We start from the raw sequence: 72,089 nt of genomic DNA, 5'->3' as shown, positions 1-72,089 counted from the left end.
TTAGTCTTTCTGCTTTTGACTCCTTGGAATACAGTTGTCATGTTGTTTGGAAGTCCAGGATATCCTCCAAGAGTGGGAAAAGCAGGATAAGAAATCACATGAGGGAGGGACAGTAGGAAAAAGAATAAGAGGGGCCATCTGACTGACAGTACGTGTGAGAGACGACTTCTGGGACCTTCCAGCATGGTTCATCAGCAGCTGAATGCAGCTCCAGGTGTGATCCTAGGTGATACACTAGAGCAGAAGAACTGCCCAGTCAACCTCAGGATTAATGTTTTTATGCCATTACATTTGGGGGTAGTTTTGTGATGCAGCAATAGAAAACTGAAAAATGTGCTTACACATTGGAAGGGCCCTGTATCAGTTCATTTAATCCACACAACCCAATGGGGCAGGCAATGTTACTACTGTCCTCATGCTATGGATGAGGAAACCAAAGTACTGAAGATAAAGTGATTTTCCTCATATTGCACTGCCAAGTGCTGGGACCTGAGAACAAAGCCGGATCCTATGATCATGCTCTGCCTCTCCTGTGAGCACAGAAAGAGGAGGGTCGTGAAGCAGCTCTCAGTGGGAGCAAATGTCAAGTCTGGGCATGCCAAAGAATGTGATCTTTTGGGGTGTGACAAGCAGTTCGGTGTAGCTGAAGCTTAGAACTCATAGGTAAAATTTGCAGGAGATGAGAGTAGAAAGGTAGGTGGGAGCTACACTGTGAAAGGCACATTCATCATACTTTAACCTCTGGTCCAGTATTCATAAACCTTAGTCAATAATAGAATTTTGCCTGATCCATGACAAAATGACAAAACAATACAAAAGTATAGTATGTTCATAGGTGATGTTTATTTTAACCCCCTTAGAAGGACTCTCCCTTCATTTGTAACAGTGTCCTTTCTGGTTAAAAAAAAAAAAATACACTTTATTTTGTAAAATAATGGAGAAAACAGAGTTACAGTTGTTTTCTTAATCTTACTACTTGGCCAGATTTTGTGTGTGTGTGTGTGTTTTGTTTTTCAATTGCCCTGCGACATCTAAAAAGCTAGAAGCCACAACTACAGAATGACAGGCCTCCAGGAACTCTGGAAGGCTACCTGATAATTTTGTTAAGGAATCAAGCTTAATTAATTAGGACATTATGAATGCTTAAATACATGGATATTTGTGCTTAAAACTGTTTGTGTGTTAATAACTCATGGTTTTTAGTTATCTTCCATTCTCTACTCTTTCCTTTGTTGTTATAACCCTGTTTATTCATGCCTCTTTGGAGAATGCTTGGGACCAAAGAAAGGAGAGACAAAAAAACCCTAAGCATCATGTATAGCTCTTCCTAGCATCCCTGGTTATACCAAGTGTGCTGCTGAGCATATACAATTAATTGCTTATTTATTGATCAAATGACCTTTTAAGGAGGGAGCTTTGTATTATCTGTACATTTTAATAATTATTGCTATCCCCGGCTTTGGAAATGACTGGACAGCTTCCACCATATACAACAGGAAGACACAATAGTATGGCTCTAAAATGCTTTAGGAAATCATTCCAAACTCAGCTAAACAAAAAGAATGGTGGCAACAAGATTTTATTTTAGCACTCAGTTTTAATTTATGAAATTCAATGATGGGCAATAATTTAGAGAAATTGCTTGTAGTGTAAATCATGTTTTTTTCTATCTTCAAATCAGTTGAAAAAATATTTTAATACAATTTAGATTTTCTTCTACAATAGCTCCCTGTAATTATGCTTCCACTAATTAAGGCTTTTATATTTTGGGTTTAATTCAGCCTTCAACCTATTTTCTATCATTTTTTTTTTTAATCTGTGAGCTGTCAAAAGTAACAACTGTACTCTCATTTTTCCTTGTATAAAAGTCAGAAATTACTCCCAAGACCTTACCACAATTAAATACACAAATGGAAAGGCAGATATTATAATGGGAAGCAAATTAGTTTTTGCCTCAGTGACAACAAGTACTTGAGATTCTATGAAGATTTTTCAAATAGCAAAACAACCAGGGAGGGCACTTCAGAAGCTGAATAAACAAACACTACATGCAGATATTCTAATCAAGAACACTGTTACCTTTAGCATTTGGCTTGCATTTCTAACTTAAATTATTGAATGTGGAGTAATATCTTGGAATTGTAAGGGACTGCTGGCCATCAGGTTTGTAAACTATTTGTAGGTTATTCAAACTATCATTTGTGCTGATGACATATCCTTTTATAACCAAATGTGAAGTCTGATGTTCAGCTTCTATTCCTTCAAAGACATTAAGCTGGAAAAGATGAGTAAAATGGAAAAGGAAAAAAAAGCATGAATTTGAGACAAGGCCATCAAGATTTTTAAAGTACACACTTTGCATGAAGTCATTTTATAGTTTTAACGTCAGTGAAGAAACTGTAGAAATGCCATTGTTACAAATACGATGTAAGGATACATCTTTATATGAAATTCAAAGAACTTTACATATGCTGGTGCATTGGTTCTGTGAACAATCTTGGGCAATCCTTGATTAATGACCTGGTCCTAGAATCATGAATATGTTTATTCTACTTGATGTAACGTTAGTCATACTTGCTGTTCTACTAACATGAACCACAACTACAAATAAATTTAACCAAGTGGAAACATGGTTAATAAAATTTAATAGCATTAGGTGCAACATGGTATTGACATAGCGAAATAAAACCAAGGTAATGAAGGAATGTCTCTAACAACAAAGTGAGTTAAAACAACAACAACAAAAACAGAGTAAAACCCCCAGGCTGTAATTGCTGAGGCCCACCGTGTAACAGCAATTTAAAACACCAAAATGAAGCCAAGCTTCCAAAGTCAGCCTTGACCGGTTATTATTTGCTACATACAAGGTACCTTTAACTTCTATAACACTATAAGGTACATTTCATGATTCTATTCCTCATTTTAAGGATTAGGGAAAAAAGGCACAGAGAATGTACGTAAGCTGGTTAAGTACACAGAACTGGTGGGAGGAGATAGATTTTGCTCCAAAGCACTTTGCTCCAAAGCCTCTAATCTCAAATCACTATATTCTGTAAAATAAGAATGTATTTCAAAATTGGAAAGAAAGCAAACTGGTAAATCTTTGATTTGTTAATATCATGCTGAAGTACTTGCTAATAAACCTGTTTAACTCTCACCTAACTCTCTTGGAGAATGTAATTCTATTTTACTAACAAGAGCCCAGGTGTTTTTCATGGCTTTACAGTTTGAGGTTAATCTGAAAACAAAACAAAACAAAACAAAACAAACTGATGAGGTATGATTTTAGATGTGGAGGATCAGTAGGAAAGATAACTCCAAAAGTTTTAATTTTATTACCCAGCAGGATAACAACAGTTTTGTATCTAACAATTTTTACACTGGTATTTCTTTCCTTATTGGCTAAACAAAACTATGCTTTTCAAGTACTCTTGGAACCTGCTCTCTTGTCTTGTTATTGGTTTCCTAACTAATTAATTAGATGAATCTTTGATATATGGTCACTATTGATCTTTCTTTTCTTTTTTTTACAACTTTCTCTTGGCAGATCAGAGTAGGGAAAGTTTGAAATAAAGAGGCATCATGGTGTAGTAGTAAAAAAGTGTACAGATATTAGAACTAGAAAAACTTTGGAACAATAACTGATAAGGCAAACGTGTAACCCCTCTGGGCCTCAATATCATTATCTATGAAATGAGGATAATAATTCTTAGCACATAAGAATTGTTGAAAGAATTATAAAGAAAAACACTCCAGAGGTAACAAAACTGTGGTTGGCCCATTCTCTCTAAAATTCTTAGCTCTTTTGCCCTCATTTTTTACAGCTGAGATAGTCAGGTGAAACAATGTTCTGGCACCACACAATAATCTTTTAAACAGCACATTTAAATAAGCGTGTGTTGGGGCCCCCAGGGCAGAATTGAAAAAAAGTAAAAATAACAGAAAAGTAACCAAAATGAACATAAAAATGTCAAAATTAAATAATATGATAAAAATTAAAATATTTTTTCTTTTTGAAAATAAGATTCTGTTTTCTAGTATGTGAAGAAATTTCATACTGAAGTGGAATTATTATATATTTTACATTTCAAGAAGTACTTAAATAAATGAGTTCATATTCCAAAATTGTCTTCCAAAGGATTTGTTTTAAAGTACTGTGTGTCAAACACTGTTTTAGACTTTGATGAAAGCAAATGATTTTTTCCCATGGAAAATTCATACATGCTGCCGATAAATCCCAGGCAAAGAACCCTTGTTTTAAGGGAACTATGAAAAATAAGGTGATAATTGTTGCCAAAAGCAGAAATGATTTAGATGTCACCTATTTTATAATTAAAATTAATTTAATATTGACATTTGACAGTTGGCTTTGAATATATCCATTCATCTGTATCTATTTAATGACAGATTCTTGTTTTTAATAAAAAATATAAAATAATTGAAATGGACCAATGGAAACAAGGTATCTAGCATACCCTTCAGTGTTCCTAGATTCTGTGGGGAGGCTGTGTTTTCAACATTTTTGAGCTATTTTACAACTTCATAAGTTGTGGAGAAGTGATAGCATTGAAAATGAAATTTTCCCATAGAGATGCAAATTGTGTTCAGTGCAATCTGGTAATTGTTCTTTAAATATTGACCTGTTTTGCAGTTTTGCATGTATTTGTAAATTAACTTAAGCACTTTTTAATCTATTAATATGTGGTACTTTGAATTCTTCTTTGTACTTGTTGAAATTTCTTACTGATACCCTCTTCAATTAATGAGTTCAATAAAATCTTTGGCACACTTACTTTTGTATTTGTATGAAAATCATGATCTTTACCCTTTCTGGAAAGTCATTCCTTATCTATCAATCTATGTCCATAAATATTTTTGAGTCTGTATATTTAAAAACTTCCCAAATCTTTGGGCTCCTTGTCTAGGTGAACTACAAAATGATGATTTGTCTTAGTGGTCTAAGGTTCTCTTAGAACTTACAACCAAATACTAAGGCCAAGACCTCATTTTCAATATTAGTCTTTACTTGAACAGTGCAGACTATTCTAAGTTCAACCACAATAATCAAGAAATTTTGTTCTTAGTTTGAGATCTTTCATTAAAAAAACACAAATATATTTATTTTTTTAAGATTTATTTTATTTTATTCTATTTATTTATTTATTTATTTTTTTGACAGAGACAGTGAGAGAGGGAACACAAGCAGGGAGAGTGGGAGAGGGAGAAGCAGGCTCCCTGCTAAACAGGGAGCCTGACAATGCAGGGCTCGATCCCAAGACCCTGGGATCATGACCTGAGCTGAAGGCAGATGCTTAACAACTGAGCCACCCAGGTGCCCCAAAACACAAATATATTTAATAGCTCTAGAAATTGTAATTATCATTTTTATACCCTGTGAGCCAAGACAGGATGAAGAGTTTCTCATTTGTGGGAGATCTGACAGAAATCTTTGAAAAGATAACCAAAGTTTAAATAGCTACATTTGTTTTAAGGTGATATGGGCAAATGAAATTCACTGGGTGGTGACAATATTCACTTTTTTCCTGACCTCTTTGGGTACTGTGGTGCCATGTTAAGTCCTGCAGAGGCTCTATACCCTCTTACTTTTGGAGAATTTACCCTCTTTATACCAAACCTACTAAAATCCACCCAAATATAAGTTGATTTGGGTTGCCAATGTCTTTTCAGTATATTACTTTTATAAACATTTAATTATATATTTACATATTTAGATAATTATTTACATAATTAGATAATTACATATTAAATATTTAATATTTAATTAGATATTTACATCTTTTTTTTCCCAGCCATTATTTTTCAACCTCTTAGAACTTTTAACCAACCTTAAGAAATTCATAGATCCTGAACCATGTACCTAGAGTAACAAATTCTTAAAATGTCCTTTAATGGATTTGGAAATCCACATAAGATACAGAGTCCTATCTTTACACTTTCTTAGGGATGACAACATTCACTGAATATAAACAGAGCAAAACCACTTACCTTTTGTAAGTGGGAGCTAGAGGGGAATGTGGAGGTGTTTTGCTTTTGTCTGTTCAGTAGGCTGTCCAGTTCTCCTGCCTTGGGAAACTTGCTTCACTTCAAATTATGGAAGTGAGTGGATGACCCAACTCCAAACAGTCTTTAATCACCTGGTGTCAGTAATATGAGCCTGCTGGAGGTCAGAGTCTTTGCTGGATTGAAAAGCCAGTATAAGTAGAAGGGGATATAATCAACATAATGACAGAAACAGAAATAGGCAGGTTGACTAGATGAAGCACAGGAGCCCTGCTGTCAGGTATTTCTTTGGTGGCAGCTCCCACATTTCCCAGGATCTACCTCAGGACCCAACAGCATTTGAGTCACCCTACTCTGATGACTCAAGACGTGTTCTCTGCAGCCCAGGTGGCATGCAATCAAATCCCAGCTCTGCTACTTATTACCTGTTATGTCCCCATTCACTAATGTCTCTATGGCTTGATTTCTTCAACACTGAAAGGATGATGATGATGATGATGATGATGAGCTAGGTCATAGGGATTTTGTAAAAATAAAATGAGATAATACATAAAGTACTTATACTTCTCCAAAGAAGATATACAAATGGCTAATAGACACATGAAAAAATGTTCAACATTACTAACCATCAAGGAAACACAGATCAAAGCCACAATGAGATGCCACCTTACTCTAGTTAGGATGGCAAAAAATTAACAAGACAGGAAACAACAAGTGTTGGCAAGGATGTGGAAAAATGGGAACTCTCTTACACTGTTGGTGGGAATGCAAGCTAGTACAGCCACTCTGGAAGACAGCATGGAGGTTCATCGAGACGTTAAAAATAGAGCTACACTATGATCCAGCAACTGCACTACTAGGTATTTACCCCAAAGATACAGATGTAGTGAAAAGAAGGGACACATGCTCTCCAATGTTCATAGCAGCAATGTCCACAATAGCCAAACTATGGAAGGAGCTGAGATGCCCTTCAACAGATGAATGGATAAAGATATGGTACATATATACAATGGAATATTATTCAGCCATCAGAAGGGATGAATACCCACCATTTGCATTAACATGGATGGAACTGGAGGGGGTTATGCTAAGTGAAATAAGTCAAGCAAAGAAAGACAATTATCATATGGTTTCATTCATATATGGAACATAAGGAATAGTTCCATATTCATATATGGAACATAAGGGATGTTCATATATGGAACATAAGGGATGTTCATATATGGAACATAAGGACCAGACGGGATGGGAGGGAAAGCTGAATGGGAAGAAATCAGAGAGGGAGGACAAACCATGAGAGACTCTGGACTCAGGGAACCAAAGTGAGGGTTTATTTTTGCTTTTATTTCCCTCACTTTAGGAGACATATCTAGTGTTAATACTATTTGTGATCCCCATTATATAAATAAATACATTGTTTTTCTTAAGCTATTTTGCCTTAGGCTCCTACAACGTGCAATTGATACAGCCATGATTATTAAAGGCACCTCTTGGTCTCTCCTCTCCTATGACATGGATATTAACTCCCACGATCTCTCCTAAAAAGCATCTCTTTCTGAGAAGGAATGTAGCATAGTGACTATCCCAGATTTCAGAATGGCTATGGTGTCAAATAAACAAATAAAATCTAAATACACACACACACACACACACACATTTATTTTTTTTTTTAAGTTTTGTTTGTTTGTTTTTGATAAAGAGAGACAGCAAGAGAGGGAACATAAGCAGGGGGAGCGGTAGAGGAAGAAGCAGACTTCCTGCTGAGCAAGGAGTCCAAGGCAGGGCTAGATCCCAGGACCCTGGGATCAAGACCTGAATGGAAGGCAGATGCCTAACCGAATGAGTCACCCAGGGGACCCCAAAATACATATACTGTAAATAAAATAATCATTAAGGGGATACATTAATATGAAGTAAGAGAGAAAATAAGGCATACTGAAATCAATAAACTATAAGATTCCAGTAAAGAAAATGTAAGCATTAAAATGTGGTTTAAAAAAACTATTAGGTTCCATGCCTACCTTAATTGTACCAATTATTCAATTTTTGGTTGGAAAAATATTCAAAGGGTCAAAGAGAAAATGATGCCATTATCCATATTTCACTTCTCATTATTTCCAATTTTACCTAATTATATGCATCAAGGCATTTAGTGTGTAAGGATTCCTGCTCAGAAGTTTTTCTAAACTGGAAATAATTGAACTGGACATGAAATCAAGCCCTGGATGGAACAGGAATCTCTACTCTAGAGGAAAATCACCTTGGTAGAAAAACCCAGGCTGAAAATCACATCAATGACCCAGCTCATCTCTTGGAGTATCAGGAAAAAGGGTGAAAAGAAAGAGATGAAAATGAAAGGCTTTCAAAAATTCTAACTTGAATTGCTTCTGTATAGGACATACATCATTTTTATTTGTTTATTTATTTATTTTGAGATTTTGTTTATTTATTTGACAGACAGAGATCACAGAGAACCAGGCAGAGAGAGAGGGGGAAAAAGGCTTCCCGCTGAGCAGAGAGTCGGATGTGGGGCTCGATCCCAGGACCCTGGGATCATGACCTGAGCCGAAGGCAGAGGCTTTAACCCACTGAGCCACCCAGGCACCCCATACATCATTTTGATAGACCTGCAGAGGGCCAGTCATACGCCTACCATCAGCCAGTCACTGTGACATAGGACAACAGACTGAGTCACCTGCCCCACTCCTGAAGTAGGGTGGTATTCTACACACCTTAACATGAACGGAAATAGAAGGATGTTGTTTGCTGTAAGTAGTCAAGAGTATGTAGGATAGATGGTCACATCTGGTCACATGTTGAAAACAACCCATAAAGGTGCACTTTTATAAAGAATCAATATTTCTGCCTGATCCTATGAAGGAAGTAATATTTCTAAGTAGGCTTTAATGTGAGACCAAAGGAATTCTCTGATCAAAGCAAAGACAGAGTAAAGAGAGAGCCAGAACCATTTCATAGCAGTCACCTGAGTGTCCTTTTAAATTTTTATGTATTGAGTTACTAGATTTAAAATTAAAAATAAATTAGGTAACATTTGAATTATGTTTCCTTTACTTTTTAAAATAAATTAGGAGAAAATGATACAAATATATAGGAATTACGTCAGTCCTATGGTAATGATGTATAGTTGGTTATCTACTTGTCACTTTTTCTCCTGTGAATCCTGAAGAAAAAATGTTTTCATTCTGAATAACAAAGAAAACAATGTTTCTCATAGAAATGTTTCAGTTAAAAATATTTAATTGTTCTTATAGCTGTCTATTCGTCTTTGATGGTGTTGAATTCACATTTAATAAAAGCATATTTAAGTTAATTCATCTTTCCTTAGATATTATTCCAAATGATTCACATATATTTTGATGTTTTTTTCTTACTAACACAAGAGATGCTATTTGAAAATTTCAATTTAATTGGTAATATTTTGATGTTGTTAATTATTTTAAACACTTATGTCAGCAATTTGGTTGATGCTCTAGAGCTTAACATTCAAAACAGTCCCTCTTCAAGCATTTATTTTGCATTTTAAAAGTACCTGACACTGATACATCTTTTCTAATGAGAGGCTGTGAAAAGCAGAACTTTTCAACAGAAAGACTTGTTTTGAAAATAATAAGTTTAACATTTCCTGCCTCCCCTTAGGAATTGTTTATCGGTACCCGTTTATGAAATATGCATAATCACAATGGTCTTTAAATAATACATAGAATTTGATGCTCGTGGCTATATCGCACAATATTTTTATGGAAAGAGCATAACGAACAATGTTGGACTTGGCAGCTTATTTGAGTGCTGGCTCTACCACTTACTAGATGCATGTCCTTGGACTGACTATAATTGCAAAGGGCATCATTTGGCTTATATAGGAGATGGAAAGAATAATATTAAGCAATGCATTTTAATGTCTACAAAAGATTTTCATAGAAATGAAGTGAGACAATATCTGTGAAAGTATGCTGTTTATCTTCAAGGTCTATACAAATTGAAGTTCTATTGTTGCAAGGGTCTTTGCATGACCTCTAAAGTTATGTTTCTCCAAGAATTCCAAAATGCAATAGGGTCAACGGGCTTTTAAAGCCTGAACTGGGTCATGATGGTTTCATGTAGAATGGAAGTGACAGTAAGAGGGATTTGGCTCTGCCACCTCCATGGGGCTTTCTGTCAACTTCAGAAGATTTGCTAGGGCATGGGTGCTTACAGAGTTTTGTAGTAGCATTGGTTGCCTCATTTGCTGACATAGTTACAGCAAGCTGAGGAAGGTAGTGCATACTAACCACTAAAGACAATAAATACCTTCTTTTTGGAAAATTTCAGAATTAACTGGCAGGAACTTGAAGGGTTAGAAATTCAGAGAGAACAGAGAGCACAACCAGAGGAATACAACTTATTATTGTCCCTTTATTATTATATTATATATAATATGTAATATTATATATTATTATATCTTTATAATAAGGCTAGTGCCATGTAATTAGTGGACTTCCTGCAAAGATTGGTATCAACAGAAGATAATATTTGGAAAATTCTCTACTCAAAGGAAAATACATAATTATCCTGAAATAACCTAATGTGTTTTCATCATTTCCTCTTTTATAGAATATTTGTTCTGATGATCATTTCTTTTTCGATACTTTTTACTTTGGGATACAAGATATACATGCAGAAAATTTTTAAAAAGATAGAGGGGCATAAAGAATAATATAAAAACCTCTTAAAAATTGCCATTGTTAGCATTTTGATGCTATTCTCTCTAATCTGTCTAGCAATCTAATCTGTCTAGCAATCTAATCTGTCTAGCAATCTGTATTTCTATCTGCCATTTATCTATTTATCTATTGGCTTAGTCAATTTTGTGTAGCTAAAAATATATTTTAGATATGATTTTTGACACCATACTTTCTTCTTATAATATTATATAATCACTATTTCCCCACATCATAGATTTCATTTCCTGGAATGAATAGTTGCTGCTACCACCAATAGATATTTCTTAACATTTCACTTACATCAATAGATAGATTAGCCAGAAAGAAAATCAATAAGGAAAAATCAGCCTTAAATGACACATCAGACCAGATGGACTTAGCATGTCTTTCTAGAACACTCCATCTGAAAGCAATAGAATACACAATCTTCTTAAGTATGCATGGAATATTTTCTGAGATAGATCACATGTTAGGTCACAAAAGAAGTCTTAATAAATTTAAGAGGTATAAAATCATATCAAGCATCTCTATGACCACAATGGCATGAAGCTATAAATTAATTACATGAAGAAAAGTGGAAATTTCTCACTCATTCCAAAGTGTCTCTTTTTGAACAGGAAGGTTCTGAGATAATACCTTATTTATGATGTCTGGCGTGGAAGAAAAGAGAGCAGGAGTAGTGTAAGAAAACTGGAAGAGCTTCTACAGAAATTTTGGAGAATCATCATTTTAGAGATACGGAAACTGACATCTGGAAGTTAAAATGAATTGCTAGTATCATCAGTAAGTCATATTAGTGTTAGTCAAGAAGTGTATCAGATACTATTTTTCCAACTTTCTAATTCAAATGGATTTATACAAACAAGAAAATAATACATACAAAGAATCAAGTGTCTTTCCCTCAAAATGATTTCAATATTGGCATGTATCAACCATTAAACTACTCCTGCAACAATTTATTGTTTATCTATTATGTACCTTCCGTGAACTTACTGAAATATATGCTATAAATAGAAATCCAAGACATTGCAATTGACTTTCATTCTTAGTAGTAATACAATATTTGCAAGGACAATAAAAAAAGAAAAGCTCTTTTGTGATCAATACCCTGTTTCAGGAGGGTTGTTTATTACGTGTGAGGGAGGAAGGGGATCTGGCCAGCTAAATGCCAGATTCGAGACCAGTGGTAAATGGTGTGTTTGATGTTGTGGTCAGAAGATTGCCCGCACTTCTGAAATATGCCGTATGAGAAATTGATGGAGACCATTACGCATCAAGTTAAAAGTAAGTGGAAGCACCTTACATTAATCATAATCTAGATCTTACCCACATTGCTGATATCATCCAGATCTCGAAAATATCCATTAGTGACACACACAAAAAATAGGATCTAGTATAGCAGCTTGGAAACAGTGTTCTGAAGAATGAAGAACTCAGATCTGAAGGAAAATACTTCTTTGTGATACTCAGTCTTAGCTATACATTGTCATCATTTGGGCATTGTTAAATAAGAAAAATTCTCAATAATAATATCCCAACAACTAATTATTCTAATTTAATTTGATCTTGAGTGAGGACTAGATTATTTCTACATACTTAAAAACTTTCAGAGTGCCTAGGTGGCACAGTCAGTTAAGTTGTGATCTCAGGGTGGGATCAGGCTGCACCTCACTCAGTGCAGTCTGCTTAAGACATTTTCCCCCTCTCCATCTGCCCTTTCTCCTTGAGCCCTCTCTCTCTCTCTCAAATAAATAAATAAATAAATCTTAAAAATTTTCCTATGCCGGGACACCTGGGTGGCTCAGTGGGTTAAAGCGTCTGCCCTCAGCTCAGGTCATGATCCCAGGGTCCTGGAATCCAGCCCCGCATCGGCTCTCTGCTCAGCGGGGAGCCGGCTTCCCTTCCTCTCTCTCTGCCTCCCTCCCTGCCTACTTGTGATCTCTGTCTGTCAAATAAAGAAATAAAATCTTTAAAAAAAAAAAAAAAAAAACTGTCCTATGCCAACACTGAGAATCACTTATTCATTTGAGAAGAATGAATACAGATTTTTAAATAACTAAGGAAATCATCTGAAGTGCGAAACCAAATGTAAGAGAAGAACCAATGAAGTACGTCTTCCAAAATGTCTAAAACACCATTTCTTTCTAAAAATCAGTATGAACACAAGAAATTAAATACAAAGATGTAATGGACAAATTTTGATTTAAAAACTGTCGAATAGGGGCACCTGGATGGCTCAATGGGTTAAGCCTCTGCTTTTGGTTCAGGTCATGATCCTAGGATCCTGGGATCAAGCCCCACATGGGGTTCTCTGCTAAGCGGGGAGCCTGCTTCCCCCTCTCTCCCTCTGCCTGCCTCTCTGCCTACTTGTGATCTCTCTGTCAAATAAATAAATAAAATCTTTAAAAAAAACCCTGTCAAATATAGAATAAAACAATGAAAAAAAACACAAAACAACACTGGTTTCAAGGAAGAAGTAGGCAGAAATATTCCTCAATAGTATTTTGACAATACTACAATTACCATAAGCTAATAATACTATAGTAAAACACTATAAAGATTCAGTCACAATAATACTCCAAATAATACTGCAATCCCCAATAATGGACACCTGTCAATCTAAAAAAAAGAATTAAATAGGGGCTACTTGAAGATTTTGACTAGTTTTTCAAAGGTATCATAAAAAAGTAAAATTTAAATTTAGGAGATAATCTTTGCATGCCAGAATTCTTATCAATGTGACTGGAAGCAGGGTGTTGAGAATAGCAAATAAACATGGAAAGATCCCAAAATACTATATACTAAGGACCTCACTTCTCAAGAAGATATATTCCAGTGGCAAATATGTCTTACCTGGTCTAATTATAGACTTATAGAGCAGTGGTTCCCAAATGTTAGCACACATCAGAATTTGCTGGAGCATTTGTAAAAACAGATTGCCTACCCCACCACCAGTTCCTGATTTAGTAGGCCATGGAGAGGGTCCCCCCATTTTGCATTTCTAATAAATACATATGTGATGCTGAAACTGCTGATTGGGATACCACTCTTTGAGAATCACTGACATAAAGTATTTACAAGGGTCTTATGGTTATCCCTCGTATTTGAGAACTAGAGCAAATTTTTCCCCTGTCTATAACACTGAATGGTAGAAATTCTAAAGAACTTCCACAATACTAATTTCACATTGTTAAGGAACTCGTGGTGAGATAATAAAATAGCCCAAGGGTAACATTTGCTTTGGACATTTACTTCATGCTGACCATCCAGAGAAACCCTTCTTCATGAAGAGACCTACTGAGCATAACCACATTTGGCTGGAAGATGAAAGGTGTGGAATGTTCACCACCATTCTATTCCATCAGCTGTTTCTACTTTTCATGTAAATAGGATGTTTGAGTTAAACACTTTGGGGAAGCAAAGGTCACAAAGGTCCCTCTAATTCAATGAGGGAGCTTGGGACCAAGGGCATCCAAATTTTTAAATGATGGCAAGTAATCTTAGGTTAACTTCTCTCACAGTGATGTTCCCTTCTCTGAGATTGGTTCCACGTTACAGGAATGGATTCCTGATAGCCATACTTTTATTTGGCTCTTCTCCTTGCTACATTTTAAATGCAGTGGATATTTAATCAAAGCCAGACCAGGAGATATTTTCTAGAATTTTAAGTGAAACTAGGAATCAGTATTTCTTTGTGGAAGATGTTGTAAAATTTAAAACTCAGCTGCTGAGTAAAGGAGGTTGTTTCCCAGCATGATGATCGTGATGAACGGGATAGATGTCATATTCACCAGCATGTGGTGGAAGACAGTTCACACTCATAAAGAATTGAACCATTACTGGGGAGGAAAAATATATGGCTAGAAAAGGAGAGAAAATGAGCGAGAAGAAGACCTGGCAGAGTTCGGCGATCTCTAAGGAGTAGCTTATGATGTTCAACTGCATACTTTGCCATCCTATTAGCTGATGGTTTAACTTTTCTCTGTGTACCAAGTTTGCTTACTTTTTTTGAGTTAGTTGTTATTAACTGCAATTTAATTTGAGACTCTTCTTGCTATTAAGCTTAAGTCAAGAGGATGCTGCTTGAAAAAAGAAAGCCATTGAAGTTAGGGACTCTTAGGGACAGTGAGAAAAAGAAAGGTAACAGAAGAAGGATAAATGGAGTAGTAGATGTGTATTCCTATTCCCACCATCTAGGAATCTTGTGGGTGAGCATAAGATATGTGAATAAAAACCCAAGAGCAGAAAACCCTTTCTTGATCGATATTTAAAGACTTCAGAGAATACTTTTATGGAGTGTATTGTGTAACAACTTGATGCACGTCAAACAGATTAAGGAGCAGGACAGCATGGCCAGCGACAGAAGGCTGTGGCTAGCACTCCTGAACTTCCCTTCATTCCAATGGGATATAGATATTTAATTGAAAGCCAGTGAAATTACCCATTGTGCCTACTGCAATGGGAAAAACATGACCCTTTCATAGATACTGGGGTTCTGGCTCTAGAGTCTCAATGAAAGGGACTCAGGTATCTGTGATCAATACAACCTGAGGGGTAAGGTTGGGCTCAGGAAGAGAGATGGTTATTGGCTCCCCTGAGCACTGTTTTAGCCAAGAGTATGAAGTGCAAAGTGGCCAAGAAGAGTGCATAGCATCAGAGTCTAGCAGGCCACCCTTCAGTCAGAGAAAATGGGCTGTTTCCCTGGAGAACAGAGAAGTAAGCACAACAAATTCTTCCTCTCCCTCTAGAGCAGACATGATCTTGAAAAGAAGTTGAGAAAGGAAATTAAGGATATGAAATGAGAGCACAGAGGGGCAGAATTTTATTCTCCAGAGAGACACTGCTTATATTATTAAAGCAGGATAAGTTTTAACAAACAGATCTAAAATTAAGTTGTCTCATCCTCGGCCTACCTCTCTTCCCAACAACCAGTAGAGAGGGATTTGGGATAAGGATTATACCAGTTCTAGAGATTTAAAGGGGTTACATTTTTCTCTGTATATCTAAATGCAAAGTGACCAGAAATCTAATTGTTATTGTTTTGTTCCTAACTAATGTGATAATTTACAATAAGCTCTAAATGATCTTTAATATTGTTTAATTTAAAACACAGATTGTTATGATAATCCAATTAATCCTTTTGTGTAAGGCTCAGTCTCCTCTGGATAAGATGCTCAGTTTCATGACCTTCCTCATCCCTCCTTCACTTTGATGGTATTAAGTGTACAGGGAAGGTGTGTCTCACAAAATCTCCTTTCAGAGCAGAGCCCCTAGGCACGATATGCCTTAGCTACTCTGGCCACTGGGCCAGGTCCCCTGACCATCTGGAGCTGATGTCATCCAAATTCATGTTCTTCTCAAGAGCTCAGTGATGTTTGTAGCTGATAACACTTGACTTTGGCTCCCTATACCTCCCTCTGTGACTTCATGCCATCTTCTCTCCACATTTTTGCATCCTATCTTTTCCTTTCTTCTTTCCAACATCACCTGAGTCTGGGAAATGAGAAATATTTCTTAGATTTCTCCTATTTCATGTACTTCTACTCTATAGCAATACACCCATGGCTTTTCTGCAGTAGAGAAAAGGAATATCTTCTCTGTAATATGAGAGAATACTTTGGGGTAGTTCTTCTAGACTTGGACCTTGATATACTAAAGGCAGAGTCAAAAATTTTTTCTACAAATTCTTCTCAAGAGTTCCAACTTTGAATGTCAGAAGGGGTATTTTTAGAAAGCCATTCTTTAACCCTCTTTAGAATTTCTAATTTCCTCTATAGCTAGATGAAAGCTAGGGTCCATCTAGTGAAAAGGTAATATCTTAGAAAAGATAAAAATAGAAAGCACATGTATAGTTTGAAACGTGATCTTTATTTTATTATTAAGGTAGTTAGAATAATGGACCCCAAGTCCACGTGTTAATCCTTAGAACCTGTAAATATGTTTGGCTACAGGGCAGAGGGAAATCAAGGTTGCAGATGGAATTAAGGTTGCTAATCAGATGACCTTAAAATAGAGAGAGTAACTTGGGGAATCTGGGCTGTCCCAATTTAATCAAGAGTTCTTAAAAGTCGAAAGGTGGACAAAAGAGGTCAGACTGATACTATGAAAAAGATTCAGCCCGCTATTGCTGGCTTTAAAGATAGAGGAAAGAGCCATGGGCCTAGTAATAAAGGCTGCTTCTAGAGGCTGAAAAATGCAAAGAAACTCCACTAGAGCCTCCAATAAGGAATGTAACCCTGCCAACACTGATTTTATTCCAGTAAGACTCATAGAGGACTTCTGACTTCTAGAACTATAAGATAATATATTTTTTATTAAGATAATAATTTTAAGATAATTTGTTAGAACAGCAATAAGAAACTAATGCCATTATTTAACAAAGTTTTTTAAAAATTTATTTGACAGAGAGAGATCACAAGTAGGCAGAGAGGCAGGCAGAGAGAGAGAGAGAGGAGGAAGCAGGCTTTGCGCTGAGCAGAGAGCCCAATGTGGGACTCGATCCCAGGACCCTGAGATCTTGACCTGAGCCAAAGGCAGAGGCCTAACCTGCTGAACCCCCAGGCGCCCAAAACTAATGCCATTATTGAAACTGGAAACTGGCTTGATAAACCTAAAATGAGGCTCATCTTAACTGTCAATTGCCATTGCTTTCCTCTGCTGTTACTACTCTGATCACTTCCATAGGTATTCATTTTGAGCCTTAGATTTGAAGTCTTTAGCAGTGAAGAGCAACACAAAAACTAAAATATGAGTTTTTCCACTTGAAATTATCTCCAGAAAAATAATACAGTAGGAGCACATTTCAAACTAATGGTAAACATGTATCTTTTAACCTTTTATTCTCAACTCAGTGGGCCATGTTTCTCTTTGCCTCCCATTACTGGGAACAATGGAGAGTTAACTATTTAAAATAAACAATATTCTCAAGATTTTGAGCTATTGCTGACTATATTATGACTGGTGCACTCTGCCTGCTGGGTCAGCGGATAGCTGCTGTTTTATTTATTTGTAGAATCCTTAAAATGCTACATTTTAAGCATGAAAAATATTGTACGAGGCTGATGTTTCCTTTGCTCTCTAGTCTGTCCACTGAGTAAATTCTGAGACAACGAGATTGTGTTTCTTTGGCAGGAAGTAAACACTCAAGATAACTCATGTCAGGAAAAAATTCTTCACAGAGCTTGAATAGTATAATGATGCCATCTGAACATGGACTCTGTTCTGTCAAATGCAACACTAAAGTTCATATGGTGCTAGAAGACAGAGTTGTCCCTAAGTAAGAGGATTTTATCATATAAGGCAGATTAATCCAGATATTTGTTATAAAAGCAACCATTATTCCAGTTGGCCTCTTGCGCTTTTTGAATGCCACAAAATAGACACTAGTGCTCCAAGACTCTTTTTAGCAGCAATTATGAAAATGATAGCTGGCAGCAGATTGGAATGGGAGCTATTTAAATAAAGACAGATAGCTTTCTACGTTTTAGGTGGGAATGAATGTATAGATTATTGTTCTGGTCAGATTTCAAAAATGATAGATTATTTACAGTTGTCCTAATAATGGAGGAAGGTAGGTAGGACAGGAAAAATATTTTATAAAGAAATTTGGGAACTGTCTGTCAATTTCAAAGAAACAAATACATAACCCCTCAAATAAATGGGATAATAGAAGACTGCTTCAGAAAACCAAAAAGTTCAGGCTATTATCCTTCAAATCTAATATATATAATTGTCAAAGGCACAGGATTGCTTCAAAATGGATTGGTTTATTCAACAAACATCAACTGCATGCTTACCTCTGCCTATAACTCTGCTATGCACTGGGGACACCAAGAAAATGTTGACATGGTCTTTAACCATGGGGACAATGGGGGAAGTATCAGACACATACATAATACTTTTGGTACAATACTGGTATGTATTTATTTAAAGATAGCCAGTTGCAGAAAGTGAGTTGAGCTAGTTATTATGCTTCAAGCATCTATTAAATCCAAATAGATGAGAAATTTTAAATATGCTATAAACTAAAAAACAGATACATTTCCTTTTTGATCACAATCTCCAGAATAAACCTAGCAATGGAAAAGATATTCCTGAATGCGTGTTTGGTCATCTAGTAATTACAGAAGCTTAAAGAATGTATAATGTAAAAAACTAAAATTATAACTTAGAAACAGAATTAAATGGCTCAGTGAAAACCATATAAACCTTTTATCTTTTATACCAAAGTATTAAATACCTATGTCAAGTCATCTTTCAGATGTTTCACGGAACAATACTGAATGCAGGCTGACAGCTGTCTAACTGGAGAGTTAACAAGATTTTTGATAAATATAGCTACTACCTATTACATGTGAAAGTATAGCCTATAATCCTTTTAATATAGAGAAAAACACACAGAGTAGAGCAGGCCTAATACAGGTATTGACAAGTAGAAAAGAGGAGAGAAAAGCCTACATGCTATTATATTTTTAACAATACTTAATACTAAAACATAGACTGAAAGCTTCATTTGCTGATCAAGAGTCAGAATATAAAGTGTTTCTGCCTTTGGTTTAAGGATAAAATAAATCAACATTTGAATGTTAGCTCTACAGTCTTCTCAATAATTTCTGAATTAAAATGGCTTATTTAAATCTTGCAGTGATCTTATTCTCCCATCACTCTTGAACTTGGCATCATAAATCTTAATTTAAAGTGAAACTTATCTACAGAGTCAATGAAGTCTCTATCAAAATTTCAATGGCATTTTTCATAGAAATAAAAAAAAATTCTAAAATTTCTATGGAACCCCAAAAGATCATAAATAACCAAAGCAATCTTGAGAAAGAAGAATAAAACTAAAGGCATCACACTTCCTGATTTTAAACTATATTACAAAGTTATAGTAATCAAAATAGTATGGTACTGCCCCCAAACAGACATATACACCAATGAAGAAAATAGAAAACTCAGAAATACAGAAATAATCCCATGCATGCATAGTCAATTAATTTTTGACAAAGGAGCCAAGAATATACATTGGAGAAAGGAGAGTCTCTTCAATAAACAGTTTTGGGAAAATTGGATTGCCATGTGCAAAAGAATGAAACTGGACTACTATCTTACCCAACACACAGAAATCAAGTCAAAAGGGATTAAAGACTTGAATGTAAGGACTGAAATCATAAAACTCCTTGAAGAAAATTTGGGGAGTAAGCTCCTTGACATTGGTTTTGCAATGATTTTTTGGATTTAACACCAAAAGCAAAGATAGCAGAGGAAAAAGTAAACAAGTGGGACCACATCAAACTAAAAAGCTTCTGCTCAGCAAAGGAAACCATGAGCAGAATGAAAGGGCAACATATTGTATATTTGCAAAACACATATCCAATTAGGGTTAATATCTAAAATCACAAGGAACTCACACAAGTCAATAGCAAAAACAACCCAATTAAAAACACAGGCAAGGAACTTGAATAGACGTTTCTCCAAAGAAGACATGCAAATGGTCAACAAGTACCTGAGAAGGTGTTCATGACACTAGTCATCAGAAATCACCAGAAAGGGGGCACCTATGTGGCTCGGTGGGTTAAAGCCTCTGCCTTCAACTCAGGTCATGATCTCAGGGTCCTAGGATGGAGCCCCGCATCAGGCTCTCTGCTCAGCAGGGAGTCTGCTTCCCCTTCTCTCTCTCTGACTGCCTCTCTGCCTACTTGTGATCTCTGTCTGTCAAATAAATAAATAAAATCTTAAAAAAAAAAAAAGAAAAGAAAAGAAAAAAGAAATCAGAAAAACGCAAAGCAAAACCACAGTGGAATATCACCTTACCTCTGATAAGATGGGTATTATCAAAAAGACAAGATATAACCAATGCTCACAAGGATGTGGAGGAAAAGAAACTCTTGTAATATGTTGGTGGAAATGTAAACGAGTACAACTACTATGGACAACAGCAGGAAGGTTCCTTAAGAAATTAAAAAGAGAATTACCATATGATCCCGCAATATCAATTCTGGATCTATAACCCCAAAGGAAGTAAAACCATTACTTTGAAGAAGTATCTGCACTACCGTGTTCATTGACTGCATCCTTATTCACAATGGCCAAGGTATGGAAACAATCTAAGTGCCCACCAATGGATAAATGAAACAAGAAAATATGACATGGAAAATTATTCACCTTTGAAAGAAGGAAATTCTGTCATTTGTAAAAACATGGATGGGGGCGCCTGGGTGGCTCAGTGTGTTAAGCCTCTGCCCTCGGCTCAGGTCATGATCTCAAGGTCCTGGGATGGAGCCCTGCATCAGGCTCTCTGCTCAGCAGGGAGCCTGCTTCCCCCTCTCTCTCCTGCCTGCCTTTCTGCCTACTTGTGATCTCTGTCTGTCAAATAAATAAATAAAATCTTTAAAAAAAAATGAATATTGAGAGCATTATGCTAAGGAAAATAAGCTAGACAAAGACAAATACTCCACAATATCACTTATATATGGACTCTTAAAAACAAACAAAAAAACACCTCAAAGAAACAGTAGAAAAGTGGTTGCCGGGGCTGGGCTTGGAGAAAATAGGGAGAGATTAGCAAGAGTACAAATTTTCAGTTATCAAATGAATAATGCCTAAGGATCTAACATTTGACACGGTGACTATAGTTGAAAATGGTGTATTATATAATTGAAATTTGCTGAGAGTAGAATTTAAATGCTCTCTCACATATACAAAGGGTAAATGTGTAAGGTGATGGATATGTTAATTAACATCCTTGATGTTAATTAAGGATCAAGTTAATTGATCCTTTCACAATATACACATATATCAAACCAAGTTGTACATGTTAAGTATCTTAAAGTTTTGTTTGTCAGTAAAGCTGGAAAAAAAAGTATCACAGTGCTAGATGCTGAGAAACAGAGCTGGGTGTATGGGACAGTTGGAGTGGATTGAAAGAAAGGTTATGTTCTGTTATTTGGCATCCTACAAAAAGAGTTTTAGCCGCAGAAACACTTAGGAAGCCTCTTATCCTTCAACTCGGGTCCTTAATCTGCCTGTAATGATAGAGAAGATAATTATCATGGGAAGGAAGAGGCTATGATATGTGCAAGCACAGTCAAAAACAAAACAAAAACTAGTATACATACGCTTGTGAGTGAAGTTGTAATTGAAAAATTTTTTTTTTTTCAAAAAAGAGTAGCAGTAAAAAAAGACAAAAATGCTACATTTGGCATCTATCTATGCAAATAAAGCTGCTACACAGCCTTGGTTTGAAGCCTAGCCAGAAAAACCAAAGCCTTAACAGGGACATATTATGTCAGCACCACAGGGTTCTAACAGTTCTGAAAAGTAGGAACTGCATTGAAGAAAGGTAATAAAAAATGCAGATGGAACCCACAGTTATCAAATCCTCTACCTTTCTAACCCAAGTGCTTCCTGAAACACTTGGACAAAAAAAGTCAATGACATCTGTCTCTGTCATAGCTGCTGGCACTCCCAAATGGGTCTACTAATGTATTTCTTTCTTTCTTTTGTTTTTTTTTTTAAGATTTTATTTATTTATTTGACAGACAGAGATCACAAGTAGGCAGAGAAGCAGGCAGAGAGAGAGGGGAGGGAAGCAGGCTCCCTGCAGAGCAGAGAGCCAGATGTGGGGCTTGATCCCAGGACCCTGGGATCATGACCTGAGCAGAAGGCAGAGGCTTAGCCCACTGAGCCACCCAGGCGCCCCTACTAATGTATTTCTTATATATCTACCAACAACAACAAAAAGACATAAAACCACAAAACAATTTTTAAAAACATCTACAAAGGAAGATAAATGTATTGGCTGACCTATCCAGCACAGACTCCTTAATTAATGGCCAACCTTTATTGGAGGGAGGGATGATTTCAGAGCATCTGCCTTTCCTCAGTGAGAACCTGCTGAGTCATATCGTGCCCTTGTCATGCGTAGCTTTAGCCCTGACTCTTCCTAAGTCACTCAGGAATATCCCGGCCTCACCTTCTACTGCTAAGTTGTGTCCTGAGCCCTCAAGTTTAGACACAACCTGTCATTTCCCACAGTAACAAATGGAAAATATTCTGTACTGCTTCAAAGGGCAAAACCTTACTCAAAATGTGTATGTTCCCAGGAGACACATTCTCTTCGGCATGAGGATTAACCTTCTAAGAAAGAGAGACATTTGACAATAGAGAGAACTGCTTTGCTGAAGCATGAATTCTTTGAAACTGGAAGTGTTTAAAGGAAAGCTAGGCTGCCATCTGTCTGGGATATAATATACATTCCAACCTTGGGAGGAAAGTTGACTCAATGACATCTGAGGGCAGTTTTCTCCTTTGAGATTCTTATCATTCTACAACAGTCACTTTAACTGCCATATCTTTTTGGAAATGGATTCTTTCTGGTTTTTTAATGATTAGCTACTTTGGAACCACATTTGCTAGTTAAAAGTCAGTATAATCTTCCCATGCTGGGAGAAGACTTATTAGTAATGTTCATATTGGAATGGGAATAATTTCTTTGGAAGAATTTATACTTCCCAATTTCTCTCAGTAGAAAATGATGAACGGGAAAGATCTCACTAGGTACATTCTTTTGAGATATTTCTGAGCAATATGCCGAAAAACTCCAGGGAGAACTCTGGCAAAATATGTTGCTATAGAGAATTTGTTTATGGTAAACTGATTTTAACTTTGCAGTTACTTTTACCTTTCAAACATTAAAAACCATTTTGTATAGATTTATTTTTGCTTATACAGCATCTATACTCTAGCTACTACTTCTAAGTTATTATTAGAGGCATTATAAGACAATAGGATCTTTGCTTCCTAACAGTACTTTCTTCCTTCATTTCCACCCCCTCATTCTCTTTGGAATGATAGGAACATTACCTATATATTTTTCCTTTTAGCAGCAAAGAAATTCAGATGCTGAACATCCTTGAGGACCAAAACTTTGGTTTTATTCTCTGATGAAGAATAAGAAAGAAAATATGATGATTCAGCACAACTATATCTATGAATGTTTCACTTTGAGTATTAGAAGCCATTTACTTAGGTATATATGCTATAAACCTTTGGTTTCCTTTCTCAAAAACAAACAAAAAAAGAAAACAGAAAGGAAGTAGCTGGTTTTCTAGTTGGCTTATTTATTGAATATGTGGTAGGAGCAGCATATATTTATTATTTATTCAGAGTCTTGTATCTGTTGCGTTTATCTTCTGTTTTATGCAGAAACCTTCAAATATTATTGAAAAGGGAGAATTTGGACATTAGCACGAGATGAAGCTTTTTGCTAGCCAAAAAAATCTTTCAATTCCATGGTGGCCTACACAAAAAGGATCTCAATGCCTGAGAGTCTTTATAAGCTCACCACTGAATTTTTGATGCAGAGCTACAAGAAGATGAAGCATGTATTTTTAGACTTTTCTCTATAGCCGAAATATTTTGTAATTTAAAAAGAGTAGGAAATAATTGATTATTACTTAACATTTTCTAGAGTAGGAAAAAAGGTCAAATTACAGCCCCAATACATTATAAAAGGGCTTCCTGAGCAGGCAGTGGTGGTGGGTGGGTGGAAGGGAGGATCATGAGGTAGGCTCTACCATGAGTCTTTGCAACATAGAGATGAAATCACCTTCTACCTGCAAATATAAGGCATTGTTTAATAATGCACCAGAAAAAATGGAAGAAATAGGAATTGTGAGGCAGTTTATCCTTTGGGAAGCTGGTAAACACAGCTTGATGGCAAAGTAAGGTCAGACTTCAGACTAAGAGAGGTAAATAAAAGAGCAATAATTCTTTCGTGTCTATTTCTTGCACAATTTCACTAGTGTCATCTATAAGGCATATAGAATGGTAAGATAGGATGTCCAACCTAGAGAAGCTGGTACATAACCAACGACAAAATTGCTTAGTTTGGAATGACCATATGCAAGGGACGGAGGACATTAGGTTATCAAACCCCTGCCATCAAATGAGCAGAAGGAATACAACTACAGGTAATGTAGGCTTAAAAATTTCTTGAAGCTGAATCCTAAGAATGGAATGCTAATTCATATGACCTGGATAACAGACAATGAAAGAGCTCATTTTAATGGAAGATTTTCATCCACCTATTCCCAAGGTACTTAGAAAACCCACCTTGTGCTTAGCACTCTGTTAAAAACCATGGAGAGGGAAAGAAAAGAAAGAGACCAATGACTATGCCTATAGGCACAAAGGTGTCCAAGATAGCACCACTGGCAAAGTGTCTGCATGAAATCAAGAGCTAGAAGGAAAAAGATTTTTTAAAAATTTTCATTGAATAAAAATTTCCACCAAACACTCTTGAGAAGCTTCTTTTGGACCAAATGGAGGCTTACAACTAGTCCCAGGAGCATGCTCAGCATTCACAGCAAATAAATCACTGTAAACAGACTCATGTTGCATGACCTCCTCCATCCCTTGGCACTGCGGCCTGGATAGCTTCCAACAATACAGTGTCTCTGAGCATTTGGGGGCAAAATGAAAAAGAGAAAGTTAGGCATCCTCCACCTGAGACATTAGTATGAAGTGGGAAGGCAGAGATATAGACTGGAACAAGCAGAAAGAGTTCTAGAACACTTAGAAACTATGAGGAGCATTTCAGATGGAGAGGTTGGAATGCCACAGAGTAGCCAGTAGAGCATACTGCCCAATAGATTTTCTTCCATGATGGAAATGCTTTGTATCATGCTGTCTCAGTAACTGCTAGCCATGTGCAGCTATTAAGAACTTGAAATACAGCTAGTGTGACAAAGGGAATGAATTTTTAATTTGATTTAACTGTAATTAATTAAAATTTAATTTAAAGTGACCACATGTGGCTAGTGCCTCTATAGTGGACAATACATCATTATAAAAAAGAACACACATATATAACATATGTAAGTATATGATATGGTACACAAGTCCACAGCTGTGGGAAATAGAAGATCAAGCTTTGACAAAAGGGGTTTACTCTAGAAGGACTAAGATACTAGAAAGGAAGAACTTTTGGGTTCCTAGACCCAATTCTAATATATGTGCATGTGGTTTTTTTTTGGAACATCAGTTGGGTATCTTATAATTAAACTCAATTCTGACAACATCCACCTGGAGAGAGCATCAGATCCCACAGATTAAGGGTTCAATCTAGAAGACAGCCCCCCTACCCCCTGCCTCCCTGTTTCAGTTGTCAATCATAAGCTCATGTTGTCACCTATACTTCTGATTGACTGACTATAAATCAGAGGTTTCCATGACCTCTTCCTTTCTTTGGTTCCAATAATTTGCTAGAGCAGTTCACAGAACTCAAAGAAACATTTTACTTATTAGATTACTGGTTTATTATAAAACTAGAAAACTCAGGAGAAACCAGATGAAGAGATACATAGGGCAAGATGTATGGGAAGGGACATGGAGCTTCTATGCCCTCTCCAAACATGCCATTCTCCCAGAATCTCCATGTGTTCATCAACCCAAAAGCTCCTTGAATCCCATATTTTTCAGTTTTTATGGAGGCTTCATTACATAATGATTGGCTAAATCACTGGCCATTGGCAACTGATTTCACCTCTCCAGTCCCCCTAAATTGGTAGGGGAGAACTTAAACTTCTAATCCTCTACTCACATACCAACTACACATCAACCTGAGGGCTTTCCAAAAGTCACCACACTGATATAAGAAAAGATATCTTTATCACTCTTACTATAGGAAATCCCAAGGGTTTTATAAGATTTGTGCCAGAAATAGGGTCAAAGACCAAATACATATCTCTTGTTATAAGTCATGGCATCAGAGAAGGTATTGCAATAAACCAGGTGTGAGGTAATAAGGGACAGGTGGTAAATGAAAAGTGAAAAGAGAGATTGAGAAATGGGGGTCGAAGACAAATGAGCAGGATAAATTAAACTAGCAGAGAGGACTCTCGGTCACTGCGTACAAGGTGTTGTCATTGTAAATAGAGGGCTTTGGGTAAGAAGTTGATTTAGGTGGAGGATAATGAACTCAGACTTAGGTAGTTGAAGAATGTCTAGGTCAAGTTTTCAGGATAGGTTGAAAAATTGAGGACAGAATTCAATTAAAAAAATTAAAATTTGAGATAAATAAATCAGTATTGCCTATATAGAGTAAAAAAATAAATGTCACAGCAAATGTAAAGGAATTTAAGTACTGTAGTAGTAAGAAATTCAGAGGATTATAAAGGAGCACACAAAACAGAAAAAAGCAGACTACATTCTTATTCATTAAATTTACATTTTTTGCTTGGTCTTGATCTGCTTTCTCCCTCCTCTCTGGGTTCCTTTTCTAGCAGCTTTTAGGTTTCAAAAAAATCTCAAACTTTTTGTCTAGATTTTGGTTTTATCAACTGGATAATTAATTTTTGGCTTCTAATGGGTATTAAACTTTTAAGGTTCTTTTTTCCTCCCTTTAAAACAAATTCTTTCGCTCTCTCTTTTTCTTCAAATATCTCTAAATATCTTTCTTTGGGTCATGTTGCACTATATTAATCTCTGCTTGCACTCTCAGTCCCTAAAAGAAGAAAGAAATAAGTTCAATATAACACTTATTCTTCCTACCAAATAAGTCACCAATTGTTTTCACTTCTTTGTAAAGCTCCTTGTTAGTGTGAAAGTTATTTTGCACATGAATATTTATTAAGCTATTCAAAGATGTTAAAAAGTATGAAAAAGTAAGCACCTTAGAATTGAGAATATGTGGTTTGTGGCACTCATAATTTAAATGCTACTGTGATTTCTATGACCATCAAGGATGTATTCATACCAGAAACAGCTGTGAGATCCTGTATGGAAATGGACAACATGAATCCAGACAGCATTCAGAGTAGTATTTTAGTACTGTGGATTCTAGATTGAGATACTTGGGTTTAAATCCCTGTTCTATTATGTACCAATGGTACATTTAACTTCTTCACCCTGTAGCTGTAAAATGGGAATTATGATAGTTCTTATGTTCTATGATGGGTGTGGGTATTAAATGACAGTAATGTCTTTGGAGCTCTCAGCACAGTGCTTGGCTAGTACTCAGGGCTCCATATTACTATTTGCTTGCCAGTTGCAGCAGCCTGGGGCCTCTTGCTCTAGTCCAAGGGCAGACCAATGTTAGGACAAGGGGAGGCATTCAGGGACAACCTCAGAAATGAATAGGCCCTACAAAAAGCCTATAGTTATAAACCGAAGAGCAGAATTCAAACATGTCTCAGTAAAAACACAATTGCTGTTTGCTGTTCCTGGATATATAGATCTTTTTAGAGACAATGATACATATATATCCCACAAATTTTCAATTTTACTTTTGAACATGAAATATTTTAAAAGCCTGTGTGTGTGTGTGTGTGTGTGTGTGAGAGAGAGAGAGAGAGAGAGAGAGAATGGGAGAAAGAGAATATCTGTGAAACCTCTGGCTTTCATTTTTTTCTTTTATTGTGCATAACTTGAATTTCCTCTCCTATGAGAATTTCAAATATATTTCAAGACACAAGGAAAAAAAATTCTCCTGACACTTAAAAATAAAAGTAAATGGAAAGATTAGATCTTAAATCATAAAATCATCTTGATCAGAAATGGAAATATTTTATATCACCTTTATCATTAATAAAAAAATTCTGACATCTAATCAAGGTTGAAATCAGAGCATTTTGATTAATTTAAATGTGTGCTCCTGACATGTTTTCTCAAATGGGGGGAGGGAGGAGAGAACTGCATGTATTATGATGCATTACCATGCTTTAGAGCAATTTGTCTCATAGCATCCAATAAATGACTTACATTGACATAAAACAAGTTAGTACACTATTAAGTACCATAAATCATCATATTTGGTAGTTGGTATAGATGAGAAACATTAATGGAGCTTGAATTTGTTTCAGGTGTTTGAAACTCATTGCATTCACTCACCACTACACATTAAACAGACAAAGAAATATCTTTCCAAATAGGAAAATGCATTAACTATTGGGTTTCCATACATAATATAGTGAGTGCTAAGCAGGTGCTAAAATAAGGGTAGATTTCCATGTCCAAAAGTTGGTTGATGTCCAGGATAAGAGGACTAGGATGGCTGTAACTATTATGATAACCATATCCATTTTGGATTGTCAGGGCCTGCACATTTCTCCATGCCAAATATACTGAATTTCAACTCTGACAAGTTTCCAGACTTCTAAGTTCAGATGAAGGACTCTGAGGAATAAAAAAGGGCAATTATATTAAAGAGGGTGTTGCTATATCAGTCTCGAGGCTCAGTTCACAGCAAGAAAGACCGGAAAGGAGAGCCTAGGGAGTTGAGGAAGTTAGCTACCAAAAGGCCTAGTCCAAAACAGAAGGAAAGACACACACACACACACACAAATCCCACGAAAATACAAAACTTCCTAAGTAATTGAGAAATCTATCAAAAGACTATATCCCCTGAAAAGAGGGTCACCATTTTGAAAGGGCTCATAATGTATCATAGAGATTGAAACTTGCTGTCAAATCAGCATCAAAAGGGCAAAGACAACTATAGTTCCTGGAGTTTGCATTCAAGATAAGAGATAATTTGAGTTTTTTGAATTTGAGATAATGAGTTGAAGGAATATAGGTCAAGATAAAACTAAGGGTCTAGGGGCGCCTGGGTGGCTCAGTTGGTTTAAGCATCTGCTTTTGGCTCAGGTCATGGTCCCAGGGTCCTGGGATCCTCCCTCTCCCACTCCCCTTGCTTGTGTTCCCTCTCTCGCTGTGTCTCTGTCAAATAAACAAAAATCTTAAAAAAACAAAAACAAAAACAAAAAAACTAAGGGTCTAAACAACAGCAGCTTTGACTACAATAAAAACAAGACAGTGACTCTACTCTCTACCCTGAAAACGTAGTGAAACTCGGTGAGTGAAAATGAGATATAAATTTAATCCAAGCCTAACTGTAAGGCTGTCTACATACTCAAATTCTGAACTACTGATTAGGCTTCTTAAATTCTCCTTGCCGAGAAAATAATTAACTGCAGAGGACCTGAGATTATAGGCAGAGAGAAATGACTGACACATTCAAGGTTTTAGAAGTATAAGGGTGTGAAGTGAAGGACTACATTCTACAAGCGGATATAAAATAATAATCTGTTAGGTTTGAAAAAACTCAAACAAAAGAGACCATGATCCTCCACTCCACAGTGCTAAGGCCTCAAGAAAGATCAAAACAATTATTTTATTTTGAAATTATTTTATTTTGAAATTATTTTAGACTTACTGAAATGTTATACTACAGAGAATTCTCATATACCAATTGTCCAGCTTTCTCTAATGTTAATATCTTTTTTAAAAAAGATTTTATTTATTTATTTGACAGAGAGAGAGAAAGAGAGAAATCACAAATAGGCAGAGAGAGAGGGAGAAGCAGGCTCCCTGCTGAGCAGAGAGTCTGATGTGGGGCTCAATCTGAGATCATGACCTGAGCCGAGGGCAGAGGTTTAACCCACTGAGCCACCCAGGCGCCCCTCTAAACACAGTACAATTTTGAAATCAGGAAGTAATCAGACCTTATTAGGATTTTACCTACTTTCCCACTAATGCCCTCTTTGATGGTCCAGTTTTCAATGGGCAACCTTATCCTCGCTTCAGTTGTCATGTCTATTAGGTCACCTCCAATCTATGGCAGTTTCTCAGTACTTTTCCAACAAGGACTTATACTTTTGAAGTCATGGCCAGCTGTTTTATAGAATCCCCTCTACATGGATCTATTTGATGTTTTTTTCATGATTAAATTGAAATCATAATGTTGACAAGGACACCACAGGGGTGATGATTTGCCCTGCACAGTTTATCATATCAGGAGGTACATGATATCAGGATGTCTTGTTACTGGTGATACTGACTCTAATCTCTTGTTAAGTTGGTTTCTTCCAGGTTTCTCCACGGTAAATGGAAGTTTATCTCTCAGGGTATTGTCAAAGGAATTCCTATGCTGACTTATTTCAGGATAGCCCTTGGGTTGCTGGTGGACTTTCACGACAGGAACATCATCTCCATGGCTCTTGATGGAGTCAAAGGTTCTAAAGAAAGTCCAAAATTCTTTTAATCATCCTTTTTTAATGAATTTTATCAATTTCTTTTCTTTATTTCCCCTTTAGCTTATCATTATGGTGAGAGGATTCTCCACAAGAATATGGTCATGTATGAAAATCAGCACAGGGAGAACAGGGAAGGGCAAAGAGAATCATACATGGGGCTCACTGAATTAATTCAGTCAGTAAGTAGAAATGGGTAAATATCTGGGGAATATAGGATGAGCAAAAAAAAATAGTGGGTTCACAACACAGGCAGCAGAGCTAGCATCAATATTCCTATAACACAAGGGTGAAAACTCTCACTAGCCATCCAAGTAAAATGTCAAGGAATGCCAACCCATAAACTGGCAAAAGTTTTCCCAGATGAAGGTGAGTCAATATTGTTTACCATCTTTCTGTGGTTACTGGAACTATATTTTTTAACAATGTCGTATTGTGACCGCCTAAATCACTGTGAGACAAGAATGAGAAGACATGGCGGTTACTTCTAGACATCTTTAAGGCCAGCTTTAAATTTACCATCAGATCACAGAGCTGCTTGCTCCCCGCAGCTAACATAAAGCACTGGACAACAGACTGTAAGATAATAAATGTATAAATGGGTGAAAAGAACAAAGTACTAATATTATTTCAAATGAAAGCAAATTACACCACTGAGAAAAAATTGCATAAAATGAAACATTCCTATCCTTGTGGTGACTTTGAAGTTTCTTCTTTGTGTGTGTGTGTGTGTGTGGATATAAATACAATAAACACTTTTATAACATGTAAGCTTCATCTCTCTTGGATTTGAATTTGGATTCCCTAAATGGCAGTGACTTTCTCTATTAACTGGAAAGGACAATGAAGGTGGCACTGTGTCTCTGTTTAGGGTTTCAACAAAGCTTTTAAAACTATAATTTAACAGATTATTGTCCTTTGTCTCATCATCTCAAAATGAGGTTATAACTCATGTTGGAAAGTTTCATTAGCATTTGCTCTACTGAATATTCAATGAAAACCCTTCTATGTGGGGTCTGTGTAAAAGACTAGGGTGTTATCAGACACCCTAGTGTCTGAAATAAAAACTTCTTTGCCCAAAGCACCTTTCTATTTTTACAAACCATAGAGTGTAAGCCTCTACCTTTATAGGTAAGAAAACAGAAGTCACTGAGATTAAATAATTTCCCAAAGGCATGTGTTAAGTTACAGAAGTGATGCCAGAGAAGACAAAATAGAAAAAATATCCATTTGATGTTACATTGGTACAATTTCTTAAATTTTATGTGGTGCTACCACTTAAATACCTCTTCTCCTTCAGGTAGTATATAACTTTATCTTCAGAAAAATCTTGTGCTGTATTAATTTCCTCATTTTATAGATGTGAAAATTAAGGATTAATGAGGTGAAATAACTCACTCAAGTTTATATGATGGAGAAGTAGCTGAGCCAAGGCTTTCAGCTGATGCTTTGTCACCAAATATGTTCCTATATTCTATGCGGAAATGAAAATTATGATTCCATATATTCCCCCAATAAAAAAAGTAATGATCTTTCTCATTAAAACATTTACTTCAGTTCTACAAAAAAAACTACGTGCCCATTTTTCAGGCAAAGAAAAAATACTTTATTTCTTCAAGGAACTTTAAAATGTTTCCCACAGGAAAAAAAAAATTTAGCTATTTTTAGTTTGGTGGACAGATTTTTTCAGTAATACTTTTCAAAGCTGTAAAAACCTCTGTCCTGTTAAGTGCTTTTACAAAAAAAGTCAAGCTTGACAGAAATTATCTCAGGAACACTGATTAGAGAGGAGGGTGGGAGATAGAGAGTTAGAAGGCTGTGACAGGTAACTGCTTGAAAAGAAACTTTCCTGCTCTGAGATTAGATTAGATTCGATTAGATTAATCCCATAGTCCCCACATGCCTGGGTTTCCGGAGCAAATGAAACTTTTAAGCATCTTGTGGGGTGATTTTGTAGTGGGAGCCAAACAGCAATCATGATTCACCTGTACTTTTAAAGGTCTGATTTTATGCAAAACTAAAAGTAGGAAATGACAAACTAGTCATTAAATGAAAAGCCAGAGGCCTTGATTATTGGAGGGAATGAAAATAACATACTCTAGAAACTATACCATATTTAATGATTTATATCCTGTTTTGTCACTGATGCCCGTGTAGTTCCACAGTCCCTTAGCCTTGTGTCTTCGTATTCTCATCCAAGCCGTCAATTATACAATAGATTGAAACAATGTATTATGAAACAGCACAACTAAAATGCAGTAATTGTGTTTTTGTTTTGTTTTTTAGTCCATCTCATGTATGAATGGTCTTGGTCAACCGGAGGGGCTTAAATAAAAGATAGAAATAGTTTCTCTTTGGACATTAGGTAAATTCAACATGATTGCACATGTAAGTGGGGTTTTTGAGAAAGATCACAACTGTGCATAAAAACACGTGACCATATGACCTAATGACCACATGAGTCATTTAAATAACCTACTGTGAAAAATCAGATCATTAACCATTTGGAGTCTAAAGACATGAATAAGAAAAATCAAAATTAATTAATTGAATCAAGAAATTCCTGATTTACTGTGGGATCCCTTGAGGGCAGCTTATTCATTGGTCTCACTGTCCCAGTTCTATGGATAACAGGGAGCTTGAAAGAAAAAAGGAGGAACTTATACCATCTTTTTCCACTCTATATTAATCTAAATGATGTTCTGAACTGACTAAGTTAGAGTTTAATTGGTTTTATTTAAAAATTGCACATATACTCCACAGAAACTTTATCAGCCACAGAAGTAACAAGAATTGAAAGAAGTGTGTCCCACAAAGTTTTAGTGCTTATTTGTTCCTTTATAATATTTTTTCTCTTTCTCCCTCTTTTTCCCTCCTTTGCCAAACTCCTTCTTCTTCTGGTCAATTCACCTTTTAAGTGATGAGGTATTCCTATCAAATACAGATCACCCCAAATTAAGATATATTGATGTTTTGGATAACATCACAAGCATTCATATCATCAACTGTAAATAGAATGACGTCAAAGATCTAATTTTGAAATATGGGAATATATTCATTGGGGAAGAACAGAAAAAAGTCCAGAATCACATATGACCTAACCATTTTTAACAATGTTTGAAGAGCCTATAAAATAATGTATTAGTTTCCTAATAATGCAGTAACAAATTTTCATAAACTTACTTGTTTAAAACTACACAAATTATGTTGTAATTCTGGCGATCAAAGTCTGAAATAAGTTTCACTGTACAAAGGTCAAGGTGTCTGTAGGTCTACATTCCTTATGGATGCCCTAGAGAGGAGCTGAATTCCTTGCCTTTTCCAATTTCTAGAGGTTGCCCACACTCCTTGAGTCATGGCACCGCATCCCTCCTACCTCTCTCTAGCATCATAACTCCTTCTCTGACTCTCTTTCACCCTGACATTCCTCCCTCCCTTTTATAAAGACCCTGTTTTCACCTGAGATAATTCAGAAAAATCTTTGCAGCTCAAGTTCCTTAACTTAATCTCATTTTCAAAGTCCCTTTTGCCACATCAGTTAAAACATTCACAGATTCTGGGGATTAAGAGAAGTGGACATCTTTGGGAGGCCAGTGTTCTATCTTGAACAGTAACTACTATCAGTCTAGTGGATTGACTTAAAGAGAAGAGAAAGACAGAAGTTTTGTCAGCAAATAGTTGTCAACATTGATCTTTTTGTGTTAGACTCTCCTCCTGATATTTGCATTAATTCATGATATATTAAAACATTTTGATTCTTGAATGGATTTAAATAAACTTGCCAGTGGTCGACTGTCTGCAAAGTGGTCATAATTATTTCTTTTCTTATATCCATTTACCTTGTAGTGTGAGTTTGCAATTCCTCCCATCATGTCTACTTTAGCACATTGTTAATCCTGTGACTATTTTGACAAATAGAATATAGAGAAGTGATGTGTAAGTTCTGAACACAGGCCTCCAAAGGCCTTATGCTGTTCTACTTTCTTTATTGAAACTCCTATTGCATGTACATAAATCTAGGCAACCTACTGAAGGAAGATGGACCACATGAGGCAGAGCTGAGTTGTCCCAGCTCTATAGCCATCCTAAAGAGTCAGACCCCAGATGACTTGGCAACTGATCATAGATGCAGGAGAGACTTGTAAACAATAATAAAGGCTTACTGTTTCAAGCTGCTAATATTGGGGTAGTTTGTTACATGGTAAATGCTAACTGATACATTGTCTTATATAATTAACAATTTCTTAGAGTTGCAATGTATATCATTCATTCCAAGATTAATGATCTTAAAATTCTACGGTTCTTCAAAACTCTTTTAAAATCTTGTACTATATCATTTATTTGGAATAATACCTATGTGAATTCATTTCTGTGTGAATTACAGTCTGCCTTATGAGCATTAAAACCTTCAGTTTAAAAATTCATTTCAAGTTAGTTTTAAAGGGTGTTTTAGAAATGGTAACAAAAGGTTATGTCTCTTTGGAATTTACAAAATGTCACCAGACAAAATTATTTTAAGAATTCCTCATTAATTTTCTACTGCAATCATTTTATGATAAATTGTTTTTAAAAAAGCTCTGGAATACACTGAATATATGAGGGATTGATACCATCTTTTTTTAAATGAGCTTGACTACTTCTAGAAAAATATATTGACTCTTATGGTTTTCTTTTTCTCAATTAACAAATATTTTTCTAAACAGAACAATCCTTAAATGAACAGTTTTAAATAAATATAAGCATATCTCAGAGATATAGCTGGCTTGGTTCCAGACCACTGTAACAAAATGAGAATTGCAATAAAGCAAGTCAAATAAATTTTTTGATTCTCCAGTGCATATAAAAGTTATATTAATACCATACTATAGTTTTCAAGGCGTGCAATAGCATTATGCCTAAAATAATACCTTAATTAAAAATTAATATCTTAATTAAAAATACTTTCTTCCTAAAAAACACTAACCATCATCTCAGCAAGCCATAATCCCTGACCACAGATAACCCTGACAAATAAAATAATAATGAAAAAGTTTACAATATTTCAAAAATTACCAAAATGTGATATAGAGACATGAAGTGAACAAATGCTGTTGGAAAAATGGTACTGATAGACTTGCTTAATCCCAGGTTGCCATCAACTTTCAATTTGTGAAAAAAAAAAAATGCAGTATTTGCAAAGGGCTATTAAGTGAAGAACAATGAAACTAGGATATACTGAAAAGATGGACTTTGATTTTTGTTGAAGATGCTTTAAATAAACATATGTGTGTATCTGCAAATACATATCCATACATAAAAATATTCCACACTTTAAACAATTCTACATTTCTACATTGAACCCCAATAATTTCATAAAATTTTTCTAAAAATGTATCTATTGCTGAAGAGTTTCCTTCTACAGCAACATTGAAATGTAGTTTACTGTTTGTTATTGAGATGATTTACTAAATTGCAAGAACCTTTCTGTCCTTGCTTTTAATATCATAAACACTGAATATCTTTCCCCACATCACCGAGAGCCTTATAAGTATCATAGCTATAAAGTAACTAAAACATTTTTGCATATTCATGCAAATAAATATTACCTCATTACTTTATAATAATAACAAAATTGAACTGAAAAGGAAGAAAAAGATCTATAGAAACAAATGGTTAATTTGTACATAATTACTGTGTTTTCGTGTGAAATATACAATTTCAAATTGAGTTGAACTAGGATTCTTTTCACATGTCTAATGACGTACAAAATAATCCATTAGAAGAAAGCCAGTTAATTCCTCACTGCCTTCTCTCTCTCATTCTCTCTCTCTCTTTTTTTTGACCTTGTTAAGAAGTCATATGAAATTTATATAGAATTCTTTTTGAAATTTATATAGAATTTTGTAGACATTTATAATACTCATTTATGTAAACAGATTCTAAAAATCATGTGTATCTGTTGTGGATGAGAAATTTCTAAATGTACAATCCATGTTTCATACATTTAAAGAAATAACATTTTATCACATAGTATCATAGAATACCTAGAATAAAGTATATTAAATATGCTAACCAAATTTCATTTTTACTACCTAAAATGTTCATTTTATATATCAGTTTCTTTCCACGATTATTTTTGTGGACACTAGATCCAAAAATCACATACCATATAATAGTAGTAACCTCACATGTCAAACAGAAACCCTTATTAATGCTTCATTTTTTTTACTATTACATTTACCCCTACTCCAGATGAGATAAGTTATATTACATAATTTATAAGGATTATTTTTTTCTACTTTTGGCCATTTCTTTTATCAATTATCTTAAGTTAATGTCCAAAATTGTTACACTAAAATCAACAGATATTCAATAGAAACCCTTTCTATGGCTTTACTTTCTTTAATTTGTTAATGCAAAAAATAAGTGACATTGTAAATATCTATGTCAGGTATAGCCCAATCCCTAGGCATCCAACTAAAGGATATTATAAAACTACAAACAAAAAGGATTGTGCTTGTATAATAAAAAGGAAGGAAAGAAAGTTCTCAAATTAGGGATTGGCAAGTAGTTGCATTTTTGAGAAACCCTCTAGTTTTAACATAACATCATTCATAAATATAACTTCATATTCTTTATTTACAATAAATCAAGTAGGGTTATTTGAGGTACAAGAATAGTCTCATTGTAAATACTAAATATGTCCCAACAGGAAAACTGGGAACAAGTATTAGCAAAATAATTTATTTGGGAAATTTTCTATTTCTGTGAATCCTGTGAATGCTAATTATCCATTAAGAAGGGTAGGACTATACCTTTCTGATTAGTGTCACTAGATAAAAAATATTAACAAAGATGGAGTTGCTTCCAATTGGAAAACCTGAGATCATTTAGTAATTCTTTTTTTTTTTTTAAGATTTTATTTATTTATTTGACAGACAGAGATCACAAGTAGGCAGAGAGGCAGGCACAGAGAGAGAGAGGAGGAAGCAGGCTCCCTGCCGAGCAGAGAGCCCGATGTGGAGCTCGATCCCAGGACTCTGGGATCATGACCTGAGCCAAAGGCAGAGGCTTTAACCCACTGAGCCACCCAGGCACCCCTCATTTAGTAATTCTTTATTAAATTAACTATAATCTCTTACATAAGGGCCCTGATGGGTGCAATAAATTCAAGCACTTCCAGTTTAAAGAGTAGCTGCTTTTAATTGAAAACAGAAGCATAAATGTGGTCTTCATTAATAATGTTGCTAATCTTCCTGCATTTGATTAAATGTCTTCTTTAGTTAATAGACTTTTTTCCTATGTGACATGATGGTACACCTCCATCACTGAACCATGATCATCACCTCCCACAAAACATTCCAGACTCTATGCCTAGTAGTTTAAATATAGTGTCAATAATCCTCACAATGTCCCTGAAAAGCAGCAGATTAAGACATGTGCATTCTCAAGGTTAAGTGTCATGCAACTACAGAAGTAAATGGCAGGTTTTAGGATTAAAATCTAGTTCACTGTGGTTCCAAAGCCCTCACTTGTTCCATTTCAAAACCATTATGGATAATCCTCTCTGAGCTCCAGCTAAACACAGCACCATTTGTTAGATGTCTGAAATACAAAGAGTGGTAAGAAATTGCCCCTGCCTCTAAGGAACTTACACCTAGTTATGGAAACAAGGCATGTACGAAAAGAAATAGCCCATCAAAGCTGTTTTCGTGGGACTGAAAGGAGGTCGAGCCCCTACTGGAACAGACCATAGAGGAAGTCAATGATAGAGGATGCCATATTTCACACAGCATTACACGGTTGCTTCAAGACATGTCTAGAGTACAGGTGAGGAGAAACATACACACACACATGTGCACACACACACACACACACACACTCCAGTAAATGCTTAGAAATAAGTGGCAGGCTAGACAAGCTGCCTAGCTTGTCAACTGTAAATTTCAACTCTCAATTCTTACCTTTTGGCAGTAGTCAGCTGGTCTGTTTACATTCCTGGGAGTCTCAAACACACTTCTCAGCTCATCAAGGGCAATGGAGAAGCGCTCGATCCTGCGCCGACCAGTCAAGGAATCCTCCTTCAGCACTTCAGGCCAGCCAGATTCCCTGGAGTTGTCATTCTTGTCCTCAGGGTCCTTCCCATCAGGCTCTGCATTTAACACCTCTTCTACGCCACCGGGCAGACTAGGGGGATCTGCAGGTCCATGTGCTGACACTACCTCTCCTTTGGGTTCAAGCAATTTTTTTTCTGGAGGCTGGAAGAGCCTGCAACGACTGCCCCCAGGGCAACATTCACTTTTCTGGTAATCACTGGATTCCCATTTCTGCCTCAGGAGGATCAGGGAGCCCTTCTGTATGGGGAACACGGATGGCTCCAGGTTGTCCTGCAATATCAAAAGTATCTTTCATCAAAGATACACTCAGACATGTGAGTCATTTTCAAAATGAGTGCCAACTCTTGGGATTTGTGTGAGAGTGGAGAAATCCAGCTTTGCTATATAATTTCTGGCTCTTGACTTGACCAAAGTATGTTGGTTAACTTAGATTATGGAGAGGACTGATTTGTACAGCCATGGACATTTGAAAATAAAGAGACAAAAACTAGGAAGACATGATTTCATTCTCTTTTCTATGAAAATTACCCAACACTTACTTACATAATGTTCATTCATTATTTAGTATATTCTGAGAAAAGAGCAATTTAACAAGTCTAATATGACATAAAAAGGTTCATTTCCTGCCTCTAACAGTTCAGGACTTCTTTTGAAATTACTGGTTTCCATAAATGTCTTAACTTGACAAGTAAGACTAATAGCTAACAGTTATTAAGTTTTTGTTATAAAGCCTTTGATAATAATTATATATATATATATATATATATAATCTTAATCTCAACATCATCACAATGAATAGGTTGCTACTATGATGATGATTATTTTCCAGGTAAGGAAACTGAGAAGTAATTTGTCCAGTGTTCTGAGTGACAGAGTCTGGATTTGAAATGCATCTGTGTGACTCCAGAACCCGCCCCCTTTTTTTTTTAAAGATTTTATTTATTTATTTGACACAGAGAGAGAGAGATCACAAGTAGGCAGAGAGGCAGGCAGAGAGAGAGAGAGGGGGAAGCAGACTCCCCACTCAGAAGAGAGCCTGATGCGGGGCTCGATCCCAGGACCCTGAGATCATGACCTGAGCTGAAGGCAGAGGCTTAACCCACTGAGCTACCCAGGCAGCCCCAGAACCCGCCCTTTTAACCACTGGAACCTAATTTTTGCATTCAATTCACATCTCATTGTGAACCTGATTAGAATTTTACCTTGTTTTAGAGTTCCGCGGTGAATTAGGGGAAAAAAAAAAATCAAATGGCAAAATATACCCTTACCAGAAACAAACCTACACATACAAATAAAAATCACAGAGAAAGAATTACATGGTAGCATAATTTTTTGCCTTAGAAACAGCTACTTTCCATTCTAATCCAGAGATTCTACACTACAAATTTGAGGCTTTAAATAAAAAAATTTTTAATAAACAAATAAATTTTGCTCTTGAGGGATGATGAATTTTCCTGGAAAAGTATTAGCAGAATCTCACTTAGATTAAGGCCTGGAAACCTTTCAAAAAGTCACCTAATACAATGGCTCCAGACTTCTTTGACTGTAAACCACATTATAAAACACATTCTGTGCATTAGGACTCAGCACATATACAACATAAATTAAAAATATAAGAAACAAATTTATGCTTTCATTAAATACTGCCTTTTACTATGTGAACTATCTGGTGATGTTTTCCTCTCTGAAATCCTTTACTTTAAAAAAAAAAAAAAACTTGCTACCCACTAAATTGATCTAATGGTCTCCTAATGGTTCATGGACTGCTGGCTAGCTCTACTTACAGCAGGAGTTCAAACTCAAGTTGGGTTTCATGAATAGTGAGACTTTGCAAAAGCTCCATTCCTAAAATGGATTTATAAACATCATGGCTTTATTTTGAAAAATACATTAGATAATGCATATAAAACTTCCAGGGTATATTAGACACTCTCCCCCAATAGCTCTTAATTCCATTCTGTGCCCTATCATTTGCTAAAACATCATTTGAATCACTCAGATATTTATGCTACATGTGAGCCTCCTACATAAGAGTGCTTGGAAGAAGGATAAAAGTATTTTAAGCCACAAACCCACAGACTGAACAGACTGGAAAATTTGGCTTTAATAATATTGCTAATTAATAAGTTTGGATTAGTCACTTGTTATAAAAAAAAATTCAAAAAACAGTAGCACTCAACAAGACCTGAATATCTGTTTGGAAAACTGATCAGCATATGCTGAGAATCTAATCAACATATGCTGGAAATGTCTGTGACTCATGTGTAAATGGACTTTGGAAAAGAGTTTATTAACAAGGGAATGACTGAGACATTGTCACAGCTGGTGATGGTGACCCTGTGAGGTTATTTAATGAAAGAATTGTTCCTGAGCCAACCTTGCAGAATTAGGAACAGAAATCCAGGAAGAAAAAAATTGCCAAGTTGGGAGGAAAACCATTTTTTTTTCCTCCTATAGGAGAAAAATCTTAATATTTAAAACTGATTTGGAACTTCTGATTCTGGATAAAGATGGAATAGACATAATTTTCTCTTCCTTCCTACTAAATATGGCTAAAACCCCTGGAAATTATATATAAAACCCAACATAACAGGACTTTGAAAGATAGAGAGAAGGCAGACTGCCTAGGTACTTTGAGATTTTTTTGTTGTTGTTTGTTTTTTTGTTTTTTTAATTTGACAGAGATCAAAAGTAGGCAGAGAGGCAGGCAGAGACAGAGAGGAAGGGAAACAGGACTCCGTACTGAGCAGAGAGCTGATGTGGGGCTCGATCCCAGGACCCTGGGACAATGACCTGAGCCAAAGGCAGAGACCTTAACCCACTGAGCCACCAAGGTGCCTGGTACTTTGAGATTTAAGGAGCAATATTGTGGTGAATTCCGTCAGTTTTCTTTCAGCCTTATATAGCCAGAAGTAGTTGCTGGAAGAGACAGTAACTCAATAACTCCTTATGGGAACAAACTTCCCCAAGAAAAACCTCACTAGCCAAAGAAACAGGAAATGAGGCAACTTAGCATGACAAAAAATTTTAGACCATGATTGCCATACCCCAGGTAAATATAGAACTATTTTTGCTCATGACACATGCGTATGTGTGAGGTTTTCTTTCTCTACATCAACCAATTGTCCAGCTCTCTGGATTCTAAGTAGGTGTCTTGTGACTAGCCACCTGGCATTAGCACAGATTTTAAATATGAAGATCTCAGGCTTCTGACATGGACCCCACCTCAGGGACCAGTCACAAGGCCCCAGGTTGCCACTAATACTTCTGACCTATTGGCTATCAGTTGAGGGTTCCTATGATCCCTCTATCAGGTTGGACTTGTTAAAATGATTCACAGAATTTAGGATGGCACTTTACTTATATTTACCTGTTCATTATAAGGGATGTAACTTAGGAATAGCGAAGTGGAAGATATACTTTGGGTAAGATACGAGATGGGTAGTACAGGACTTCCATGCCCTCTCCTAGACCACCGCTCTCTCAGAACCCTGATGTGTTCACCAACCCAGAACTTCTGGGTTAGATTTTATGGAGGGATTTTATGGAGGTTATTAGGGGATTTTATGGAGGTTTCATTATAGGCATGATTGATTAAATCATTGACCATTGGCAATTAACGCAATCTCCAGCTTCTTTCCCCTCCTTAGAGGTCAGGGCTGTGGTTAAAAGTTCTAACTCTCTAACCATGTTTTTGTCTTTCTGGTAAACAATCCCTATCATGAAGCGATTTAGGATCCCAGCTACCAGTCATCTCATTACCATACAAAAGACACTCTTCTCACTCCAGAGATTCCAAGAGTTTTAGGAGTTATGTGCCAGGAACTAGAGACAAATATCATTATATATTTATCACAAACACCCTGAAAAAGACCAACTTTGCTCCTTATTGTCTCCTCCAACCTCCTATCACTATAATGGTGTCAGAGAAGACTGAGTGAGGAGGCAGGATTTTCATCCCCGCTCCACGATAGTAAGAACTCTCCCCAGTGTGTCAGTGAAGGCATTGTGAGGATAATGTAGTTTGGCACTACACAGAGGTCATGAGATATTTCTCCTTCTTCCCTTCTTTGCTTATATCAGAGGGCAAGAGTTTGCAGCTACAACTTTCACCATCATGTTGGTAAGGTTTCTCTTCCAACAATGGTGTCAGTGGAACACTCAAAGAGAGCAATAATGCTAGGGTTGAGGGTGGGGAGTGGAAACCAGGTTGATATCAGTGAAATCTCAGTGCCACCTAACAGTAATGGATCACTCTTCTCCTAGGAGTCAAAGGAGATTAACTGGAGAAACTGGACTTCTACTCCCACTTGAAAATAATAAACCTTCTTCTTCTCCCTTCATCTTCTGAAATAGATATAAGTAAGATCCAAAGTTTATAACATAACTTCCCAAATGTCCAGGATATAATTGAACATCACTGGTCATATTAAGGGCCAGGAAAACCTAATTTGAAGGAGAAAAACATTCAAAAGACATCAACACTGACATGACTCAGATATCTGGAAACCCCTCAATTTTAAAGTGGTCATCATAAAATCATTTCCATGAGTAATTACAAACATGCTTGAAATTTTCTTAACAATGGAAAAATCTTAGGAGATATAAAAAGTAATCAAATGGAAATTTTACAGTTGAGATATATGCATAACCAGTAACAAAATTCACTGGATGGTCTCAGAAGAATGGAAAGGACAAAAGAAAAATATCAATGAATTTGAATATAGAATGTTAGAAATTACCCAATGTAAACAACATAAAGAAAAGACATTGAAAAAAAGAAAAAAAAAATAGGACCTTAAGAGCCAGAGATCATAACATAGATCTAACAGTCATGTCACTGAAGTCCCAGAAGAAGAGGAGAAAGATGGTGATGCTAAAAAACTAGTCAAAGAAATCCTGTCTGGAAATTACCCAAATTTGGCCAAAGACATGAACCTATGGATTAAAAAAGCTGAGCTAACCACCAAGACACATCAAAATACAATTTCAGGAAACAAAATTTAAAAAAAAAATTTGAAGGCAGTAAGAAGGAAATGACACCTTACCTGGGTTGGGTGGGGGTGCAATTCAAATAACAGTGGACGTCTCATCAGAAATTGTGGAGGCCAGGAGAAAGAGTCACAGTATTTTTCAGGTGCTAAAAGAAAATAACTACCAACCCCAAATTCCATTTTTATGAAAATTATCTTTCTAGGAATGAAAGAAAAATGACATTCAGCTGAAGAAAAACTAAAAGAATTCACTACCACCAAATTTGCCCTAAGAGAATGGTTAAAGGAGTTCTTAAAATACAAAGAAAATTATAAAAGAATTTTGGGACATCAGGAAGAAAGAAAAATAAAAAGATTTTAAAAATCATGTTTAAATACACTAGACTTTCTCTTCTTAAATTTCCTAAACTATGGTTGATGGCTGAAGCAAAAGCACAACATTGTTCGATATGGTTCAGTATATGTAGAAGAGTTACTTAAACAATTTAATTATAAATTAGGAATGGTAAAGGAATAAGAGGTAAAGTTTCTACATTTCACTCCAACTGGCAAAACATTGACACCAACAGACTGTGATAAGTTATACATAAACAACGTGGTATCTCAGAAATCACTAAAAAATTCCAGCATGTGTGTGATATGTTAAAAAGAAAAAAAAAAAAACAGATAAATCAAAATGGATTCTAAGAAATAGTCAAGTAACTCACAGAAGTCAGAGAAAAGGAAACAAACAAACAAAAAACCCAGGGAAAACTAAGGTAAAACAAACTGAAATGTCAGGGTTATCAATTAATAATAATAATAATATCAATTATTACATAAAATTTAAATGATCTAAAAACATCAGTGAAAACCTAGTGATTTCAAAGAACATAAGAACCATTTTCCAACTGTATATGAAATGATACTATGCTGAGAAAAAAAGCCAAGCTCAGAAGATCATATTACTAAATAGGGGCATAGAGATATACCTACCTACGGGTCAATATTGGTCAGTTGGGGAATGTATAGGGGAGTTACAAATGGGGGAGGCAGCTTGGGATGCCTGGGTGGCTCAGTCGGTTAAGCCGGTGCCTTCGGCTCAAGTCACGATCCCAGAGTCCTGGGATCAAGTCCTGCATTGGGCTCCTTGCTCAGCAGGGAGCTTGCTTCTCTCTCTGCCTCTGCCTGCATCTCTGCCTATTTGTGTGCTCTCTCTCTCTATCTCTGACAAATAAATAAATAAACAAAATTAAAAAAAAAAAAAAGTGGTGGGGGAGGCAGCTGAATCCAATGTGGTCAACATAGATAAACCTCTTTGAGTAGAACTGATCATCTGTTAGTTGACTTACCAATCTACAAGAAGAATTTCTATCAATAACCTAGCCTCCAGAAGGAAATGCAGATACAGTTAAATGCTATTAGAACCTGCAGCCCATTGACAGATACTTGAAGCGGGCAGAGTGTAATGTTCTTCCAGGAAGCTCCCAGCTACCTTCATGTTAATGCCTTGCTGGATGGAAAACAACCTTAACTTGACAATGGCAAGGCCTCCTGTATCCAGTGTCCTGTGAGTCTTCTTTAATGTATGAAAATCCTTTTGAAAACCTCCCTTTTCTTTACCAGCCCCAACTGCATAGTATATATAACCAGCCACCCCTCACAATCCTGGGGGCAGCAGTTCTTTTTGCCCACGGGTTCTGTCCCCGTGCTACAAATAAAACCACTTCTGTACCACCTCCCACCTGCAAAAATCACATACTACTTGATTGCCTTTATATAACATTCTTGAAATATTTACATAACAATCTTGAATGACAGTTTATAGATATGCTGAACAGGTTAGTGGTTGCCAAGGGTTGTGAATGTGGAAGGTGTGGTAGTTATGACTATGAAGAGGAAGCACAAGGGAGATCTTTGGGGAAGTGGGGTTGGCAATGTTCTGCTCTCCACTGCTATGACTATAAAGAATTAAGAATTAACAACTACAGTAAAAATGTAACAACTACAGATGATAAAATGCCCTAAAACTATATATACATATCATGTCAATGTCAATTTCCTAGAGTTGATGCTATACTATATAGTCATACAAGATGTCACATTTGAAGGAAACTACTACTACTTAGTGATTGCTAGGTCGCTCTGCACAGCCTTGGCAACTTTCTGTAAATCTAGAATTACTTAAAAATAAGATGTTATAAAACAAGCAAGTCATTTGATAATCACTCCAAGTTTTATTCTACTTAGAGGGCCTAGGGAGACACATAGACAGCAGTACCAGCACACAGGATTGTGAGTCACGCTGCTGCAGAGGCCACCATTATGAATGATTAAATGACATCTGTGTCAGTTGTCAAATTATTGCCTCTCAGCTCCCCCAGTGTAGTCTTTGACACATGCTCCTCAATAAAATGCTGAATTCCTTTAACTATTTCTCCTTTAAAGTGTGTACAATATTTAGCTTTCTCAGTAGAGGGCGCTGGAGGGTCAGTGCAGGAGGAATAGGCTTTCTGCAACTTCCTGCGAGGATAGGTGTCAGGGGTTGTATGATGTGAGAACAACCAGTGGAGCCCGCCCAGTCACAGGGATAGAACGCCACCCTATGATCTTACAGCCTTGGTCTGGGGTTAATCTTTCCGTAGCTTTCTCAACATGGAATAAATCCTATATCGTCATTGACCTGGAGGGTGTCACAGAAAGCAGAGGTTGCTTCTTTAAGCCTGCCTGTGGCCCAGGAGATAAACACAGATCTGCTGCTCCCTCTGTCATCCTCTGCATAGCCTCCATGCTCTGAACGCCTCTTGCCGAGATAGTTGCTATGACTTCCAGTGCATGGCCTTGCCACAAGATGCAGATCCCCTGTTCAGTGTGCACCCTGGAGGGTGGCCTCCTGCTTTCTAGAAACTCTAGAGGACCTCCAGCCTGTCTAAATCAGCAAGGTGCTCTGCCCTTTGGGGGCTGCTCCATACCTTCTCCAGCAAAGTCTGAACCCTTTGTAAATTTGTCCTTCCCTGGTTACTCTTCCTTAGCCCTAGGATACCATAAAATGTTTTCTTATATATTATGGTTACACTTTTTTGTAGTGGTTATACTTTTATATTAAATTTCCCCTGTCTAACCTGTTGTGCGGTTATATTTCCGGACTGGCCCCACCATGCTATAACATGTTTGCTTAATAAGAGAGATATACTATCTAATTCCAACAGTAGATCATAAGGATACATGTCTTTAATATTGTCATGATAATGCATGCTACTGTTCCCCTTATTACCAAGTGTGCTGATGTGTAATGTGCAGTTGGCAAAACTTTTTATCAAAGTCCTTTGGAAATGACAACCAATGTGACATTGGTTTTTCCCAAAAGTGTCCAGTTGAAGCATTTTCCTAAGTGTCCCGTTGAACTTGTCTTCCATATGGTCTTCAAAAAACATTACAACAAGAATTATTTAGACAAGTGAAACTTAAAAAAGTAATATCCATCCCCTTCTGAAGAGAACTACACTTTGAACTTCCACATTAAAAGTGGGGGAAAATCAGAGAAAAAGAAGCCCAAATAATTCAGTGTTGTTCTAAATTTACTTAATGAGAGACTCTTTTATCATAAATTGTCCTTAACATCCTCAGATGTTTTTTCCCACTGGAGTCATTTTGATAAATGTTAACATAAAGCAAAGCCAAAGCCTCAGATTCCTTCTTAGTATGTGTATGTATATATATGTATATGCATAATATGTATATGTAGATATACATACATCTATATCAGTAAAAATTGATTATTTGTCTCACCTAGTCATGAATTTGACAAGTTTTTAATTAAAACAACAACAACAACAACAACAACAGCAACAAAACTGAGTTGAAATAGAGATGCCAAGGGGCCACACAGGTGATCTCGCTGTGACCATGCTGCAAAGGTCACTAGTTGGTTACAGCACCTTCTTTTACACATAATGAGACAGATGTGGATTCATGCAGGATTTACTTCTGTTCACACAACCAGAGGCCTGTTGCCAGGCGTGCAGTTTCCAGCCCACCACCTCAGGTAGCCGCCCAGGTGAGGATTGCTCAAGAATGACGGGAGTACAAGAATTCTGGACTGTCACTTTTCTCTGTCAAGGGAGTGTCTTTTTCTAAGTTAGGATATCACTACGTCAAATCATTGAGACTGAGGTTGTAGCAAGGTAGGCCGAGGTAGGATAAAACTGAAAAATGTCCATAGAGACTAGTGGACTCATTGATGACTTAGGAAAGAGCTTAACACAAACAGTGTTGGCCTTTCCCCAGAAATTCATGCTGTTTCCCACTGTCACAAATAGCACACAAAATGTTTTGGTTAACCTAAGTAAATGAGCTCTGCATTTTTCCTTGCTTAGGGGATGGTTTTGGTAATGTAGGTGAATCTCAGGGAAGATTCCCTCCATCATTCCTCTGTCTCTAGGGTTTAATCCCTCTGTCCTTTTAGTCTCATGTATTCCTTATTTCCTCTCCTCCCACAGGACCTTTGCAAACACTCTTCTTCTGCCTCAGTTCTCTTCCCTCTCCTGTTCCACAATCTCTTACTGCTAATGACTCAGAGAAGCATTCCTGACTTATCAAAGTTGTGACAGCTTATTATTTAATAAATGTCCAAGGTAATTTTGAGGAAGGTGATCTGAAACCTATAATTTGAGAAACATAATAAAGAGAGCAACTGTTTGCATGGACTGACAGGAAAAAAACTGGCCAAGATTTTGTATGTATGTATGTATGTATGAACTGATATTCACATTAGGATTCCAAGACCAGGAGTTAATGTTGCTGCCAGGTGATCTGCTAGGTCTTTTGGAAGAGTATCAGGTATGTAGAGGGAAATGTTTTCAGATAGGAAAGAAAAGCCTTATCTAAAGGCTAACAAATTTGTGTTAAGTTGCCCATGTATTAAAAACTGGATTCTCACCAAGTTGTTCTTATATGGTGTGATCTCTGTAATTTTAAGAATTACCTCTTGCCTCTATGATTGTAACAGTGAGCCTCTTTCTAATTATAATGATAATGTAGGGTTTGTGGTCCATATCATAAAACAATAAGAACAGCAACGATTTTGCATGTCAAGCGCACCAATGTGCTCAAAGAAAAATTAAGTCTTTGAGTGACTCCTGGTGCAAAGAAAAATTACCAAATGCTTTCCTGTTCTACTGAATTTCCCTTAAGTCAAATTTTAAACAAGCTTTGTAAATAGTCTCATCTGGCTGATTTATTAAGAATTCTTATAAATCATCAAGTCTTGTTTCTTGCATTTGAAGACATGCTTTGGTAGACGTTTCTACTTAGAGTGCCTCAAGTTTAAAGCAGAATTATTTATCAACTTGAAACGCATTCCCAAATAGAAGAAGTAGGATTATTACAGATGATAGCAAGTAGAAAGTTTTAAACTGCCTGATCGATGGCAAGAGTGACAAAAGTGCTGACACCTTTGTCCTACATTTCCAAAAAGGGAAATTTATCCTAAAGTAAAAATTTAATAGAAGAACATTCTTTCTATGCAAATGTACCATGCAGCATTCTTAAAGTCATTCAAAAAAAAAAAAAAAAAAAAAGGAAAACCCTAAAATTCAAAGCAAGAGGGATGCTTTATTCCATTATAGGATCACCACCCAATGAAGTTATGTAGCCATCTGAACTAGCAAGTCTGAAGCATACACAGAAATGTCAAAATAAATTTACAACATAACCTTAAGCACAGAAATGCACAGAGGGGAATGCATTTTATTATTTCAAAATACATGCATGTGCTTAAGAACTGGGAACACTTGAAAAAATGAAAATAATCGCATTTTTCTATTGGGGTTTGAGGCAACTGACTTTTCCACACATTCAAAGAACGAAAAAAATACCATCTGCAGCAGCACTGAACTGTTAACCACCTTTCATGGAAGAAAAACATTGTGCCTTTTACAACCATTATGGATGTTTTTGTGATATTTTAAAATTTCTCACCCATTACTCTCATATTTATAGCATCAAATTCCAATATTCTCAGTTTTCACTAAGCAGAGAATGACCATTGAAGGTAATTGAAACCCAAGAGTTAGTTTACTACAGTGACCTCTGTTTTAAATTACAGCACCACCAACCCCTCCCCAGAATCAGCATGTGATCCATTTTTTCCCCTCTGGTGGTTTCTGTATGAATATGAAAATATATATATATATATATATATATATAAAATACCTGAGCCTGATTGCAAGTGATACCATTTTTCTTGCTTCCTTTGCTTTAAAATCCAGTAACTAGTCAAAAGGCATTTCAGAAAAGAATACAAACTCAGCTCCAAAACTTGAGAAGTCTCCTCAATGTATTCCCTGTAACGACCTGGATGGAAAACCTTTCACCAGATGCGTTGCAGGCAGGTAGAGAGCTCTCCGGGGGCTTACTTAAAGCTGTTTCACACTTATCTGATCATTTACTATTTATTTTGAAGTTCTGAAAGCATAGCACGCTGCAGAGGGTCTAGGATCCATGACAGATCTGTTTTGGACTATTATTTCAGTCATAAATCAATTTATTTTGCGTGTGTGAGAAATCACCAGATGCCTGTCTCCTGCCAGTCTCCATTCACATGATTTCTATCAGTTTCTATGCATTCTCTCTTTCCCAACACCCAGTGTCCTCTTAAACATTGCATCTCTGCGATGAGAGCATCTCCTGAAAGCCCTTTAAACATGACTATAATGTGCAAAAAAAATCAGATATAATTTAACAATTTTCATACCAACTAAAGTTATGAAACTTTTGTTTTGTTAATCAAAATAAAGGCTCTATCAACTTAGGAATAAAAGAGACATCAGAGTGGAATAAAAATGTATTGTGGGACAGAAGTGTTTTTAGTGGGCTTCTCATCTTTGGTAACTACAGCTATATGCCTGGAAGGGAAAAAATATTTTGAAATATAATGCTAGCTTCCTTTAAAACATTACTTAATGATCCCAACAAAATGACAGAACATAAAAAAGATTGTGGGGCGTATCAGCATCAGCAAGCTGCAGTTTCAAACTACAAAACAAAAGGTTTCCAGGAACCTGCCAAATTTGTGTTGTCCCTGAGCCAGATTCTCTGCCAAGGAAATCCTCAGTCTTACAACCACAGAAAGCAAGTTAAGGTTAAGGAAATCATTAAACTAGCACCTTTCCGAAAGAGTAACAATCCCAAGTGTTAAAAATGTAACACTAATATTATTGTGATTTAATTTATCTTTCTGTTTTGCTTACTTTTTCAATTATAAAGCATTTAGTATTTTTGTTGTCACTGAAAAATATTCTCAGACACACTCCTTTTTTTTTTTCCAGAGAAAAATCCTAAAGGTAGTGACTAAAATGTTTGGTTAAAAAAAAAAAAAAATGTGATCTTTTTTGGGAGGAAAATTGTAATTAGTTTTGGCAGACAGTTGCTGAACATCTATCTACCCGATAAGAACGTGAAATAAATGAGCCAAGAGTTTCAAAGGGATGGCATTTTCAACATTAAAAAACAAACAAACAAACAAACAAAAAAACCCTAACCAAAGCTTTAACTGTAAATGTTGCCAATTCCATTAATTTTTCTGGCTAATTTAATCTCCTCAAAACAGATTTTCCATTAGTTTTCTTTCTGAAAATGCACCCAAAATTAGTACATTAATTTGCCACTAAGAAGATGCATGTATAATTCATATACATGGAGAAAAATATAGGAATAACACATTTGTTTTTTTTTATCTCCTCATCTACATTTTTTAAGCAAACTGACAAAGCACCTCGCTAAGACAAATTATTACAAGTATTTATGAAGTCGTATATTTGCAATAAGCTTTTCTTACCGCCATGTCCTTTTCTGTCAAGTTCCTGTCCCGTGACTCGGCTACCACAGTTACATATCCATTAAAGGAAAACACAAATTTAACAGTTCTTTAACTCACTGATCTCATCTAACTAATGAACATCAAGCATGATGGACATACGCTGCTAGATAGCTGTTACAAGACACCAAATCTCTCATAGCTAGCTCTGGGAGCTACATTATTTAGTAAGTCATGCAGGAGAGAAGTGCACTTTCGACCATAACCCCTGCTTGTGCTGGGTACTCAGCTTACAAGTTTTACCAGGTAAAGGCTGACTGAAATGGCTTTTGTTTATATATTCTGTAGAACAAAATCCTGTGCTCAAAGGACTGATCTTGCAGCATCCCAGGAAACTGTCTGCAGGATGTGGATAATTAGTATGCAATAAAAGAAGATCGTCATTAAATGTTCTATGGATCATCCCAAGCAACCTGGGTACCAGGCAATATCTGTTATTTAGCACAAAGCTGATGTGCTGTCACACAGGTAAGCTTCTAACACTCTCACACACAGGATACATCTGCGGGAAAACATTTATCCAAAACTTGCTCTTGTGAGGTTGAAAAATGAATTCAATGTCAGTAGCAAAAAAAAAAAAAAAAAAAAAGGAAACTTTTAGAGTTTATCACAGGAAGTTGCTAGAGACTTAGAAAAGAGAAATCCTGCCTTTTTACAGCCTGTCAAAAGCACTGCTTCTTACTTTATTGAACATCAACATCACTGGAGATGCCATTACCGCTGTAGATTCCCAAGGCCCTGATTGGGGAATTCCAGATTCCACAGATTTGGAATATGGCCTGGGAATCTGACTTCTTACAAGTCCTACAAGTGATTCTGATACCTGAAGCCCATGAGCCCCACATTTTAAAATTATTCTGTTGGGGCACCTGGGTGTCTCAGTCAGTTGAGCATCCAACTCTTGATTCCGATTCAGGTTGGGATCTCAGGGTCGTAAGATTAAGCCCCACGTCAGGCTCCACATTCAGCATGAAGTCTGCTTGGAATTCTCTCCCTAACCCTCTGCTTCTGCCCCTCCCTCTGCTTGCACTCACATGTGCTCTCTCTCTAACAGAAATAAATCTTTAAAAAACACTCTGTTACATCAACAGAAATATCAATGAACTGAAAAAGGTACAATAGCATTCATTAATTCAATAAATGCTTATGATAGCTTACTATGGGAGAGTTACTAAGCTAAATACTTATAACACATTTATAAAACTAACAAAGAAGATACAGAAAATAAGTGTTAGTGAAGTTATGGGCAAACTGGAACCCTTGTACATTGCTAGAAGTATGTAAAACGGCACAGCTGGTCTGGAAGACGATATGGTGCTTCCCCCAAAATTAAATGTACAACTACCATGTGATCCAAAGATTCCACTTCAGAGTATATACCTGAAAGAACTGAAAGTAGTAATTCAAATGGATATTTGTCTTCCTATGTTCATAGCAGCATACTCACAATAGTCAAAAGGGTAGAAGCAGTTCAAGTGTCCATCAATAAATGAATGAATGAAGAAAATGTGGCATATACACATAATGGTATATCATTCAGCCTTGAAAAGGAAGGATATTGGAGGAGGAGCAAGATGGCGGAGGAGTAGACCTAATATCATCAGGTCCCAGGAGTTCAGCTACATAGTTATCAAATCATTCTGAGCACCTACAAACTCAACAGGAGATTGAAAAGAAGAAGAGTGCAATTCTAGGAAAAGTGACCACTTTCTGGAAGGTAGGACGTGCAGAGAAGTGAATCTGAGGCAATATATGGGAACACAGACCATGGGGCAGGGGCTGGTTCCCAGCAAGTGGCAGAGCAGCAGAGCACAAAATAAGAACTTTTTGAAGTCTGCTCCACTGAGGGACATCAATCCAGAAGCTATGCAGGGGGCTGGAGCCCTTGCTGAGACAATGTGGTGTCACAAAAAGACCAGGGGTGTTGGAGTATGGCAGAGCCCCCTGGTATCGAAGCAGGGAAGCCGGCTGCAGAGACAGAGAGGAGGAGTGGGCTCTCAGCTCAGGGTTACCTTAAACCATGATCCAAGGCACATTCAGGCCACTGCTCTTCAAGCAGTGACCCCATAAGTGGTAGACCTGAGGATAACCCCTCCTTCCTCCTTTAGGAGGAGTGATGCAGGAGTGTGCTGCAGGAATCTGTGGGTTTGGAGACTCCAAATGGAGCCGTGCACCAGAGATAGAAATGCTTGGCCATAGGGTGGGTGAACATGGAGTACAGCCAGAGACCAGGGAGACGGGAGTGATTGATGGCTTTTTTCTGAGGGCACATTGAGGAGTGGAGACCCAAGCTCTCGGCTCCTATGGGGCTGGAGATTGTGAGGCCACCATCTTCATTCTCCACTTCCAAAGCTGTATGGAAACCGTTCAGGGAACAAAAGCTCCCCGAGAGTGAACCCAAGCAGATTATTTAGCCTTGCCTCTGGCAAGGGCAGTGCAATTCTGCCTCCGGCAAATAAATTTGAGAATCAATGCAACAGTCCCCATCCCCAGAAGATCAACAAGAACATCCAGCCAAGACCAAGTTCACCGATCAATGAGAACTGCAAAACCGCAGAAATATGGGAATATAGCATATGGAATTCATGGCCTTTTCCCCATGATTCTTTAGTCTTTCAAAGTTAAATTTTTTTTTTATTCTATTTTAAAAAATTTTTCCACTTTCCTATTCTAATGTTTTTTAACTATTTTATCTTATCAATACCTTTTTAAAAATCTTTTTAAATTTTCATTTTTATAGTCATATAGTCATATTCTATCCCTTCGATGTACTTAGCCCTCTTTTTTATATACATATAGGTTTTTATTTCTTTAAAATTTTGGGATACAGTTTCTTCTAAAGGATCAAAATATACCCTAAATCTAGCACATGGTTTTGTTCTAGTCCCCAGCCTGATTCACATTCTTTCCTTTCCTTTTTCTTTTTTCAACCAAACTTATTATCAAATTCCTTTTTAAGAATCTTTCTTAATTTTCATCTTCACAGTCATATTCCATCCCTTCATCGTGTTTACCTTTATTTTTGATTTGTATATTGTATATATATAAATTTTACTTTCTTTAAAATTTTGGGAGCCAGTTTCTTCTAACAGACCAAAATACACCCAAAAATCAAGTGTGTGTGGCTCTCTTCTATTCACCACTCTAATATATATATTTCTTTTCTTCCTCCTTTCTTCTCCCCCGGTTTCAGGTCTCTTCTGATTTGATTAGTGTATATTTTTCTGGGGTCATTGCTACCCTTTTAGTATTTTTTCTCTCATTCATCTATTTTTAACTGGATAAAATGACAATGTGGAAAAACTCACCTCAAAAAAAGAACAAGAGGCAGTACCAATGGCTAGGGACTTAATCAATATGAACATTAGTAAGATGTCAGATCTAGAGTTCAGAATGACAATTATCAAGTTGCTAGCTGGGCTTGGAAAAAGCATGGAGGATACTAGAGAATCCCTTCCTGGAGAAATAAAATCCATTTCTAGAGAAATAAAAGAACTAAAATCTAACCAAGTTGAAATAAAAAAAAAGCTATTAATGAGGTACAATAAAAAATGGAGGCTCTTACTCCTAGGATAAATGAGGCAGAAGAGAGAATTAGTGATATAGAAGACCGAATGACAGAGAATAAAGAAGCTGAGCAAAAGAGACACAAACAATTACTGGACCGCGAGGGGAGAATTCGAGAGATAAGTGATACCATAAGACAAAACAACATTAGAATAACTGGGATTCCAGAAGAAGAAGAAAGAGAGAGGGGAGCAGAAGGTGTATTGGAGAGAATTATTGTAGAGAATTTCCGTAATATGGTAAAGGGAACAAGCATCAAAATCCAGGGGCTGCAGAGAACCCCCCTCAAAATCAGTAAGAATAGGTCCACACCCCATCATCTGATAGTAGAACTTATAAGTCTTAGTGACAAAGAGAAAATCCTAAAAGCAGCATGGGACAAGAAGTCTGTAACATACAATAGTAAAAATATTAGATTGGCAGCAGACTTATCCACAGAGACCTGGCAGACCAGGAAGAATTGGCATGATATATTCAGAGCACTAAATGAGAAAAACATGCAGCTAAGAATACTATATCCAGCAAGGCTATCATTGAAAATAGAAGGAGAGATTAAAAGCTTCCAGGACAAAAAACTAAAAGAATTTGTAAACACCAAACCAGCTCTACAGGAAATATTGAAAGGGGTCCTCTAAGCAAAGAGAGAGCCTAAAAGTAGTAGACCAGAAAGGAACAGAGACAATATACAATAAAAGTCACCTTACAGGCAATACAATGGCACTAAATTCATATTTCTCAATAGTTACCCTGATTGTAAATGGGCTAAATGCCCCAATCAAAAGACACAGGGTATCAGAATGGATAAAAAAACAAAACTCATCAATATGCTGTTTACAAGAAACTCATTTTAGACCCGAAGACACCTCCAGATTTAAAGCGAGGGGGTGGAAAACAATTTACCATGCTAATGGACATCAAAAGAAAGCTGGGGTGGCAATCCTTATATCAGATCAATTAGATTTTAAGCCAAAGACTATTAATAAGAGATGAGGAAAGACACTATATCATACTCAAAGGGTCTGTCCAACAAGAAGATCTAACAATTTTTAAATATTTATGCCCCTAACATGGGAGCAGCCAACTATATAAACCAATTAATAACAAAATCAAAGAAACACATCGACAATAACACAGTAATAGTAGGGGACTTTAACACCCCTCTCATTGAAATGGACAGATCATCCAAGCAAAAGATCAACAAGGAAATAAAGACCTTAAATGACACACTGGACCAGATGGACACCACAGATATATTCAGAACATTCCATCCCAAAGCAACAGAATACACATTCATCTCTAGTGCACATGGAACATTCTCCGGAATAGATCACATCCTGGGTCACAAATCAGGTCTCAACTGGTATCAAAAGATTGGGATCATTCCCTGCATATTTTCAGACCACAATGCTCTGAAGCTAGAACTCAATCACAAGAGGAAATTTGGAAAGAACCCAAATACATGGAAACTAAACAGCATCCTTCTAAAGAATGAATGGGTCAACCAAGAAATTAAAGAAGAATTGAAAAATTCAATGGAAACAAATAATAATGAAAACACAATGGTTCAAAATATGTGGGACACAGCAAAGGCAGTCCTGAGAGGAAAATATATAGTGATACAAGCCTTTCTCAAGAAATAAGAAAGGTCTCAAGTACACAACCTAACCCTACACCTAAAGGAGCTGGAGAAAGAATAGCAAAGAAAGCTTAAACCCATCAGGAGAAGAGATATAATAAAGATTAGAGCGGAAGTCAATGAAATAGAAACCAAAAGAACAGTAGAACAAATCCATGAAACTAGGAGCTGGTTCTTTGAAAGAATTAATAAGATTGATAAACCCTTGGCCAGATTTATCAAAAAGAGAAAGTACTCATACTCATAAAATCATGAATGAAAGATGAGAGATCACAACCAACACCAAAAAAATACAAACAATTACAAGAACATATTATGAGCAACAATAGACCAGCAAATTTGACAATCTGGAAGAAATGGATGCATTCCTAGAGACATATAAACCACCAAAACTGAATCAGGAAGAAATAGAAAAACTGAAGAAACACATAACCAGAAAGGAGAGTGAAGCAGACATCAAAAATCTCCCAACAAATCAGAGCCCAGGGCCAGATGGCTTCCCAGGGGAATTCTACCAAACATTTAAAGAAGAATTAATACCTACTCTTCTGAAACTGTTCCAAAAAACAGAAATGGAAGGAATACTTCCAAACTCATTTTATGAGGCCAGCATTACCTTGATCCCAAAACCAGACAAAGACCCCATCAAAAAGGAGAATTATAGGCCAATATCCTTGATGAATACGGATGCAAAAATTCTCACCAAAATACTAGCCAAAACGATCCAACAGTACATTAAAAGGATTATTCACCACAACCAAGTGGGATTTATTCCTGAGCTAGAAGTTTGGTTCAACATTCACAAATCAATCAGTTTGATACATACATTAATAAAAGAAAGAACAAGAACCATATGATACTCTCAACAGATGCAGAAAAAGCATTTGACAAAGTACAGCATCCTTTCTTGATCAAAACTCTTCACAGTGTAGGGATAGAAGGTAATACCTCAATATCATAAAAGTCATCTATGGAAAACCCACAAAGAAATCATCAATGAGGAAAAACAGCTTTTCCCCTAAGATCAAGGACACAGCAGGGCTGTCCACTATCACCACTGCTATTCAACATAGTACTAAATGACCTTGCCTCAGCAGACAACAAAAAGAAATAAAAGGCATCCAAATCATCAAGGAAGAAGTCAAACTCTCACTCTTTGCAGATAATATGATACTTGATTTGGAAAACCCAAAAGACTCTACCCCAAAACTTCTAGAACTCATACAGAAATTCAGTGAAGTGTCAGGATATAAAATCAATGCACAGAAATCAGATGCATTTCTATACACCAACAGCAAAACAGAAGAAAGAGAAATTAAGGAGTTGATCTCATTTACAATTGCACCCAAACCCATAAATACCTAGGAATAAACCTAATCAAAAAGGCAAAGAATCTGTACTCAGAAAACTATAAAGTACTCATGAAAGAAACTGAGGAAGACACAAAGAAATGGAAAATGTTCCATGCTCCTGGATTGGAAGAATAAATATTGTGAAAATGTCTATACTTCCTAAAGCAATCTACACATTTAATGTAATCCCTATCAAAATACCATCATTTTTTTTTCAAAGAAATGGAACAAATAATCCTAAAAGTTATATGCAACCCGAAAAAACCCTGAATAGCCAGAAGACTGTTGAAAAAGAAAACCAAAGTTGGTGGCATCACAATTCCAGACTTCAAGCTCTATTACAAAGCCATAATCATCAAGACAGCAGGATACTGGCACAAAAAACAGACACATAGATCAATGGAACAGAATAGAGAGCCCAGAAATGGACCCTCAACTCTATGGTTAACTAATCTTCGACAAAGCAGGAAAGAATGTCCAGTGGAAAAAGGACAGACTCTTCAATAAATGATGTTGGGAAAAATGGACAACCACATGCAAAGGAAAGAAACTGGACAATTTCCTTATTCCACACACAAAAATAGACTCAAAATGGATGAAAGACCTCAGTGTGAGACAGGAATCCATTAAAATCCTTGAGGAGAACATAGGCAACAACTTCTCCCTAGAAACATCACCAAAGATAAGGGAAACAAGGGCAAAAATGAACTACTGGGACTTCATCGAGATCAAAAGCTTTTGCACAACAAAGGAAACAGTCAACAAAACTAAAAGACATCTGACAGAATGGGAGAAGATATTTGCAAATGACATATCAGATAAAGGTCTAATATCCAAAATCTACAAAGAACTTATCAAACTCAACACCCCAAGAACAAATAATCCAATCAAGAAATGGGCAGAAGACACAGACATTTCTGCAAAGAAGACATCCAGACGGCCAACAGACATATAAAAAAGTGCTCAGGATCACTCGGCATGAGAGAAATACAAATCAAAACCACAGTGAGGTACCACTTCACACCAGTCAGAATGGCTAAAATTAACAAGTGAGGAAATGATAGATGTTGGTGAGGATATAGAGAAAAGGGAACTCTCCTAAACTGTTAGTGGGAGTGCAAGCTGGTGCGGCTACTCTGGAAAACAGCATGGAGGTTCCTCAAAAAGTTGAAAATAGAGCTACCTTACTACCCAGCAATTGCACTACTGGGTATTTACCCTAAGGATACAAACATAGTGATCCGAGGGGGCACATGCACCCGAATGTTTATAGCAGCAATGTCCACAATAGCCAAAATATGGAAAGAACCTAGATGTCCAACAGATGAATGGATAAAGAAGATGTGGGGTGTTGTGCATGCATGTGTACACAAACACACACACAATAGAATACTATGCATCCATCCAAAAACCCAAAATCCTGCCATTTGCGGATGAACTGGAGTGTATTATACTAAGTGAATAAGACAATCAGAGAAAGACAATTACCATATGATCTCACTGATATGAGGAATTTGAGAGGCGGTGGGGGGATTATCAGGGGCAGGAAGGGAAAAATGAAACAAGATGGGACCAGGGAGGGAGACAAACCATAAGAGACTCTTAATCCCAGGAAACAAACTGAGGGTTGCTGGGGGGTGGGAGGGGAGGGATAGGGTGGCTGGGTTATAGACACTGGGGAGGCTATGTGCTATGGTGAGTGCTGTGAATTGAGTAAGACTGATGATTCACCAACCTATTCCCTTGAAGCAAATAATACATTATATGTTAACTTAAAAAAAGGATGGAAATTTTGGCACATGCTATTAAATGGGTGAAACTTGAATATGTTATACTCGGTGAAATTACCAGTCACAAAAGGACAAATATTGTACAACTTTATATGAGATACCTCAAATAGTCCAATTCACAGAGACAGAATATTGAATAGTCGTTACAGGAGCTATGAGGGGAGGAGAAGAGAGAGTTAATGTTTAATGAGCCCAGAGTCTCAGCTTGGGAGAATGAAACAATCCTGGAGATGGATGGGGGTGATGCCTGCATTATAATGTGAATGTATTCTTAGAAAAATTTTTAAAGATTTATTTATTTATTTGACTGAAAGAGAGAGAAAGAGAGTGCATAAGCAGGGGGAGTGGCAGAGGGAGAGGGAAAAGCAGGCTCCTCACCAAAGAGCCTGATGCGGGGCGTGATCTCAGTACCCTGTGATCATAACCTGAGCCAAAGGCAGATGCTTAACTGACTGAGCCACTCAGGCAGCCCCATCTTTTTTTTTTTTTTTTTTTTTTTTAAGTAGGCTGCACGTCCAGTGTGGAGTCCGACACAGGGCTTGAAATCAAGACCCTGAAATCAATGTTTAACTGTCCAACTTACCCAGGCACCTCAATGTGAATATGCTTAATGACACAGAACTGTACACTTAAAAACAGTTAAAATGATAATCTTTTTATGTATATATTTTTTAAAAAGTATTGAAAATCCTGCAAAGAGCAATCATCAAGTGTAGAAAGTTCACATGAAAATTTATTGTGATAAAATAAGATAGCCTTCCTGGTGAAGAGAATTTTTGTCTGTGGTATTGAAGGCAGAGGGACTGGATCCCTAGTGCCTCCACCAATCTGACAACCACCCTCTAAAGCAAACACACACAAATCAAGGGGAAATGGAAACTTGGTAAATCATGATATAATACAAATATTAGCCCATCTCAAACACTTAGAATCAGATGCTACTTAAATTCTGTAAGGACACAAATGGATACATAAAGAACTTACGTATTTAAAGAAGCATTTTCAAAACGTAAATGGGATGACTCACTTTGAACTCCAGATTCTAACGACATAGGTCTTCAACCTTCCCAAGGTTTTTACTTGCTGAGGGAGGGTGCTCTCAATAAGCTCTTCACCTACATTGTAGTGAACACGGCAATTCTCTAGCTAACAAGAAAAACGGGTTGTATCTGTGACAGGACACCCCTCTAGTCAGATCCGCCATGACTCATTCAGTAAAACAGAGCTACATCAGTAATTTACAAATTGTGTTCTGTGGGGAACTGAGTATCCCGTGGTGGGGCCTGTGGGACCTGGAGAAGAGGATAATGGTAAGATACTAGTCTCTGCATAATAAGATAGCATGGCATGTCAGTAAAGAAGAAAGAGTCATAGCAAGTGAGTCTTTCATGTGTTGCCAGAAAAACACAAAACCCCATTCAAATTTACTTTATTAGAACCTCTTTCAGCCCTTTTGAAGATTGCTAACCTAGAACTAGAAGTTGAATGCTTCCCTCTGTACAGAGTATCCTGAGCTCCTGTCAGTCCCACCTGGGTTTCAGCAGGCCTCTCTTCCCACAAGATTGTCCTCATTTATAAGAGAAGCTGAAATTCTGATATGTTTAGAGTGTAGCCGTCTTCAGTCTCTGGCTGATGAGCATTCTACCCTTTCTGCCTACAACTCAAACCTTAGTAAACAACAGGGTCTTATTCTGAGTCTCTTATTTTTTTTTTCCTGAAATACAACAGTCAGGGTGCTTAGAATATTTTTATATATTTGTATATATACTCATATGTGAATTTTAAAAAGTCATATTGTGACTATAATATTTAGAAATAACTATACCTCTTAACATTTGGGAATCCACTGACATTTCATGTGATTACAAATTTCAGAAATTCCTGCCTTGGTGGCTTAAACTGAAAACCATACAATGGCAGTTTCACAAACAAATGAATTCAGAAGTAGTTCAGGATAGGTTATGACACCAGTCTTTCCTCGCCGGCCTCAGCATGTGACTTCCATCTGTAAGTTTACAAGAAAGCTGCCACACTCCTAAAAATCATAACCATGTTCTAACAAAAAATGGAAAAGTGGGAAAAGCCAAAAGTTTTCTCTTGGTGAGGATATTTTCTATTTGTTTCCTCCCCAGAAACCCCAGACTATATCCCAGTGGCCAGAACAGTGTCCCACAGTCAGTTCTACCTGCAAGGGAACCTGGGAGATTAAGTCTTTTTTGTGGGCACATTGCCACCCCAAGTAAAACTGTGTTCTCTTAGTAAGAAAGATAAATGATTGCATATTCTTGAAGCAGCGTCTGTCACAATTTTTTAGTACAAATACATCTATGATGCTATAATTCTATGCTTTATATATTATGTAAAAGAAAAAAAAGTAGTGTCCTGTCAGAAGTATCTAAAGAGAAGTTTGGGGGTGCCTGGGTGGTTCAGTGGGTTGAAGCCTCTGCCTTCGGCTCAAGTCATGATCTCAGGGTCCTGGGATCGAGCCCCACATCGGGCTTTCTGCTCAGCAGGGAGCCTGCTTCCTCCTCTCTCTCTTCCTGCCTCTCTGCCTACTTGTGATCTCTGTCAAATGAATAAAATAAAATCTTTTTTTTTTTTTTTAAAGAGAAGTTTGTGTAGGAAATCTATGGAAGAGATAAGGTTTCTTAAGAAGATCTTACCTTTTTTTTAGATGCTCCAGTTTTGTAGATGTTCCCTCTTGGCTGCCTAGGAACCTGTTGGAATTCTCCAAATAATCTTGATTTCTTGGGTACACAGAGAGATTGAGTTCTAGAAGAATTTGTCTGCACTGTGCCCTATCAGATCCAGATTCTGCTTATTATTTTGGAACTAATAAGTTAATCTGCTCCAATGCATTAATGGGTGCTATTAAGTTAGCTATTATCATTTTTTCCTACAGATTTCTTAAGATATGTTTTAACTTAAAGACTGAATTTGAAACTGGGTATGATATTTGTGAGTTCTATGACTAAAAGAGACACTAAACATCACTGAACCTTGGGTTCCATATGTATAAAAATGAACATAAGATCTAATTTAAAGTCATTTGTGAGGGTTTAAGACATTGACTTTTTTTTTTTTAAGATTTTATTTATTTGACAGAGAGATAAACAGCAAGAAAGGGAACACAAACAGGAGGAGTGGCAGAAAGAGAAGTAGGCTCCCTGCCAGCAGGGAGCCTGAGATGTGAGGTTTAATCCCAGGACCGTGGGATCATGACGTGAGCCGAAAGCAGACACTTAATGACTGAGCCACCCTATGAAGTCATCAAGTAAACAGAGTCCACATTCAGACTAACTGGCTTCAAACTCCTGTTCAACCACCAGCATTTATATGACATTAGATGCATTATTTAAGCATCTGAGCATTAATTTCCTCACCTAAAAATTGGATGATAATAATATCTCCCAATGGAAGTCTTATGAAAAGAATGAAGTAAGTGAAATCATGTCTATTAAGAACTTAATAGTACCTGGTGTGGTACTAAAAGTTCAGTGCATGTTAGCTGTCATTAGCAGTATTTAAGTGTAGTGACCAGCATCCAAAAAGTGCTTTAAAATATCAGTGATCTTCTTCTATAAACTATAAAGGACCACAATTTGGGGGATAATTTAATTTTATATATTTTAAGCTAGATATTATTTTGAGTTTATTAAGAATCTTTCTCTTCAGAGATTGTAATCACAAAATCCTACTAACCATGAGACTTTTATTCAGCAGTCTAGAGATTTTCATATGTTATATATACAATGACATATTATTCAGGACAATGTTGCCTTTTTTTGTTTGTTTGCTTGTTTTTGTTTTTTGGATAAATGAATCCAATGGCAGAAATGTACTGTAGCATAATATCTTAAATCTTCTATGTTTAAGCAATGAATTTTATTACATAAAAAGTACTATAAATTATATAAACAGATGCAGTTTGCCAGTCTTCAAATGGTAAGTTTCATAAGACTTATTTGAAATCTTAAGATACAGGATAGCTATGATATGTGGAAAAGATACAGGGTATGATATAAGGATTCTATTGTAAAACTAATTTATAAACTGGTTATATTGAACTTCAAGTTCTGCTGAATCAAAACATTTTTTCCCCAAGAATCTGCCTATTCAATGAAGAACAATTAACAGCTCAACATCTTTTAATTTAAAAACGACTTGGGGATTCAACTACATTAGAAAGACTAAATGCAGTACTTATTTTAGTGTGTTTCTTTTTCCCACCCTGGGAAGATTAAAAAACAAAACAAACAAACAAAAAACCTAAAAATTACCAGACCTGTCATCGTCACTACTTACTTGGAAACATACTGAAACCTATCATCAAAAAACCAATTTGTAAGCACCTAGAAAATCTCGGGTACCAGGTAAAATCTGCTTGGCACTGTAAAAAATAAATCCTGTCAAATCAACTTAATTTCCATCTATGACAGAGTGACAAGAACAGTAGGTACAGAGAACTTGATAGACAAAATAGTTCCTGTCTTGGTCAGAAAGCAGAGGCGGTTCCACATTATATATAGAAAAGATACAGTTTGGGTGTCACTTCATCTTTTTAATCTCCTATTAACCATGGTGCTTATATCTGGGAACGAAACTCAATTGCCATATTGATAAACAGAGTAACTAGTAAGATCAAGATCAAACAATTGCAGGGCTGATTCCAATAGTTTTCTTATAAAAAAACATGAAATGTTAAAATACATTAGGAGGTATAAGAATTAAAACCGAGCAGGAATCACCATGGCTTTGCTGTTCCTGCTTAAATCATACCTTTTGCAATCACCATTGCTCTCCTCTTGACTTCATTCATAGCTTTAATAAATTATAAGGTCAAACTAAAGATTTGCAAGTAGACTTGGTATACAGAATGACATGTCCATGTAATGTTGGAATGGGATCATTCTTTGAGCATCTGGGGTTTGGAGAACAGTTCAATGGCATGGAAAGGTGTGTCACTCAACCACTGCTTCTGCCCAATGGGGAATCCATGTTTACCTGTGATGCCAATAGTTTCTTTCCACAAGAAGAATTTAATACATCCCTTTTATCTCCAAAGACTCAGGACATTTAAGAAAATGAAAACAGCATGCTCAAACCCGAAAAATTGTCCTACTTTTGTGAAACAGTAGTTCCTAAGCACTGTTAGAAATCTGAGTATGTATTAAAATATCAAACCACTTAATAAAAGTATTAAAGTGAATTTTGAGGAATCATATTAGCAGATATTATTTGGAAAAAGTGCTAAAGCACCTGATTTCAGTACTAGACATCTCAGCTTGGACAATTTAAGTTCCTAAGAGTGGAAGACAGATGAACACAGCAAGGCTTGAAAGAACAGTGCATACCAGGCAAATAATAGAGTACTTCCTTAGACACAGACTTGAAAATAATTTTCATCTTATATACCAACTCTAATGTGTAGTGGCTAGACCTACTATAAAGCAGCAAGTAAACCAGAAGTACACTGACTCTTTGATTTGATTGGGTGGGAGACTTTGCCCTCTTCCCATAACGAGTAAGTTTATATCAGAGCCTAACTATAATATTTATATTTGTATAATAAATCCAGAGGAAGTAATCATTCTTAAACATCAATTTATTCATTTTCAACTAGGCATCTATATTTTCCTTAGGATTTAAAGGCTTTCTTCAGGTATTGTTGTGCATACTTGATTTGTGCAAACCAATCTAAATGCTGAAGTCCAGATTTTAATATGCAGAATGTGCAACCAGGACCTTTTAGAGAACTATGCTTTAACAAGACTAATTTTGGTTTGGCTGTGATAATTCATCTCTTCTAAACGAATATTTATGCCTGAACTTCTCCTATATCTATGAATGGGCCCTTCAGACTGGGCTGGAATATTACAAAAAAGGATTCACTTTATTAATTCATTCATTCACTTGACACAATCTGATACTCAGTTATGTCCTAGGAAAAGATACCAGACATTGGATCAAAACCCACTCTGTCTTTGTTCAGGATTTTATAGTCTGGTGAGAAATTCCACTGAATTAATCTTTAACTTAATTCATTGACATTAATTCCAAGTGCTCTAGCCATGATGCTCTAGCAGTACAGAATGGAAATTTACATTAGCTCTGATTTTAAAAATGATTTCTTGCATCAACCCTACATATCCCTGTAATTTCCCCCTACTGAGCATGTTCTAAGCCTTAGGGCCATTACAGAACAAGTCTAATTTCCATCTTCCCCTTGAGAAACCTTTAAAAATTTGAAGAAAACTCTACTAGGTCCCCTAAATCATCTTCTATCCAAGCAACCATCCCCAAATGTATCTTATTAGAAATGGTCTTAATTCTCCCAAACACCTCAGCTGTAACCTGTCTATCACTTATAATCAGAATTAATCATGCATTCTCCTAGCATTTGGTAGGTAAGTCATTTATCTCTATTCCTTTAGTAGACTAAGAAATCTTCAAAGAAAGTTAATATTTTGATTCATTTGTGGTCTCCTGCACATTTTGTGCAAGGCCAAATTCAATAGATTTTAATTGAACATAAAAGGACAAAATTCAATGTCTAGAAAGTGAATATAGACTATCAGGGACTTTTTACAAGTGTAAAGGATTACAGTGGCTAGTAAGATTCTTTGAGATATATGACATATTGAAATCTTAGGAATTCTTTTTTTTTTTGGCTAGAGTCATTTTCTGACTCACTGTAGACTATAGTATAAAGAAGTGATATTCAAAATATTTAACAACTAATATCACATTTCCTAGTATTGAAGCAAGATCTCGGAAGCCCTGACTGTATTTTAGAAAGTTGTGGGAGTCTCAGGGAGAGCCAGCGGCTATTTGAAAACAATTTCGAAATTATTTCAATATTTTAAAAATCATTAAGGCAATAATAGTGCACAGTGGTTAAATAACAGCCTTTGAAACACAGACTTTTAGCATTAGAGGTTTTAATGGAAACCCTGTAATCAAGTGCCCTCATTGTCCTGGTCGTGAGAGGAAAATGGCCTGTTCACATACATACAGTTAGTGAGACACAGTGGCAGAACAGATCAAGAACAACCCTGATGTTTCCTTCAGCTTATAATCATCAAGAAAGATAATGCCTCTATTTCCCATTCTCTGCGGAGGAGTAGTAGCCTAAATTCAATAACTGCTTATTAGTAAACAAAGATGGTCTAATCGCGCTGACCAACATCTCCACTAATGCCCACACTCCCACCCTGTACATTTCAACTAGCTCATACCAGTGCCTAAAACTCCCCCACACCTTTGTTTCAGTGGAATTAAGTCTAATCTCGCTCCCCCAGTGCTATGGTCTTAAACATTTAAGGAAAATTGTATTCAACTTTTCCAGTGCAATTTTCTTTGACAGAACCTGTATCTTCAAAATCTTGATCTCTTTCTCCTACATCATACTCCTTCCAGCTGGTAGTTGGAGTTACCATATAAACAACAGAAGAAAGATAGCCACCACTTTCCCTCGACGATGATATAAATAATACTCCATGGAAACTCCTTTTAGAATATTGGTGTTAAACTTCAGCGTGCCTAAGAATTTCTCAGGCTAGAGCACCTGGATGGCTCAGTCAGTTAAGAGTCTGCCTTCAGCTCAGGTCATGATCCAAGTGTCCTGGGATCCTAGGCTCCGTGCTCAAGGGGAAGTCTGCTTCTCTCTCTCCCTCTTCCCCTCCCCGCTGCTTGTGCTTTCTCATTCTCTCATGTGCTCTCTCTCTCTCTCTCAAATAAATAAATAAAACATTTAAAAATTAAAAAATTAAAAAATTAAAAAAAAAAAATTTCTCAGGCTGCTCTTAGACAATATAGATTCCCAAGTTCTAATTCAGTAGATCTAACATAGGGCCAGAAATATGTATTTTAATATGCATCAAATGATCCCTGTGCTATAAAGATTGCTTTAGATTGTAAGTTTGTGGAGGAAAAGGGTCATTTGTATCTTGGTCACCATTCTATCTCCAGTATAGCACTAGCATTCCATAAATACTTGAGTAGGTAACTGCTTTTGCTTGAATATTTTCCAATATATATACATATTTTCCTTCATGGAAGTCTGATGCTTAGGACCAGCATTTTATATATTATCTGCTTCATAAATTTGTCAATGAAGTTTTTTTTTTGAAAGTAATAAATGCCCTAATAATAGTAGTACATTGTTTCAATTGCAATTTGCAAAGTTTTCTTTGTTTTTTTTTAAGATTTTATTTATTTATTTGACACAGAGAGAGAGAGAGAGATCACAAGTAGGCAGAGAGGCAGGCAGAGAGAGGGGGGAAGCAGGCTCCCTGCCGAGCAGAGAGCCTGATGTGGGACTCAATCCCAGGACCCTGAGATCATGACCTAAGCTGAAGGCAGGGGCTTAACCCACTGAGTCACCCAGGTGCCCCTATATTTTCTTATTAGATCCTCATAACCACGCTTTTAGGGAAACATATTATCTTCACATTTTGCAGGTGAGAACACTGAGTTTCAGAAAGAATTAGTAATTACTAATTAAAACACAAAGATGACAGAGAAGAGGGCATAGTTCATAGTTCTTTTGACTCAATATAGGGTCATAGAGAAAGTCTGGCAAAGAACTCTTTTAAATTCTGTATTCTATTACTTTAGATCTATGAATGTTTAAAAATTTTTTAAAAATGTATGTTACATGGTTTATTAATAGGATTATATTTTGCATCTTAATCTTTAAGTGAATGTTATAAATTTAAAATTATATTGAAAATAGGATTTGCTTAAATAAATTTGTGTGTTTTTCTAAGTTTTCCAGAATCTTCAGAAGTGTGAGCAATTCCTAGTTTTAATTTTATTTTTATTATCTCCTTGTTATCTTTTAAAATCAGACATCAAAAAGAAAAATATGAAAAAAATATTGCTTCCCATTGCCCTATGTACTGTAAAAAGGTTCTAAGGCTTAAAAAATACATAATTGCATCTAACTGATGCTGTAGATTGAATAAAGTGAAAAAAAAATCAACTTTCCTCTAATTAAGAATCAAAAAGATTTTTAGAAACACTCAAGTTCTACTGTGTTGCTCTTTGGAATTTTAGGTCCATTAACAATCTTTTCCCTATGGGTACACTTAATAACAGTTTCATTTTCTAATAAGTACCACATTTTGTTGTACAAAATTTAAGTTTAGACAAAGCTGATCTATAAAGTGGTTCCATATTTAGTGGAGGAAAGAATATTGGGGGTGTAGATGATACTTGATTTTGTTAACTATTATTTCAGAGAATAGTCAAATATATTTCTGAGATTTCAATATAAACCTTCTGTGGAGGGCTTAGATATCTTCTCTATTCCTGAATGTAGCCACTTTATAAAACAATTTGCATAATTTCCAAGCTTATGATTATTGCACTTAACATTGTTGAAATATGTGCAAACATCAGTCTCAAGAAAAACATGAAAGCTTTAGATGAAGGTGGGGAGAAATCCTTCACCAAACTGGAATCAACGGCAATCTTCTCAGCATATCAAATACAGTGATATTTGTGATATTAGTGATATTTGTGATATAGTGATATTAATGATTTCAAATAGAGTTAAAATTTTATTTTACTAATAAAATGCCCCCATTGTATGCCTCATTCAACCAAATATTCTGAAGTCTGATTCTAAAAATGTCCTCTCATTTTGTTATTCTCCTGTAGTTCTAGCTGAGTTCACCGAAAAGGCAGTGTGTCCTCCTGTCTACAGTTACTTTGGCACTTTCTCACTAGCTCTCCGTAATCTGGAGTCCAGTCTTGTCACATCACAGAACTGTCACACAAATTCAAAATCACTTCTATACTATAGTATTATATGGACACGTTATAATCTTCATCTCATTGAAGCTTTCAGTTCTTAATTTCTTAAAACCATGAGAACTGTTTTGTGATAAGACCTAATTGCTTTTATTTCGAAAATTGTTTTGAAAACTGGAGCACTAAGTATTACATGCAAACAATGAATCATGAAACACTACATCAAAAACTAATGATATGGTGACTAACATAACATAATTAAAAAAAAAAAGAAAACTGATCTGTAAATTACCAAGCATTTGAATCATTCATGCTAATTACTAAGCAGAGCAAAGTATCTATGCTTAAAATAAACATCTTAACAAATAGTCCTGATGTGAAGAACAGGATGGTATTTACTAATTTCTCTGAAAAATCTTTGCATTGGGCCACTCTGGAAAACAGCACAGCGGTTCCTCAAAAAGTTGAAAATAGAGCTACCCTATAACCCAGCAATTGCACTACTGGGTATTCACCTTAAGGATTCAAATGTAGTGATCCGAAGAGGCACATGCGCCCAAATGTTTATAGCAGCAATGTCCACAATAGCCTAACTATGGAAAGAGCCTAGATGTCCATCAACATATGAATGGATAAAGAAGATATGGTATATATACACAATGGAATATTATGCAGCCATCAAAAGAAATGAAATCTTGCCATTTGCAATGACGTGTATGGAACTAGAGGGTATTATGCTTAGAGAAATAAGTCAAACAGAGAAAGACAATTATCATATGATCTCCCTGATATGAAGAATTTGAGAGGAAACATGGGGGGCGGTTAGGGAGTAGGGAAGGAAAAAATAAAACAAGATGGGATCAGGAGGGAGACAAACCATAAGAGACTCTTAATCTCACAAAACAAACTGAGGGTTGCTGAGGTGAGGAGGGTAGGGAGAGGGAGATTGGGTTATAGACATTGGGGAGGGTATGTGCTATGATGAGTGCTGTGAAGTGTATAAATCTCGCGATTCACAGACCTGTACCCCTGGGGCTAATAAGACATTATATGTTAACAAAAAATTAATTTTTTTTAAATTTTAAAAAATCTTTGCATTGGAAGGGTGAACATGTAGTAGGCATAGCTTTGTGATAGCTCAATATTCCCTCAAACTTTCCCAGCAATTGTTCAACTTTACTTGTTTATTATATTTATACTGTATATTCTCACTCTGAAAAACTTGCTTTTAGTAGGCTGTGGAGGAGGATAAGAGGTCTTGCTTAAAATATTTTAAAGAACACACCCTGCCCAACCTGTTTCCCTGCACTCCACCCCTTAGGCCATACCTACAAGCTTCTGGACATCTAGCCTAGGACTAGCAGCTTAGTGTAAATGTTGATAACACTGCATGTACACTGTGCCCAGCCACCCTGCACACAGATGCCAAGAGCCCCCCAGGCTGCCACCACCACCACTGTTGCTGCTGAGGACAACAACATGGCAATCATCAAGCTGTAGGGGATCTGCTTAGGACTACTCATTGAGTGCAAATTTTGCTAACGCCATCACCCTGCTTCTGAGCCCTTCTGCAGTCAAGCCCCTTGGAGCTGGCCCGCCTGGGTCTTGCCAACATCACAGAGAATAAGCACAACCCATAACATGCAGAGTCAGGGCAGACTTCTGGACTGAAAGGAAAAAGTAGACATAATAACAGGATGGAAGCAACACACATAGGAGACTCCTGTGACACTCCCCACTGGCATTTCAGGGGAGTCTGGTGAAAGGGGACAGCACACTGCAGGGCACTACAGGGTCTCTTCTTCACAAAGCCACTACTTTTAAGAATAGAAGATGGAGCTGACTTCCCTAACACAGAGAAACAGACACAGAGAGGTGGACAAAATGAAGGGACAGGGAAATATGTTCCAAATGAAAGTACAGGACAAAATCACAGCAGGAGAGCTAAGTGAAAGAGAAATAAGTAATACACTTGATACAGATGTTAAAGTAATGATCATAAAAATACTCACTGGGTTTCAGAAAAGGGCAGAAGATAGAAGTGAGACCCTTAACAAAGAGATAAAAAATAACACAGCAGAGATAAGGAACTCAATAAATGAAATAAAAAATACAATAAATGGAATAAATAGTAAGCTACAGGAAGCAGAGGCACGTATCAGTGACCTGGAGGATAGAATAATGGAGAGCAATCAAGCTGAACAGGAGACAAACAAATACTGCATAATGAGAATAGACTAAGAGAATTCAGTGACTCCATCAAGCATA

The 72,089-nt window shown here is 36.5% G+C and overlaps 1 protein-coding gene across 1 annotated transcript; it reads right to left on the bottom strand.

The window, feature by feature from the left end:
- Positions 1-30,528: 30,528 nt before the first annotated feature.
- Positions 30,529-51,684, bottom strand: LOC116880880. Its single transcript, XM_032880282.1, has 3 exons — positions 51,679-51,684; positions 38,716-39,138; positions 30,529-30,738 (listed from the first exon to the last, which is right to left on the bottom strand). The coding sequence occupies exons 1-3, from the start codon at positions 51,682-51,684 to the stop codon at positions 30,529-30,531; spliced, it is 639 nt and encodes a 212-aa protein (XP_032736173.1).
- Between the last annotated feature and the right edge of the window lie 20,405 nt (positions 51,685-72,089).

This window comes from Lontra canadensis, unplaced genomic scaffold (genome assembly GCF_010015895.1).
Source record: "Lontra canadensis isolate GAN:19392208 unplaced genomic scaffold, GSC_riverotter_1.0 scaffold69, whole genome shotgun sequence".
Taxonomy (NCBI): Eukaryota; Metazoa; Chordata; class Mammalia; order Carnivora; family Mustelidae; genus Lontra; species Lontra canadensis.
This window is presented reverse-complemented; position numbering and strand designations above follow the sequence as displayed.

Coding starts and splice junctions, on each gene's coding strand:
- LOC116880880 (XM_032880282.1), bottom strand. Junction 30,739..38,715: donor CAGCTGACTACTGCCAAAAG/GTAAGAATTGAG, acceptor GACTCCATCAAG/AGCCATGGAGATGATGTTCC.